This window comes from Rhamphochromis longiceps, linkage group LG7 (assembly GCF_057381845.1).
Source record: "Rhamphochromis longiceps isolate RC_006_pf linkage group LG7, R_longiceps_female_GT1.1, whole genome shotgun sequence".
In the NCBI taxonomy this organism is placed as follows: Eukaryota; Metazoa; Chordata; class Actinopteri; order Cichliformes; family Cichlidae; genus Rhamphochromis; species Rhamphochromis longiceps.
In genome coordinates, this window is record NC_140563.1 from 11,856,046 (window position 1) to 11,927,157 (window position 71,112).

General features: G+C 40.7%; 4 protein-coding genes across 7 annotated transcripts in view; 2 read left to right on the forward strand and 2 right to left on the reverse strand.

Annotated features, from left to right (window-relative positions):
* The first annotated feature begins 6,776 nt into the window (after positions 1–6,776).
* On the forward strand, positions 6,777–19,066 carry rgma (repulsive guidance molecule BMP co-receptor a). Its single transcript, XM_085412164.1, has 4 exons — positions 6,777–7,336; positions 10,979–11,094; positions 12,520–13,037; positions 16,075–19,066. Exons 1-4 carry the CDS (start codon positions 7,323–7,325, stop codon positions 16,765–16,767), a joined length of 1,341 nt encoding a protein of 446 aa, XP_085268290.1. The 5' UTR covers positions 6,777–7,322; the 3' UTR covers positions 16,768–19,066.
* A 4,114-nt stretch (positions 19,067–23,180) lies between these two features.
* On the reverse strand, positions 23,181–52,092 carry chd2 (chromodomain helicase DNA binding protein 2). Of its 3 annotated transcripts, XM_085412161.1 has the most exons (42): positions 51,908–52,092; positions 50,414–50,480; positions 50,205–50,265; positions 48,042–48,100; positions 44,977–46,846; positions 41,209–41,443; positions 40,405–40,491; positions 39,127–39,188; positions 38,572–38,688; positions 38,038–38,211; positions 37,308–37,447; positions 36,991–37,216; positions 36,799–36,899; positions 36,528–36,569; positions 36,260–36,438; positions 35,050–35,174; positions 34,745–34,961; positions 34,571–34,660; positions 34,300–34,490; positions 34,008–34,196; positions 33,727–33,889; positions 33,430–33,582; positions 32,706–32,777; positions 32,210–32,359; positions 31,964–32,112; positions 31,782–31,878; positions 31,602–31,694; positions 31,313–31,486; positions 30,008–30,177; positions 28,899–28,940; positions 28,643–28,782; positions 28,408–28,546; positions 28,152–28,302; positions 27,757–27,879; positions 27,533–27,655; positions 27,256–27,396; positions 27,018–27,134; positions 26,736–26,914; positions 26,521–26,620; positions 26,252–26,441; positions 25,901–26,147; positions 23,181–25,038 (listed from the first exon to the last, which is right to left on the reverse strand). In XM_085412161.1, exons 5-42 carry the CDS (start codon positions 45,036–45,038, stop codon positions 24,753–24,755), a joined length of 5,436 nt encoding a protein of 1,811 aa, XP_085268287.1. In that variant the 5' UTR covers positions 45,039–46,846; positions 48,042–48,100; positions 50,205–50,265; positions 50,414–50,480; positions 51,908–52,092; the 3' UTR covers positions 23,181–24,752. The 3 variants fall into 3 exon arrangements, with proteins under 3 accessions (XP_085268287.1, XP_085268289.1, XP_085268288.1); XM_085412163.1 differs by lacking the exon at positions 41,209–41,443; XM_085412162.1 differs by lacking the exon at positions 38,572–38,688.
* Positions 52,093–56,350: 4,258 nt separating this feature from the next.
* Positions 56,351–58,603, forward strand: fam174b (family with sequence similarity 174 member B). Its single transcript, XM_085412167.1, has 3 exons — positions 56,351–56,976; positions 57,562–57,693; positions 58,437–58,603. Exons 1-3 carry the CDS (start codon positions 56,699–56,701, stop codon positions 58,438–58,440), a joined length of 414 nt encoding a protein of 137 aa, XP_085268293.1. The 5' UTR covers positions 56,351–56,698; the 3' UTR covers positions 58,441–58,603.
* A 3,282-nt stretch (positions 58,604–61,885) lies between these two features.
* st8sia2 (ST8 alpha-N-acetyl-neuraminide alpha-2,8-sialyltransferase 2) overlaps positions 61,886–71,112 on the reverse strand; it is a 14,759-nt gene continuing 5,532 nt past the window's right edge. For both annotated transcript variants that reach the window (XM_085412166.1, XM_085412165.1), the window contains 2 exons: positions 67,629–67,922; positions 61,886–63,870 (listed from right to left, as the gene is read on the reverse strand). In XM_085412166.1, the coding sequence (XP_085268292.1) occupies positions 63,558–63,870; positions 67,629–67,922 (607 nt within the window). In that variant the 3' untranslated portion in view covers positions 61,886–63,557. The remainder of the gene's footprint in view (positions 63,871–67,628; positions 67,923–71,112) is intronic.

Consider the following 71,112-nt stretch of genomic DNA (forward strand, 5'->3'; position numbering starts at 1 on the left):
AGATCTCCTCACCGAGCTCAGGCAGTTTGCTGGCAGTAGTTCAGTTGTTGTTTTTTTAGATATTTTTAATGCAGTATTTTTCCAGTCTTCTTAGTGACTGATTAGGGCTAAGATATTTCATCACAGCTTTTTTTTTTTTTTTTTAGCTAAAATAGCTTTCTCGCCTTTGAATGTGCAGCCCACATGTACAAAGAGGTTTTTTTTTTAGACTCTATCTGGCTCCTCACACCTTTACCAAAGCGGCAGCTTCAGCTTCTTTCAAGGTGCTGGACATAAAAGCCATGTGCTAAGTGGATGTCTGGGTGCTTGCAGCTAACTAACAAGAGGCAGCAGCAACCAGCAGCCTTGGGCTCTCCCACTGGCAAAGACCCACTGACTGCAGCCTCAGGGATATTTTATTCACTTGGTCACTTTGAAATGTGCACACTTGATCCTTTAAAGCCTATATATGGCTACGCTTTTTGTACTTGCTATTTTAGAGCATCTCACTTTGTTAGATTGTTGTACATATTCATACATCACATACAGTATAGCAGCCTACTGAACAATTGATTTAAAGTGAAGTCGTTTTAATGGAAATTCTTGCATGTTCTTAGATTGCAGCCAAAAGTGTAGGTGATTTACGTGCCCTGACAGTTACCGTACGTGTCTGTTGGGTCACATGATAGCTGCGCATAAAAGGTAACCTATTTTTCCTAATATAATTTGTCTTGTGATTGAAATATCAACAGCCCAAGGTAGGATTCTTCCCTGGGTTTGCTTTGATTGGCACAAATGAGAGGAAATGTAGACAATACAGGGGCAAGTGGAGGCATATGGACTGAAACAGACTCAGAGATTAGTCATGAGAACTTACCATTCACTTTCGCTCCTCTCCCCACACAAAACTCAAACATGCTGTAAGTGCAACGTGAAATGGAGAGGCTGTAAATCATATACAAATAGTTTCTGTTGTTTTACAGACAGGAAGAATTACATCAATATCGACTCTGTCACAGAGAAATCTTGGCTTTCTTTTTTCTTTTTCTTTTTACACGGTTTAAGTAAACTGGCACAAAGGGAGGTGTGTGACAGTGTTATTGTCTCTTTTTAAATCAAAGAGATATATTAGGATGAGGTTAAATATGTGGTGACTCCTACCTGAGCTTTAATTAAAGTTACTGGTAAGAGGACCAGTCTGCATGTTGAGGCATTGAAGATAAACGTCAACGTGGCCTGAGGGAACTATGACTCACGGATGTTCTTTTGGCACTGGTTTTAGGATCTTCTTTCTTTCTTTCTTTTCTAAGAAGAGGGTCTGAGTCTCCTCTTGTTTCGCAGCTTTTCGGTATAACTACGGTGTGTAAGGTGCTTCCACGAGGAGCTGTCAGTAAAACATCAAGAGCACATCATCATTCTAAGCACCTGACCCAACACCAGATATATTTCTTCCTCTTCATCTCAGGACTCGGAGGGGGTCCACTCTTTCTCTCTGCACCCCCTTAAATTTACTCTTAATTAACCTCATTGCACCACGATCCTCAAGCGCAGGTATCTACATAACAAATCAAACTTTTATAGCTTGCTCAGCACCACCTCTTTTCCCCCCTTCCTTTTTAAGGTCTAATCCAATTCAACTGCAGCAGCCAAGATAGATAATTAGGGTATCATTTTACATATATGCAATCAATAACAGCATTATTTAGCTCCAGGCTGAGGGAGGCGGGGGGGGCAACATCTTAGAAGCCTGATATTTATCTCTTAGTCCCTTTTTTCCCCTGTAATTAGATGTCCATGGGCTCTTCAATTAACATATACCCAAAGCGCTGACTTTTCGACATCTCATTAATGAACCACAGCCCTTTACACTTCACTTTACAAAGATAGAGTGGACAAGGCTGCACGGGGCCATGAACTTGGGTGCTAAGTGAAGAAGAGGCTTTTTAAAATGTTTCTAACGGGGACTAGCACCAGCTGAGGAGATAGCATACATCTTAATGAGGTTCAAATTAATTTGTTCTTTCAGAATTCCTCTCTTCAACAATTTTAAAGAGACTATAAATATTTCAGCATTGTAATGTTCTTTTTTTCTGGGCATAGAATTGTTAATTTTTACACTGGTTCAGGATAAAATGATGCACTAGGAATGACTAAACCAAAGGTTTATGGAATAGCTGACCCGCCGTAATGGTTTGAAACGTAGACAGGAGAGCCAGTTTATGCAGAAAAGTCAAATTTACTTTACATCTCAGAAAAATTTTCTACATATAATGTTGGCCGTATTTGATTGAAATAGTAAAAAAAAGAAAAGAGAGAAGTGGAGTATTGAAATGTTGTGCACATGGTGGGATTTGTAGGTGCAGCTAGCTTGGCTGGAGGAACTTTAAAGTCAACGTGTGTGGTCAGAGTAATGAAGTCAGAGAGCGCTAAGAAGCAGCTGGGGCTGGAGGTGATCTAGAAAAACCTTCAAGCCAACTGTGCAAAAATGCTGAAAATTTACAGCTTGACTGGTTAGATATATATTTTACCAACTTACTGGAGGTTCAGTTTTGATTGACTCTAAGGTGCTTGCTTGTGGCAGCAATAAAAAGCTGTCAAAACACAAAACAATTCCCCATGCAAGTCTCATTATCATCAAAATATGAAGGCTGCTAAGTAATTTGAGGCTGACACTTTTTTACTTCTGCATGCATTGTTTTGTTTTTTTTGCTGCAGCTATTGTGACAAGATGGGACAAAAGCGAGAGCGGCATGAAACCCCCGCAGCTGTGCATACATGACAACGCTGCAGGACATGTAGCAAAGTTCAACAACCAGGCAGAAGAAGCCAAGACATAAAAGAGCAGCGAGGAACTGCTTGTTTTCTAAAAACCGAATCCCCAGACAGTGTTTGCAGCTTTTACTTAGGATTAACGGTGTGGGTCAGGTTGTTATGATAAAGTCTGCATTCCTCTCTCAGTCTTATCGTCATTCAGCATTTACGCAGGTCAAGGATGAACAACTGGAGTTTATGGGAGAAAAATATCAAGTGTATAAACCAGGAATGTCAAACATAAGCCCCGGGGACCAGAACCTGCCCAGCAAAGACTCCAATCCGGCCCACTGGATGACTTCAGTGTCGCTGGTCGGGGCCACATAAGATTAAAGTGGGCTGTATGTGGCCCATGATGTAAAATGACTTGTGAATTACAGCTGGATGTGACTTCTGTGGAAGACTACAAAGCTCTCCAGAAATATGAAAAAGAGAAATTTATGTGACAGTGACAGCAATTTATCATTTTTATTCCAAGGGTAAAAACTTTGCACCGCCGGTCTGTGTACAATACCAAAAACAGTTAGTTAGTTAGTGTATTGTCTGTCTTGTCTTAATGTTGGTTTAAAATGGAGCACTGTAACAAAAAATAATTTCCCCCAGGGATCAATAAAGTATTCTGATTCTGATTCTGATTCTGAAAAAAGCATCAGTTTTTCTAATGGCTGTGGAGACAAATATAAGAATAATGCACACATTTTCATCATTTCCACAGAGCGCCGTTGAGCCCTATCTAATTTTATATTCATAAACCGAATATATAGCTTGTCGTTCATTTTTTGTGCAGAATTTTTAAAGCAGGAAATTAAAAAGGCAGCTGTTTTATTGAGATAAGCTTTCCTTGCATACATTTATGAGATCGTGCATGCAAATGGAGTCATAGCTGCTCACCAGTGTGTATGTATGAGTGTTTGGGGTTTTTTTTAATTGTTTGTTTGTTTGTTTTTTAAACCCTGTCAGGTGCTGAACAGTGATTCATCATCCACAGTCAAAAACAGTTATCCATTCACAAATGTTTCTCCCTGAAATTTGGCCTGATCGGCTCTGTTGAGCAGCAGAGCTAATTATTTGTCTAGCGGCCTGTACACACTCTGTCTAGTTCGGTCCATGTCTGGAATTAAACAGTGTGCATAATTCTTGTTGGATTGCAGTCCATCTCTGCTCAGTACGAGAGAGAGAATCTGCAACGAGGGTTTGCACATTCAAGTCCCTCCGTCTGTGTTAATGAACAGGCCAATTTGCAAGCCTCCTGCATCTGCATTGTTTCAGACTGTGGCAGTAATTCCACAAATTATCTGAGCCTCCCATATCAACCCTTAATAGAGTTTTCTGAATTCATGCCCACACCTTATTACCAAAGACAGTCCTGCTGTGCACACCACCCCCTCTTTTTAAATGCCAATCGTGCACATGAAACATAGATCTTAGACAGTTTGTTTTATCAATGAATGCTAAAGGGACACCCTTCTGCTGTAATTGTGTATGAAACCTCTGGCTGCGATACAAGTTGAATTTAAACACTAAAAATACTCCACGTTCACATGAGGTCAGCCCATAGTGGCATATTCAATTTACTATAGCTTCCTTACATAGATATTATACCTACAACTGAGTCTGTGGAATAAAACTGTCTCTAATATATTGTATAGACAATAATATCCATTAGAAATGTTGTTTCAGGTAAACAAAGCAGAAATATTTCCCTGATCAGTCCAGCACAAAAATTGCACAAATATATACAGAGACGCTTCATCAAAGTCCGAAATGTATTTTTAATCTTTTTCAGGTTTCGTCGTTCTTTTTTTAATACTCAGCTGCTGCTGTTATTATTATTGCAGAGTAGTCTAGCAAAGCCCAAAGAATAGATTAACTATTTGAATTAATATTGTCAGCAAATGGCAAAAATGCAGAGCACAAAGTTTGTTGTGATGCCATTAGAATCCATTAGAATCAAAGCTGTTCAGTTTAGCATCACAAGACAAAGAATAGCAGCAAGCTAATTCTTTGCGTTTGTGGATAAGAAATTACTTTCTCGTGTCGATTTGTTGATTAAATCGACACGAGAAAGTGATGCCCAGTCTTGATTCTAAGTCTGACACCTCTGAAAAGAAAAGCCCAGCAACGCTATGATGGCCTAATTGTTATGCTGCAGGAGTGCAGAAGGCGTCCGGAAGGTCACTTCGAGCATATGATGTTTACTAATCCCTGTCTGACTCAGAAATACTGCAATAGATCGGGTTTCTTACACAGTTCATCCACGCCCAACGCGCAACCGGCCGGGTGTGGATGAATGTAGTTTGTGTCAAAAGACTGAAACATCACCTAAAGATGTACAGAAACCATTTTTTCTCTGAGGAATTTATGACCCAAAATCACAGACCGTGCAACTGTTCTGTCCCGAGAATCTCACAGTTGAACTTTTGATCCGGCGATGAGGAAGCCTAGCATGTGATGATCTGAGGAAATCACCTGATAGTGAAGCAAGAATTACTCATCTGCATTTGTCCACATCGTCTGTGTGGTTTATGATTAATCGTGCTGCAGAAACCTTTTTCTTAAAACTGCGGTCTCCAGGAAAGATTGAGCAAAAATGAATCAGTCAGTCTTCTTCTAGTATACAAGTATGTAATCTCTCCATTACAAAGTGTGAAGAATAAATGTTTCTGCCAGGACCTTGTTATCTTTTTTTTTTTTTTTACATTAGTCTCACAGGCATCTTCGTCTCTCCTTGGTTTCTACCATATAGTTTCTGCTTAACACATTTTATAACAGACTAAATCACAGACGATTAAAGGAAATCACACAGCGCCCTGAGCATATAGGCATCACCCAATGCTTTTGTTCCTATAATAGTAACGTAGCTGATTGTCACACACATGCACACAGAGGCGTGCGCACGCACACACACACACACACACAAAATTGAAGCATTATAATAATCCAGTGACATGTAAAGCCGTTGTGTTAACTGGCCGTAATACCTCAGCAAGGCAGCGTGTACACCAGCTGTGTTTAAGATGAGGCCGGCATCCGGCACCTCTAAAGCCATTCTTTTCACACCGGGGTGTCACTCTTTCATGTTCTTCTGCTACATCAATGTAAAATGTGCTGCCTCTCAGTGGCCATCTGGAGTGGGCAGGTCTGGGCTGTGATAGTAAAATGAGAGGATTTACAGGGGTCAGTTTCTTGCTGGATGCACCGAGGGATGATGTAATGTGACAGTTCTGGCCAGCGGCTCAGTGCAAGCAGCATCAGTGTCAATAGAAGGTGCAATCAGAAGCTCATTAGGAAAGGCTTGTGTCAGCTCTGCATTTCTGCTGGCTTTCTCCCGGCCACTCTGCTGCTTCGCTCAGACGCTGCTAGTCCGAGGGAAACTGGAGCAGAGAGAAACAGTTATGCTGGAGGTTTGAAACGCTTGAGGAGAGAGGAGCGGGTGGGGGGTTGTGGTGGTATTTTCCTGCATGCAGCCTGATCCTAAAACACAGGTGCAGGTTCCTTGAAGCCCTTTGAGCATACCCCACCCCAACCCCTCTTCCCAGCTGCAAAGTGTTTGTCCACTTGATCCTCCATTAAATCCTGATTATTATGGATTTGTCTTTTTCAAATTGGTGATTTGCAAAGATAAGAGACTGATAAAGGTTATCTGGCAAGGGCTGTTTGCTGCCAATCAATGAGACTAATTAAACTTGATCCAAATACTGCAGAAATAAGAGTATGTAAAAACAGAGGTGAAAGCAATGCAGATATCCTCACTGCCTGGTTTAAAAAAAAAGCCATTTGGTTTAAGTGAAAGCAGAGTTGTCACTACGCATGGGTTCGGTTTTTTTATAAGATAAAAAGTGTTCAAAAGTGCGTTTCTGCCTGGTTTTCAGTGCAGACCTCTTTTCGCTGCAAAGCATCTAGTTTAAAAAAAGAGAGAGAGAGGGGAGGGGGGGTCTGATATTTGGGGCTCCCATGCGGCGTCATGCAGAGCCGATCATTGTCTCTCTCACACTTTCTAACTAGCCATTTCACAACATCCACACAGCGGATCGAGCTGTACGCAGCAGCAGTTTTACCTTCAGGGCTTTTTTCCCTTTCTTTCGTTTTTTCTCCTACACGACGTCGACCCATAACTAACAATTTTAATTCGGCACGCGGATGAGGCCAATTACCGGACTTAATCTATCATTACGTCCCCGTTCCGATCGGCTGATAGTCAAATGAGTTAAGCGATGGCTGAAGAGCTCCGAGTCCGCCACCGGGTGCCAGAAGTGGTTGTTTAAATTTAAAAGAAAACAACTAAAAGAGAGAAGAGAGAGGGGGGAAACACTTTGATTTCCTTGCAACGCGGACTTGGAGAAGCTGTGCGGCGGACATGATGTGCAGAGTGGCGGATTTTACGCGCAGAAAGCCGCTGGGTGCGTTTGATTTCGGATTACTGTGACACACTGGCTGTGTAGTTTTCAGGGGGAGATTTTTTTTAAGGAGTCTGCTTCCCTCTCGCTCCTGTTCGCTGCTGTCCTCCAGGACTCCAGAGTCGCGGAGATCCCATGCAGTCGCCAAGGTTGGTTCGAGACTAAATTTTACTCCTTATTTCTCATATTAGGCAGGAATGTGATCAGTTGTGTGCTGCTCAGCCCTGTAATGTGTCTTGTCTTCCTATCATCCTGCCCGGAGTGTTTGGATTTCAGCAGATTTAATAACCTGATCCTTTTTCCAGTGTCACACAAGAAAAAACTAGGAGAAAACTGAATTTTGAAATGCACCAGACCCCCCACCAAAAAAAAAAAAAAAAAATGCATCTACACGCCTCATTACTTCTAAATTATTGGACAACTGGGAGTAAAACTATTAATCACAATTTTATATGTTATTTTGTCTGGATTTAGCAGTTACTCCCGACTAAAAATACCCTTGAGGCCACTTTAATCCAACATGCAGCCAATGATGATCTTAACGGTGCTACAGGACAAATGCGCCTGTCGGATGCAGATTTTTCACCTTTTAAATCCCAACTGCGTGACAGCTACCTGTAATTAGACCAATAACCGAGCTGTCCACAAAGCTCAAATTTAATGACAGGTTTGGTTGTCCTCGTAACGCCATGTGCGTCTGTGTCATGATTTGAGGTTTCATATCAGAGCTCATAACAAGCGCCATCTGTTGGAAAAGAGGATCAGTCCCTGTGGCTGTGGAGATAAAGATAAATGGACAGAGATATGTTGGCCTGTGCAACCAGTTTAACGCTGCACACAAAAGAGATGGAGCAGCTTGTTATTTAGATTACACAGGGAGGATTTAAAAAAAAACTGTCTGCTGTAATTCCCCCAGCAACCTGGTTTGACAGGTGATATCAGAGATTTAAGCAGCACATCATAAAGCCATTATGCTGGATTTATGGAGATGTTTTATTGTTATATTGTGTCACCGCTACCTGTTACAGCATGTGGACGACAGGGTCTCCCGGATAAATATGTCCTCATTTATATGACGGAACATGGTGGTGGTTAAAAAGCAAAAAATTTGAGCTGTAGATAAAACCATAACTAAGCTAAGCAATTCGATGATCAGTGTGTTGACTCGGAGAGGTGGTGACTAGAAAAGACATGTCCTAACCTCATTTTGATTGATTATTTTATTAGTGATTTATCGATTAATCAATAAAATGTCAGAAGTTTCTTCCTATTTCCCCACCCAGGAAATACACCAGACCCCAAAGAGGTTCAATTTCAGTGAGAGATTTAAGAGCCTCTTTGATAAATAATTTAACTAATCAAACTGGAAGCAATCAAATTAGCTGATACTAATACTGTAATTTATTATTCTGGTATTCTAGCAGAAACAATTAGTGATTCAGAATAAGGAATACATGGGGTCGTTTTGGACAAAGAAATAGAGCTGTGACTTTTTATTGATATTTACGAACCCTCTGTGACATAACTGGTTTCTCATTCACTTTTAATAGTAATAACTGAATCCCTTAATGAAGCTGGATAACAACAGATAACTATCATTCATGCTTGTTCTCCATAAACGGATCATAAAAATGACTAGTTGGCTAAAGCACTGACAACAACAATAATTTCCTCTATTTGTTTTGTTGTTCAAATAGTGCAAAAACATCTTCACATAATGAGAGTAGATGGTTGATATGGATGTTGTAGGTTAGTCTGCAACAGGTGATGTATGTGCAGCATCTGTTTTTCAGATCTGGTGCATTTTGCAGATTGATCACTGGGCTGCTTCTGCCCAGCAGCTGACCGACATCTGATTAAGACAAGCTGCATCAAACCCTTCAGAGTGCTGCTGAACAGCTTCATTCCTCTGCTGCAGCCACGCTACAATCCAAAAATATTCCACAATTCATCAAAACATTTCACCGAGCAGCTTATACCTTTCAGCTGCGCTCATTCCTTCCTTTCAGATGTGAATGCTCGGTATATTAGGTTTGGAAGTAACTCTGCACGGGGGCCACCCTTGTTGAAAACATGTGTAGGCTCGGACCTCTTTGTACATGAACATATCCATCACCCGCAAGAGGGACAGCAACCACAAAGACAATCAGCGCTCTGTGGAAAAATACTGTACAGCCAGCCACAACCTGAGCAAGATGGTACATATTTTGGTGTAAATGAAATGCTCCACTAATGTGTCATCAGCACAATTCAAAGCTAATCAAAAAGAGGAGCAGATCAACACCTGCACTTCTTGTCATTTGGAGAAATGCTTTTAAATCCACCGAACCAACATGGAGGAAATGCTCACTGCAACGAGGGGCTGCTTGTTCTCATTTCAGTGAAGTAATTAAGTAGTAAAATGCCATCAAAATTCTTACAATCAGGTGGGGCTCACTGTAAGTTTGAGTACCTCATGCCCGGGTGCTTTAAATGACTTGTGCTGGGTAAACTATGGCCGCTGTGATATCAAAGAACTGCGGTGTTTCCACACTGTTTCGCTCTCTCTCTTTTTTTAAGTCATTTAACAACCTGAGGATGAGTTTACATCATATAATTACAGGCACATTACACATAGCGGATGGTTAAATGCTTATTTTGAAGTTAATGCCTTGAAACATGGTTGTAAGAAGATAACATTTGCAATAACAAATACTGTGCAATTTGTTTTTCACCCTCCTAGTAATTGTTTTTAAAATTATGGCTTATGGCTGAATTGTATGGCTGAATACATGGAGTTAGGTAACATTTTAGTAAAGTACGCTATTAAATGATTCAACTTTTTGTCAGTATACAGATATTGATCCTCAAGCTAAGATAATCTCCAAACATTCACTCGTTCCACTATGTTAAACACGATCAGTTTAATGGTTTTCCTTGTTATGTGTACCAGGAACCCAATTATCTTTGGATCAACTCAGGGTCTGGGAATCTGTGATGGGGATTTTTCCCTAGATTAAAAACCACAATGGAGAAATTAGGAAGCAAATCAGTGAGATGAACCCACAATTACATGTATGCTTTATCATTTTGACCCAACTTTTCACTCAATCCTGGGTATTTGTGGTAATGAGAACATCTTGTTCAATAATACCTTTGCACATTGCCCACAGTGGGCTATGTTGGGTGGAAGGGTTGTAGCAAGCATTTTAAGGTGATGCAAATGATGTATAGTTTTTCGAGAAGTGATATGAAGAAAAAAAACTGATGATTGTTCGTATTGTTGGTGGTTTTCCTCTTGTTAATCTGCCCACACACGCTCTGTGGAGGCATGACACAGTTTTCATTTCAAGCCTTTAAACGGTGCGGTTGTTGTTGTGATCTTATAACAAATCAGATCTTTCTTTTATATGGCGGTGTGGACTACCACTTTGTGGGTCATGAAAAGTCGGTCGTCGTCTAACAAGTCTGCACACTGAGGTGTAATTTGAGTCTCGCAGAAAGGTGGGGGTTTAAGGGCGAAACGGGCAGCCGTGATTGGTTCAGCTTGTCCGATGGCCCGCAGAGGCTTCGCCTCCTCGGCACTCCCTAAAAGGAAGGATAGCTCGGCTGCCTGCCTGCTTGGAGCTGTTTCAGCTAGCTGCCTAACTTCTACCGACGAGAGGAACAAAACAGCCTCTTACCAGGCGGTGATGAGAAGACGGGACCCCCAGCTTCAGACCGTTTTCATGGACTTTCTAGTGTTTTCTTAGCGAAGGCTTGGCGAGTTGAGCTAACTGTCCTCCACTGTTTTTTGTCCTTAATGCGACCAGGGAGAGGAGTACAGTGCGAGCCCGAGCTGGATGGATGGTTATGGGGGAAAGAGGGAGACCCTCGGCGCTTGAAGTGTGCAGAGTCCTCGCCGTGCTTTTCTCACTCTTCCCCTCTGGTAAGAATTTATTTTTTTTTTTGTCCGTTTTCGTTTTCTTCCTTTTTCCTTTTAGACCCAACAAGCGCGTTTTACGCCAACACACACGGTTTATATGACTTCACGTAACTGTTAATCACAGTGCTAGCAAACTCCAGAAGTTATTAGCATTGATTTTTCTCCACCTTGGCGTCCAAAGTTGCCTGATTTATATACTTTTTATTTGCCGAAATATTGTATTTTGTATCATTGTTATTATTGAACCACTTGTTTTTATTTTTCAAAAAAAAGTGACGTTTTAGCGGGAATCCGAAAACTAGTATGAAAGCTTATAATAGTCCTTATCGTTTAGTTAAAAATCCACCAAACTCTATACAAAAAGTGACTAAAATCTAGAGAATTGCAGCGAAGCGTTTACTTTGTACGTTTATAATTGTTTTTAATTTGAAAATATTAATTTTTCATATTTATTTATTGTTAGAAATCTTGACATTTAAAAATAACATTTTGCCAGGTATTAGTTTTGAGACAAAAACCACTGAAAGGTCTTCCCGGAGCTGCATGCGGCTCTCCAAAAGTGTTTTGTTGGGGGATGGGACGGGTCTCGGGGTTTTGGCTCCTTCAAAGTGTTTTTTCAAGCCGAGAACTGCACCGTAGAAGCCAAATAATGTATCTTATTAACTATATATTTGTGTGACTGCAGTCAGTCACTTTTTCAGCTCACTTAGCGCAAAGCCTAATCGGTTTTCTTCTTTGATCACATGTCGTTACACAACAAAGTGATAATACGCTGATAGCTGAGATCAAGATTAGTTTATTGCCATCTTGATAAGTGGATGGGTGGTGTGGACGCTTTGAGTTGTTTAAAGTTTGACTTCAAAGTGCTGGTAGTCCACCCCCCGGAAACCTCTCACAGCCAGTTCAAATAAATAAATGCTTTATTAATCGAAGGTGATAGTATTCAAACATGGTGTTGCAATGATTCATCCTGGGAAATGTTAAAGTAGCATTGGTGCAAAAGTTCGCCGGATATTGCAACAAAGCTGGAGACCCCAGAGGAGTAGTGTTATTAATCGGTTATCGTGTAGATTAGTATCCCTAATCGAGTTTTTACCTGTGCATATGAAGAAAGAGAAATGGAAACAACTGGATGTGAAAGGGAAGTGAAGCGAAGCTACCTTCTTTCCAGGCTTCGCTTTTGTTTGTGGCTACATCATATAAAATGTATATATTGGATGAAAATTACATCTAATGTTATTGTAATTGTTATTAATTCTATAGATTGTTTTTTTTTTTTATCATTTACAGTATAGTATGCACAAAGAAAATGGTTAACTTAAGGAGGAACAACAGTAGCCTTTTGGATAGAGAGTGTGCTTTAAAGCGTCATGTTTCTAGATGACTTTATTACTTTTGCTCCAACTGGATGTTGTTCCTCCCTGACAGTGAGCCTGCAGTGCAAGATCCTCAAGTGCAACTCTGAATTTTGGGCCTCCACCTCAAACTCTGGACCGGAGGAGGAGTTTTGCACGGCTCTGCGGGCGTACAACAGCTGTGTACGTCGGACTGCACGTACCTGCAGGGGTGACTTGACATATCACTCTGCACAGCATGGCATAGAGGACCTAATGAGCCAGCACAACTGCTCCAAGGAAGGACCGACTTCCCATCCACGTACCCAGACGCCGCTTCCTCCAGCACCCCCGCCGGTTATGACTGACAGCCAAGAACGCTCCGATGGCCCGGAAGTGTGCCACTATGAGCGCAGTCTTCCACGCAACACGGCGCCACCTAACTATACCCACTGTGGCTTTTTTGGAGACCCACACCTCCGAACCTTTGGCGACGACTTCCAGACATGTAAGGTGGAAGGAGCCTGGCCGCTCATCCATAACAAATACTTGTCCGTCCAGGTGACCAACACTCCCGTAGTACCAGGCTCTTTCGCCACCGCCACAAGCAAGGTGAGACCCTCTGTTGTTCCTGTGTATGACTGCAGCACTAGCTGATTGGCTAAGGCTTTGAATATATGTCTTGATGCATGCTCATCCAGGTAAGAAAATCCCAAAAAGTTGAATTTGTTCTGGACGTAGCGTTTTCAGTGGCAGAAACATTTCGTCACTCATCCAAGTGACTTCTTCAGTCTCAGCTGACTGCAGGTTTCCCCAACCTTATAAACAGCACATTTGCATAATGACTGAAACTAGCACCACTGACAAACAATGATTGCATTATTCATCAGTGGCGCTAGTTTTTTCTTTCTGAATCCAGTCAGTCCGCTTGCATCTGAGTGATGTAAATTCCATTATCCAAGAGGGTCCATGTGCCAGTTTTTTGTGACAGTGCAGAGTACCCCACAGAGACTGCACTGGATGCACTACAGCTAACTGCAGTGGATTGTTATCGAGGCTTAATGCCGAACTGATCATCCTTAATCAAGCTAATGTTTATTTTTCCACAAAATGTGCTGTACTAAGTATTCTAGAAGGGATTCTGTTCTGTGTTACTAAAAATACACTAAAAGCTACACAGAGGAGAACAGGAGGGCAAGATGTCTGACACAGGAATGGTATACAATCATCCAGTCACTTTTCAAAATAAAAGACCCTGTGCAGACTAAATGCTGTGCTGCTGAAAGTGTGTTTTGAAGAAGTTCAAAGGATGCTATGTGTGTTGCATCGCTGAGATGAGCCAACAGTCAGTCAGCTAGGGCCACTGTTAACAATTAAAGGGCCATTTACACATTCCTAAGAAGTTGTTCAAAATTTGGTGAACAATTTTTGGTTGATGCGCAGTTAAGAAAAGGACTCTTGTCTGTGTTGTGTTACCTCTGTAATTAAAGGGGGGGGAGCGCAATCAACAATTTCTATTATCATTGACTCAATTAAGTAGCAAAAATGTGCTGGGTACAGCTTTTAAAATGGGAAGCATTGCCTGGTTCTGTATAAATATATGGTATGTAAGGATTTGGACTGTCAAGCAAAACTGGGTTTTGTAGCATTCTCTGTAGGTGACTTGAAAAGGTGTTTTAAGATAATAATTTGTTGATCCTTGCAATATTGCTTGTAGGGTTTCATAAATGTTAGTACAAATTAACCAGCTGCACATATGTGTCTGTGTGAAGAGCTGGGATGATTTCCTTTTGTTGACATATACATGGGCAGCTGCAGAGACCGCAGGTGTGTAGATGTTCTTACTGCCCTGCTTTCTTATCTGCTTGGGGAACATGTTACATACACGTGCATTAGATCAGCATTACAGGAAGACCTGCAGGTCCTTTTTGAAGAGATGGGTTATTTATTTATCTTTATTTTTTTCCCCCTCTACACATTATTGCACATAAGATTGCCATATACAGGTGTAATAGCAAATGCCATGTGTTCTGAAAGGTGCTGTGGGCCTGTGTTCCTGTCACACTGTGGATCCTGCTTATTTGGATGAGTTCTAAATTAGGATATGAGGAAGCTCGATCCAGCAAATCTCAAAGGGCTCCATGAGCTTTATCAAAATCTTTTGATACTTAAAATCAAGATCTTTGATAAAGCTTATCAAGATCTTTGAGATTTGTTGGGCTGGGCTTCTTCATCTCATAGATCTTGATAAGCTTTATGAATCATATGTTAGTATTAAAACAGCTGTGCTTTGTCGCATGTGAAGCTTCATTCTCTGTTGAGCTCAGTCTGATGTTTGGGTTTCTTATTGTAGCACACAGTGAGCACAGAACTGCAGATTATTTTGTCCACATTATGAGATATTTTCTTTCAGATTTATCAGCAGTGCACAAGTCATTATTGATATTTTGTTGAATAGTGAATTGGTTAGTTTGGATAGCCGCCCCTAAAATGGTCAAACTGGAGGCCATAACATAGGAGTTGGCCTAGACTTGGCAATGCTCCAGCACCATTTGGTTGAGGACCTGAGTCGTTTGCTGAGGATCATAGCTGAAGTACTCAGACTGAGGTATAAGAGGACTTTGTCCCTAATCACATTTTTAGAAACTATAATTTTCTGTAATCAAGGTTTCTAATCATACTCTATTAAGCATTTGTGGGGGGTTTTAGCTTTTAAAGTAATTGCATTTTTGTACTGCTATTCTTGGAAGCAAATGAGACGGCTTTTTAAAGATCATGATTCTGGACAAAGGGAAAACAAAGCAGCAGCCAATGCCACCTGTGCAAACAAGGCCCTTCTGGTTAAAGATCTGCATTAGCAGAGCTCTGTGTTGGTACATAGCTCTCGCTACAGCAAATAAAACTGTCTGGTTATTTCCATCTTCATACCAGTAGATAAGGCAGGCCTTTTTCTTTTGTTTGCGTTTATTAAACATTTAAGAAGGAAACTGGGAAAAAGCAGAAGTTATTGTGGCTCGGATAAAGGAAATTGAAAGAGGGAGAGAGAGAGAGCTGGTGCAGCAGATAAATTGTCAAGCTTAAAGAGTATACTGTGGACCCCCACCCTGTGTCCCCTGTCTCAAACGAGCAGACATCCCAGTTCCTAGGCCGTCCATGTTCACACAAAGGCTCATTGGTGTCCTGATGAAACCAAGCTTACAGAGTCCTGGCCAGTCTCACTTAATTAGCTGCAGAGTATATTGCTGTGTCCTGGCCCGACGCCACTCCATGGAGCATAGTTCTGGGGGTTCACAGGCAGGTTTTTCAGTACTATGAATGGATCGTCTTTGTGTCTGCAAACTGAGGCCTGATTTTTACATGGCCGAGACTTGTGTTTTTTGAAGGCGTTTGCCTTGGCCTCCCTCATGTTGAGCCAGCCCTGAAATGTGACTCTTAAGTGGGGCGTTGTGGTAGATTGCACAAACTTGTTCTTAATGCAAAAGTATAAGCACTTCCCATTTTCATTCCGATGTTTACATTTACTGCAGTTTACTAGGATTTAGTATGTGAGTAGGTAGGGAAATGGTCACTGATAACTTCCTGAGAATTGTAAAAGTTGACCGTAAAATGAATGTTGAATATTGATGCAATTTCTTTCTCCATTCTGCAGCTGACGATCATCTTTAAGAACTTCCAGGAATGTGTGGACCAGAAGATGTACCACGCAGAGACAGACGAGCTGCCGGCTGCGTTTGCAGACGGCTCAAAGAACGGAGGCGACCGCAACGGAGCGAACACTCTGCGTGTGGTGGAGAAGGTTGCCGGGCAGCATGTGGAGATTCAGGCGAGATACATCGGAACAACCATCGTAGTCCGGCAGGTAGGCCGCTACCTAACCTTTGCCGTGCGGATGCCGGAAGAAGTTGTGAACTCAGTGGAGGAAGGTGACAACCAGGACTTGTACCTGTGTCTTCACGGTTGTCCTGCCAACCAGCGCATCGACTTTAGGAACTTCAGAGCTCGAGCGGCGGAGGCCCAAAGCGTCAGCAGGACCAGGAGCAACACCGGTGCCAACGGCTTTACCTACCAGTCTGCAAAGACCAAGTGCAAAGAGCGGCTTCCAGTGGAGGATCTCTATTTCCATTCTTGCGTGTTCGACCTCCTCTCGTCCGGAGACATAAACTTCACCATGGCAGCCTACTACGCTTTTGAGGATGTTAAAATGCTCCATTCAAATAGCAAAAGATACCACATCTTTGAAAAGGCTGCCGAAATGAATAGTGCAGAACAGAAGGGCAGAAATGTACTTTCAGTCTTCCTCGTCAACCTCCTCGCTGTGTTATTGTGGACAGTCTGTCTATAGCGTCTTTACAACAGTGTCCTCATGGTGTGTCTGTCAAGGAGCATTAGAGCACCATCGCTGCGTCCTACATCGGCTCCTCTCTGCTCTGGTTCTGTGACTTGACAGGTAGCTTGCAAGTAGGTCATCCCCGACCCAAGTCTCATTTTAGTGCTATTGTCGTGTCTTGACGTCAGCTTAATGACAGGACGAGCTCAGCGTTCTCCCACCTATCATCACATGTATTCAGCTGCTTCATTGGATTGGTCTTTGAAGAGGGCAGCGGTGAGAGAGCCCAGCTACTGCTGAGCTCAGGATATCCACCTGGGATTAAATCCCACATTCTCAATGGGGCCTGCATACCTATGGGAAGCTGGACAAGATGATCTTTTGCAGAAAGAGGAGTTTGCTGTTCCTCCCTCCTCTGACACCCCCCCCCCCCCCCCCCCCCCCCCCCCCCCCCTTCATTGGTGCCAAGCCAGTGAAGCTCTATGCTCATGTGGCAAAACGAGAGGACCTGACAGGGGCTTTTGTTAACCTTAGGCCAGAAGCAGCTCTATGTTTGATTAGTTTCCAGCTTTGGAAAAGCCGGAGCCTTTTGGAAGAAACACTCAGCCAAAAGGATGTCAGAGCAGCGTCTCCAGTTGTCTGCTGTGGAGATTAATGGGTCATATGTTAGGTTGTGTGTGTGCGTTAGTACAATATGTGTGCCGAATTCAGCATCTGTGGTTAATTTTGTGTTTGTGCGTGCAGCAGTTTCCAGACAACAAACCTCCAGCGGGAGAACTCCATTCCCATGTCTTTGTGTTGCACCTAAAATTTCAGAAATAGAAAAAGATGAAGCGCTCGAGTTCATCTAGTGGACTCTTTATCAGCCAAGTAGCAAATTCCAAAAAGGGAACTCAAAAATAGTCATCTGCACGTTATTTTTCACTGTCATGCAACCTTTTCCCCTCCTTTTGAGCCGTCACACAACACGCTGACGTGTGGATCAGACAGCGTTTGTACTTTTAGGTCGGTTATGTGAATGTAGCGAAGAAGGTTTAGAAGTGCAAACTTGTTTAAGGGCACTTAAAGCGTTTACAGAAGTTCGAGCAGCCAATCAAAGCCCGACACCTCCTCGAGAGCATTTTGTGAATTTGAATCTCCGTTTAAGCGTCGGTGGTGTAGATGCCGTTAGTACTCGCTGTAAAGACATCACCTCTAGTCAGTTGAGCATTTTTATAGACTACCAGCGTGCTGAGCTGACTGTGGCTTAGTGAGTAAACGATAAGCATATGTCTGTAGACGTGATTTCATGGCTTAAATCATTGCCAAAGAACAAGCCCTTGTGCCAACATTTTTCCAAACAGCTGAATTTTCATCTTTCAGTCCTTTAAAAACAGTTTGCGACTCCTGTGTATATAACTCGTGTTTGTGGGTGAATTACAGTAACACGTACTGTAAAGGCAGCATTGGTTTCTGTTACTGCAGTCTCACTTTTTGCTTTTTCTTGTTTCACAATAAAGCTTCGAGGTTTCCAGCTGAACTTTGGCTCTCAGCTGCAGTATCTGTTAGTGTGCAAGTCCTCCCCCGTAGGTCCCGTTACCGCTGGGGCAGTTTAATGGTCATTTATCCTTTTTTACACTGAAGTATTTGGCAGGCCTTACTACTGCTATTTGGAATATGTATCAGTGCAGTTTGACGGCAACAAAAAAGGAAAAAAAAAACGCATACAAAAAACTGATGATTGTAATGTTGAATCTTGTGTTGATAGATGTAATTTGTGTTTGTGTGTTTCACAGTAAATGGTTCTACATGTGTAATGTGAGACTGTACATGGTTTTTGTGTATTGTTGAGTTTAAATTTGTATATTACCTGTTGTGTTTTGAATTTATCACTCCAGTTTTTTGTACACAAGATGTTTCAGTGAATGTGAACTTTTGTTTTTCTTTAATTTGAAAAGGGATTTTTCTTTTGTCTTTTTGCAAAAACATGAACGCCATAGAACAGATTAGTCTTTACTGAGTACAGCGTACACATCGGTCTGTGTAGCAGTGATAAACGTTAGTTGTTTAGTATCAAACAAGACTGCCCACCTTACCCACAGAAGAGATTGTTGCAAAGTATTTTTTTGGGGCGTTCATGTTTTTGAGTTTAAAGCACTTTATGTTTTCTTTGACATTTAGCTCTTTTGTTTGACTTGTAAGGGTTTAAAAAATACAAAAAAAGCTGAATGGGGGGAAATGCCAGAAAGATCAAACTGTGTTGTAAATGTGATCCCACATGCCAGCTGTTTGTAATGTAAATTATTTATTAAATAAAAGGAAGATGTCTCGTTTAGCAGCTCTCCTTTTGTCCTGTGTGGTGTGAGTTTGAAAGCATTTTTTGAAAACCACCCCGTGTGGGTTTTCTGCCTACACTTTGCAGTGCTTGACTGCCCCCTGCTGTAGATATGAGCAAATGTTAAAATGTTGTTTTGTTTTTTTTTGTTTGTTTGTTTTTAAAGAAGTTTTAAGTTTTGACTTTGGAGTTAAAAATTGATATTAAAAATGGGATTTATGAGCTTTATATAGTTAAAATGTAAACACAGTTAAATGTAAAAGTGAAGTTTCAGGTGTATCGACAATTTATAGAGAAAAGCATAATAAATAATCTAGAATTGACAATTTACTGAACATCCTATGCAGACAGAGTAGGAGGAACGAGTAGGAGGAACGTCCAAACTTCATACAGAAGTCTCAAGGCCAGAATCAGTCTGCTGCAAATGAAATAAAATGTGAGGTCAAAATGTCCATAAAACATGTCTTTCTGACCCAGAGGAGGGAGGAACAGCAAACTCCTCTTTCTGCAAAAGATCATCTTGTCCTTGCGGTGGTCACCAGAAAGCTCCAGGCAGAATTTGAGTAGGTATGGACATCAATGTGATGCCGAAATTTTATTATCCTGTTTGGAAGAGCCAAATTAATCTAAAATAACACTCAGGTTTACTGTTTGCTGTTGCACTGAAGAACCCTGATCCAGCCTTCCTGTCTTATTAGTCCGTTCACATTTATCTGCAGGAAACGAAACGCAGAGCATGAAACTGCTTCACCTCACTGGAAGGAGAACCGCAATCGGTTGTAGCCGTGATGCCCTCATTTAAACATCGGATAATTCAATCGTGCAGGAGGAAGGTTTCCATGTTAGAATATTATGTGGAGTGGTGTCTTTGAAGGCCACGCAGGAAGAAATATACACAGAGCAAAGATTTATTAGTGTGTGTGTGTGTAATGTGAGAATGGTGGTTTATGTATGTTGAAGTTTATTCTCCTCTAATGACTTCAACAGAAAACATGAAACTGAGGAGAAACTCTGTTAGTCCGTGCTGCATTTTCCTACTACAGGCCATCATTGGCGTATTAAGATAAGATAACCTTTATTAGTCCCACACGTGGGAAATTTGTTTTGTCACAGCAGGAAGTGGACAGTGCAAAAGTTATGAGGCAAAAATTAGAATACAATAAGAATAAATACAGTACACAACTGTACAGAATAGAATAAAATAAAATACTATATACAGTAGAATAAAATAAAATAAATATACAATAAGATAAAAATAGAATACAAATACTATATACAACTGAGTAAAAATACAACGATGACAGAAAGGATTATTGCACTTAGTATTATTGCATATGTATGGATGTGTGTGCTTGATCAGTTAAAGTCTTTATTATGGAGTCTGACAGCAGTGGGGAGGAAAGACCTGCGAAATCTCTCCGTCTCACACCGTGGGTGCCGCAGTCTCCCACTGAAGGAGCTGCTCAGTGCTGTCACAGTCTGCTGCATGGGGTGGGAGATGTTGTCCATCAGGGATGACAGCTTAGCCGCCGTTCTCCTGTCACTCACCACCTCCACTGGGTCCAGAGGGCATCCTAGAACAGAGCTGGCCCTTCGGATCACCCTGTTCAGTCTCTTCCTGTCCCCAGCAGAGATGCTGCCGCCCCAGCAGACCACGCCATAAAAGATAGCAGAAGCCACAACAGAGTCATAGAATTTCTTCAGGAGTGGGCCCTCCACTCCAAACGACCTGAGTCTCCGCAGCAGGTACAGCCTGCTCTGCCCTTTCCTGTAGAGGGCGTCTGAGTTATGAGTCCAGTCCAGTCTATTGTTCAGATGAACACCAAGGTACCTGTAGCTGTCCACAGCCTCAATGTCCATACCTTGGATGTTCAGTGGTTGCAGTGGAGAATGCTTGTGCCTGCGGAAGTCTACCACCAGTTCCTTGGTTTTACTGGCGTTGATCTGGAGGTAGTTCAGCTGGCACCAGTCCACAAAGTCTTGGGTCAGACCTCTGTACTCCTTGTCGTCCCCATCAGTGATGAGGCCGACTATTGCAGAGTCATCAGAGAACTTCTGCAGGAAGCACTGGGTGGAATTGTGGGAGAAGTCTGCAGTGTAGATGGTGAAGAGGAACGGAGCCAGAACCGTTCCCTGTGGGGCCCCCGTACTGCAGACGACCCTGTCCGACACACAGCCCTGAGTCCTCACATACTGTGGTCGGTCGGTGAGGTAGTCCAGGATCCAGGTAGTGAGGTGATGGTCCACTCCAGAGTTCACCAGCTTGTCCTTTAGAACCGAGGGAAGAATGGTGTTGAAGGCACTGGAGAAATCAAAGAACATGATTCTCACAGTGCTTCCAGCGGTCTCCAGGTGAGCGAGGGAACGATGTACGAGGTGAATGACGGCATCATCCGCTCCAATGCCAGGCTGGTAGGCAAACTGAAGTGGGTCCAGTGATGAGCTTATTAGGCGCCGAAGCTGAGCCAGGACCAACCGCTCCAGGGTCTTCATCAGGTGGGATGTCAGAGCCACCGGCCTGTAGCTGTTGAGGTCCTTGGGGCGTGAAGTCTTTGGCACTGGTACAACACAGGAGGTTTTCCAGAGCTGTGGGACTCTTCCCAACCTCAGGCTCAGGTTGAAGAGGTGCTCCATCACCCCACACAGTTGGTCCGCGCAGGACCTGACGACCCTCGAGCTGATGCCATCTGGACCCGCTGCCTTCTTGCCATTAATCCTCCTCAGTTCCCTCCTAACCTGGGTGGTTGAGAGAGACAGGCTGGAGCCTTGTGTTGAGTGTGTATTGGATGCTGTTGTTGGGGGTGGGGGGGAGTGAGCAGGGTGAATAATTTATTAATTATTTATGAATTTATGAATTTATGAATTAATTTGGGGTTGGCCATGAATGCAGACATGTTTGTTATTAATAAAGAAGAAGAAAGTACTACAGATGCAGTACACATGGGCACTATAGGATCTGGGGTCTGGAGCAGGTTAATGAATGTAGCTGCTTGTTATGAGCAGCCTGTTGCAAAAACATTTATTCCCATTTCTTTAGCTGAATCTATGACAAATGTCAATAATAACACAGTTTGGCAGGCATAAAAAAGCATTATTGCATCAAGAAGGTGATTCTGTAAGAGCGATTACCCATAAATTTGGCACATCTTGGCATAGTGTGCAGTGTGTCCTTAAAAGTTTGAGGAAACTGGATAAATGGAGGTCGAAAGAAGAAGTGTCAGGCCTAAAAACTATCTGCTGGAAAAGGGTGAGGTATGCCTAATTACATGGTTTGGTAGTGACCAAATGCAGTGACCGCTCCTCAATAAAACGCACACGAGGGCCCGCCTGGAGTTTGCCGAAAGGCACCTGAAAGACTCTCAGACCATGAGAAACAAAATGCAAAAGGAGTGGTGAAACAAAGATTGAACTCTTTGGCCTGAATGCCAAACATTTCATGCAGGAAACCAGGCACCAATAATCACCTGGCCGAAATCATTCCTACAGTAAGGCATGGTGGCGGCAGCATCATGCTGTTTTTCAGCAGCAGGACAGATGAATGCTGCAATGTACTTAAAGTTAACCTGCCCCAGAGCGCTCTCGATCCTTAGACTGGGGCAAAGGTTCATCTTCCAACAGGATGACAACCATAACCACACAGAGCCCAGATCTCTGGTTATCAGAAAATGGCTGTACATCGACGCTCCCCATCCAACCTGATGGAGCTCGATAGGTTCCGCAAATAAAAATGGGAGAAACTGCTCAAAAATGCCAAACTTATAGCATCATACTCAGAAAGATTTGAGGCTGCAATTGCTGCCAAAAGTACTTTGTAACAAGCGTCCGGCTGCACTGTAGATGTGGTTCCTGTGAACATTTAGTTGAACTGATGCTGAAGCCACCGTGTCATGTTGGAGACGAGGTCAGGTATTAGGACAAACTTTGTATTCCTCTCACACCTCTGAAAGCATGATTAGCATTTTAGCTCCTGCCTCTCCTGCAGTGCTTTTACACTTTGAGCAGAGAAACTTCAGAGCATTTTGAGCACTTCTCATGTTTGTAGAGCAAAAGATGAAGCAGTTCTAATAGATCAGTTTCATCAGGCATAGTTTTATGAAGACAGCAGAGATGAAAGTCATTGTGTAACAAAGTTTATTACATATGTCCAAACATATGTACAACACATTTCTCACTAAGAGTGGTTTTTTTGTCACAAATATAAATTATTTAGACTTTCTTAAAGAACATATGATACAGGAACTGTAGCTTGCTTGATGTGGAAGAAAACATGGGCTGGCTGCTCACTGTAACAAATCGGTTAAGTACCCCTGGACAGAAGACGCTTGATTTTCCTTTACATTCTTGTTTAAATATTTCTCAAATCATTAACTCTTTTGGAAAAAGCACACAAATTACCAGAGTGGGTCCCTTCACCAGTTTGCAAAGAATTACAATTTTGTACTTAAAAATGTGCCTGCGTGAGCCCTCCGTATTGTTCGTGAGCTGATATACAGTTTGATAATACAGACGTAAATAAGGCACAAACGGAGAAGCAAAGAAAAAGGTAGGGAAAAAAAAAAGAAAAATGGGGGTGGACAGGGTCAGATTTGGCACAGGAAAAGTGACTAAAGACAATAAACACAAAGAAATTTCAACAGCAACTTCCTAATTATAATTCAAGAACAAAAATATTGCCAAACGATTAAGTACAGAGAGGAGAAAAAAGAAGAAGAAGCTTATGTCGCTTAATTCCCCCCCACCCCAGAAATAACTGAGTATTTAACCATCGTAATACTGATAATCAGGGATCGATTGAAGTCGTAGTGTTATAAACTTTCGTACAAGTTGTTGCAATAAATACTGCTTCCAAAGCTTTCGATTCATCGGACCTACTAACAGTAAAGTGGTTAAAGTCAACAGAGCAGGAGGATTTCAATGATTTATACTACTACACAATGATTTTTTTTTTCCTTTTTAAACACGTGAGAAGTGTGACTTTGTTAAAAACCATCGCTGCGCTTGTAGAAGAAACAACTTGGCTTGTTTCGTCATTTAAGTGTCAACAGATCTCATTTTAACCTGCATGTTGAAACCCCCATGGTTCTGTTCGGCTACATGTTCGACACAAAACATTTTGAAGGTGCAGGTGAGAACACGGTACACATTCTATCGTACGGAAACCTTCTTATGACATCATTTGCACTTAAAGCTAAACGCAAAAATAAAAGTTCATGTCATGGTTCCTTTGGGAATTATCCCATACATTTACCATTCAAAAAGGCCAAAACACCTTCAGGCACTTTTAGGATGGAGATCATGGAGATTTAGTTCTTGTATCCTAAATTTTCTTTATATAATAATAGTCCATGGGACTAAGCATCCATGAGCGCGCCACTCAGTCTTTCCGTGATTAACTGATGAGTTCGTTTAAATAAAGTTGCATGTTTTAGGTTCTTTGTTTTTCCATCTTTACGACAGAAAACAAAGTTCTTCCTTCACGGCACAAATTCAGAGCCACAGTCACTGTCGGGGGCGGGGAAGAGCAAAAAATAGTTTGGTTTTGCTGGTAAAGAGGGTACATGTTGATTCCCTTTTCAACTGTGAGCTTATGTTTTGGCCAGTCCAGACTTGTCCATCAGCAGCAGCATGTGGCTTTGACCCTGGACTAAACGCTTAAATGAGTTTTTTCAGCCTGCTCTGGGCAGACTTAAGTTTTCCTGTTGTTCCAGTTCGGATCTGCCATGGCATTCAGCTCTCCGGGCCTCTCCAGTGGAGAGCGGGAGTCCTGTGGCGACTTCTGAGCCTGCGGGGAACGAGGGTCTAGAAGTGGAGGAGGTTTTTCAGGGTGGAACGGCCTGTTGTAATGATCTGGCCCTGAAGGACCTGCAGGCCTGTGGTCCGGCATCCTCCTGAAATCCTGAAGAGGACCGTCTCTTCCCTGGTGGTAGTTAGGGCGGAAATCATCAGGACGTCTTCTTTTGGGGTCTGGATGCCTGAAATATAGTTGAAAGGTCGTTAAATTAAAGAAACAATGGTTCTCCTTACAGTGTAGTATTGTAGGGTCTTTACCTTAAAATATTAAGCACCTTGAGGCAACTGTGTTGTGATTTAGTATAGTATTAATCGAATTTATTTATCACTAAAAATAAATTCGTTCCAGTAATAATAATGGAGCTAACATCTCTGTAACTTAGGTGAGAAAAGAGCTTATTACGCACAGTGAACACGCCTGCATTAAACAGAGAGCTCTCTCTAAAATGTTACCCCATTATCTCCTAATGAGCCTAAATAAGTCACCTGATACTAGACATCCCTTCACAGATGTTGGTGTTACCATCGAGCCTGACGCTTTTCCCATTTCCTCCTGTTGTTTGTTAATTATTCTGGTTTTTCCTGAATAGAGGAATATTTGGTGCCACCTCATTTTTGTATTCAAAACCTGAAGTAATAATAATAATAATAATGGATTGGATTTATACAGCGCTTTTCAAGGCACCCAAAGCGCTTTACAATACCACTATTCATTCACTCTCACATTCACACACTGGTGGAGGCAAGCTACAGTTGTAGCCACAGCTGCCCTGGGGCAGACTGACAGAAGCGAGGCTGCCATATCGCGCCATCGGCCCCTCTGGCCAACACCAGTAGGCAAGTAGGGTAAAGTGTCTTGCCCGAGGACACAACGACCAGGACAGAGAGCCCAGGGATCAAACCGGCGACCTTCCGGTTACAGATGCGATTCCCAACCCCCTGAGCCACGGTCGCCCTTTCAACAAAGTGAAAACATTTTTACTTGAGTATAGTTTCTGGCTAATCTACTAGCCTCTGAAGGTCACCATATTCACGTAAACTCACCTGTCATAGTAGGGTCGATGACCCCTGTGGTCCCGGTCGTTGCTGTACTGCTCGTATGGTCTTTTTCGAGGAGAGGAGTTGTTGCGGTAACCGCCCGAGCTGCGGTAGGGGTCTCCGTGCGGCCGTCGATCACCGTAGTGGTCCTTATAGCGATGAGGGTCATAGGGATGATGCCGATCTCCCTGCCACGATGAGTTGCTGTTACCTGGGTAGCTGTATTTACGGTCCCTTTGCCAGTCTCCTCGATCTGTAAAAAAAAAAGAAAAAAGAAAAAAAAAAACACAAGCAAGCTGACATTAACTGACCGATGTCTGATTTTTCTCCCTTTGAATAATCATCAAACACACGTACCGTCGTTGCTAAAGTGCCGCTTGTTAGCGTTGTACGGTTCTCTGTGGTGTCCGTGGGGTCCTGGCTGAGTGGAGTGCGATGCAGATCTGGAGGACGGCTGAGTCCCCGTGGAGTCTCGACTGGAACCAGACGGCTCTGGCCTGAATGACTTTACTCTCCCTGAAACGTCCTCCTTCTTCTTCTGCTCCTTCTGCAAATGTCACAGGATAATTTCAGCGCTGCTTAGCCACAGTATAACAGGTCAGGTTTAACCCCAAACAGCTGCTCACCTCTTCCTCATGCGATCGCTTCTTCTGTGCCATTTTGTAAAGCTTGTGTAGCTTCCTTGCACCAAACTCTGTAAACTTGGACACGAAAATCCAGAGATTTCTGTCCAACCCCCCCCCAAAAAATAACATAAATAAATAAATAAACGATCAGCAGAATTCAAGAGACAATCGTCATGTTCAGTTACACACAGAAAATTCCCATTTTAATTTCTCACCTTCGCCATATTTTGACGTGTTCGGGATCACTGTAAGCTTTAAGGCACTCTGTGATGCGGTCTCCAATCTTCAGTAGGCATGTGCGTGTGTGCTGGAGCTGCTCCTGGTCGCTTAGACCCTCATCTGGTTTGTCCAGTTGCTTTAGGGCCTTTTTCACAGGCCTCATGCGTTCCTTACACTACAAACACACAGACAATGATTAATGCAATGCTTTGTTCTCGGGCATTCAAAAAATAAATGCAGAAATGTGATTTGTTCACAAGAGCTAAGAAGAAACTCACAATACTGAAAGTCTCCTGGTCAAGTTCATCGTCCTCCTTTTCTTCAATGGGAATTGGTTCAGATCCAGCTGTAATATGAACTGGACCTTGAGTCTTCTTCCCTTTGGCTCCTTTAGCCTGAAAGAGCAGACATCAAAACGTTCTTCAGCTGCACGTTAAAGCACAAATCCTGTCCGATTTAGCCTGTGTAAATGTGAGGAAGGCACTTAAATTCAGGTTATCAGCGTCTCTGAAATACCTTTTCTTTTCTGGGCTTGGCACCCTTCTTTTCTTTGTCCCCATCCTTTTCCTTTTTGGGAGTTCCCTGTTTTTCTTTGTTCTCTTTGTTGTCCTTTTTCTTCTGTCTCTTCTTCACAGTGGACTTTTCTGTTCCATCCTCCTGATTAAAAACATATAACAGCAGGTCATTAGTCATTATTTATTTACTTTTACTACCATTACATGTACTGCAGGCAGGCCTGCGTCCACACGCAGCCTCTAACATCCATAAAGAAGTAGAATTCAGTCTGACCGACCTTGACCTCGCCCTCTTCTGACGGGTTGTCTGACAGGCGAGGGGAAGAGATGTCGTTTCCCTGCTCGTCTTTAAGAATCTTGTTCTCCTTCTTCACCCGGGGCTTCCTCTTCTTCACTTTGACCTTGAAGGAAAAGACAACGAGTGAGGCTGAGGTACCGAAAGTCCCTTTGTGTACATGCAAATCCAATTTAATGAGATACTCAGTGATTAATAGTAGCACACCTCCTCCCCGGTTTTAGCCTGATCTGTGCTGTCTTGTTCTTTTTTAAGCAGCTTGAGAAGATACTCTGCCCTCGCCTGCAGCTGCTTGGCCTGAGGCTTCTTGCTTGGATCATCTGGAAGAATCTGTACAGACAGATTTTATTGTTAGACTCTTTAATTAATCTGTCAATTTTATATATTCATAAGGAGTGCAGTGAATATGAAGACAGAAATAAAACTGGAAAGAACTTAAAACAGCTTTTTCGAAAGCTTTTACAATAGCTCCATCAAGCCATTTTTCTTTAAATGCTTATAATAAAACTATTTTACATCGTGTGCTTGTGTAATTTTTGCTGTCTTCTACACTGAAGCTCTACTTTTCAGCTTAGCAGTAAAAGTAAGCATGTAACGCTTGCCTTATCGGCGAGTTTAAGGTCAGAATCAGTCTTGATCAGATCCCAGTTGCCAAAGCCGTGCTCGTAGATGCCGAGCAAGAGCTGAATGTCATCCTGCAGATCCCAGTCTACATCAAAGTGAGCCACTTTCACCCTGCACGTCAGCTTAAACCTGGCAGAAGCAAAGTGTTGGTAGTTTTAATCCACAACAGAACATCAAATCTTCAACATGATACAAGACACTGTGTTCCTTCTTATTTCTACAGTGATATCTTACTTATTTCTCTCAGCTGGGTTGGAGGGCACAACTTTGTGCAGCGGCTCGAACTCTTCCTCGTGCTGAATGATGGACTTTGCATTGACTTGCACTCCTGAGATCTTGATATTAATTCCTCGTCGCTTCCCAGGACCTTTAGCTGGAATAATAATAATAATAATAATGATGCTGCTTCCTCATTTTTGCCACTCAAAAACCGGTTTCTTTATTAGCTAAATGACTAAAAGCGACATACCTTCGACTGGGTTCTCTTTAAGGTGCTCCTCGTGCTCCTGCACTGCAGTCACGCAGCTAGAATGAATCAGTTCACCGAGCCTCTTCAGGTCTGCGATGGATTTGTCCACCAGTTCAGAGTCTCGGGCAATGGCTTCCAACCTGGACACACAAAAATAAATAAATAAATAAATAAATATGCAGAATTTAAACATAAATAAATAAATTTAAAAAAAATCTGCTCACTGCTACCTTAACATCTGTGACAATAGGCTTACCTTTCAAGTGGACATCCAAACTTCTTGTATGCCTTGATGAACCTGATGATGAGATTATGAATACGTTTTTATTGTGCTGGCGAAAAGATGCTTTCAAAGAAAACCGAATGTCACTTTAAGAACAATAAGAAAAAACAACTGTGGAGCAGGGAAATTATTTTACTGCTATTGTTAAATAATTGTCATCATTACCATTGCATTAATAATATAATCTGGAGTTTATATTGCATTCAGGGGTTGAACAGTGTGTGTCTTTCAGAAAGGCTAAAAGTAACAGGACAGGAAACAGGCTTGGAGAGTTTTGCAGAAGTGGAAGTTATTTTGAGCAGCAGGCTAAGACGAGGCTTTAACAATGTAACAGATAGCTTTAAGAAGGCCTTAAGCAGTTATGACTATTTTATACACAATGCATATCTGTGCTTATTAAAGAGTTGGAGCTCGGTCAATTAATTGGGGGTCGGAAGCTTTGTTCGGCGCGATGTTCGGACAATCTATTGTGCAAGTGACTTGGAGCCATAGAAGGAATTGCAATACATGCTTACAAAACACTTATATATCAGATCATTTTATATTAAGCTTTTAGTAGGGGTTTTTGATTAAAACATTTATTTAGTAGAAGACATACATATAGTCTCAGTGAGCCTCTGGTCTGGTAAAAGGTTAGAAGTGCAACAGGTGAAGAGGTGACACAAAGAGCATGTGAGGTCAACACATACACACACACATGAGTTAGATTTATTTAGAGGAGAGATTAGTCATGTCTCGGCAAGAAAGAGGAACAATTCACTTTAAGACAAGAACGGAAAGTACCAGCCATGAAAATAGAAGATGATCTTCTGGGTGAAAAGCTATTGTGGTGTTGATCTGATCTATGTATAAAATGTATCTGTGACGCATGAAGGGGCGTTAGTAAATCAAACCCTGATGCTATAAAATATCTGTTCATGCTTTGATTAAGTTGAAGATTAATTCCTGTCTGCGTACAGAGTATCTTCCCACACGTGTATTCATTAAAATCATTGTTTGACCAAGACCTTCTGGACCAAGGGTGGTTTGTACTCTCCCTCCTCAATTTTGAACCTTAACACAACACACGGGACAAGTTTTACCTGCGAATCTCCGCGTCAGTGAAACCCTCCACGTTGTTTTTGCGAGCTCTTGGCCTTCCTCGCTTCTTTGGCTTCTTGTCATCATCGCTGTCATCGGTCTCACTTTCAGAGCCTGATGAACGGTGCTTCAGTTTGGAGCCCACATCACTGTCACTGTCATTGGCCTGAGCCTGAAAGCCAAAAAAGCCACACATTGAGCAGCTGCCTTTTTTTTTTTCCAGTTTTCTGTAACTCTTATGTGTAATAGTGACATAATCCATAATATATACTCAGTCACGAGGCTATGGGTTCATACAATTAAGGGTGATGCAGGAAAAATAATGGAAATGCAAAACATAATGCAAAGAAAATGTCGACATAAAGCCAACGCAAAGTCTAAAACCAGACAATCGAAAACTGTCATCATTATTACTCTTTCAGCTGCTCCCTTTAAGGATCACCACAGGAGATCACCTGCCTCCATCTCACCCTATCCCTAACATCTTCTTCTGTCACACCAACCCCCTTCATGTTCTCCTTCACTACATCCTTGAATCTTTTCTGAGGTCTTCCTGTGTTACTCCTGCTTGGCAGCTCCAGCTTCCTCTCATGTACTCGTTCCTAATCCTGTCCTGGACAATGAACTCTTTGCCTCTCCAGCTAAGCCTCCGGTCTTTTTGTCAGTGCCACCATCTCTAAACCACACTTTATAGCCTTGCTGGTTTCCTTCTATCACTCATCTCCACCCTGCCTGGAATCTTCAACTTCAACAATTTTCTTCAACTCACTCGAGCACTGTCTGCTGCTTTGGATGGCTGACCCCAGGTATTTAAACTCATCCACCTTCAATACCCCATGCCCCTTGCATTTTCACACCTGTCTCTCTTATAGTCACTCAAATGAACATTACATCAATTCCAGCTTTTCTTTTCGATCAATGCTACACTGCATCAGCTGGGAGGTACTCAGTGGGAAAAGCACTATGCAAAGCCTGAAAGCTTAACCTCCACCTCACATCAACACCCAGGAGAGGGGCATCTTGCTTCAATAAACTTCAGCTGAACTTTTAATAAGACCAAACTGATTAACTTTGTATGTTCACTATTCATAGGCCCTCATGGAGGCTGGATGAGTAATGAGAGGGCTCTTCCATTTGGCCATGCAGTGTGGGAGATTCAATTGTCTTGTGGAAGTTAACAATTTCATAGTCTTGCAAGCTTTCAAGGCTTAAGCTTGTTAGGTAGATGCTGTCATTCATCTCTTTCTTGTATATGTATGCAATATGAAACAGAGACCAGTGCTGCTTTCACAAATAACCTTTCCTACCCGCTTATTAGAGCTTCTGCTTCGAGGCAGCATGAAGATGTCCTCCATCTCCCGCTGCTTCGCCTCCTCTTCAATTTTGCGACGTTGCTCCTCGGGAATTATGTCATCCCATTCTGGAATGGGCTTCTCCTCGAACTCTGGAGTGCTCTCTTCCATACTGGAGAAATTGGCCACCTGCATTGACACATCGATGCGAGAGAAAGAAAAGAGACAATTTTGATCAGTATTTTATAAAAAAATTAATTAAATTGGGTTGGTCTTTGAGGATGCCATAACAGCTTGCAGATACCTTAAACTGCGACAGAAGTTCATCTGTAGCACTTGAGCCTTGATCACTTTCTCTGGTTTCGGCCAACCTCAAAATCTCATCAATGTCCATTTCCTATAGAAACAAAGATCGTCTGTTTTAACTCCCAAATATGTGAAAACTATTTTAAGCACACACGAGCTTATTCACCCATTTTGATACCTGTGGTTCAGACTCCTCGCCTTCAGCCTCTTTGAAAAGATCTTCTGCACCAAACTTGAGAATAGCGGTCAGTTCTTCTTTATTGAACGGGTTTGAACTGTTAAAACAAATTAAAAGTGTTAATCACACAAAGAACGTCCACATCCCCTAAAACCTTCACTGCTAAACTCTCAAAGTCTTACTTTGTGTTTCCTGAGTTGCTGTCCAGAACAGTTCGACCAGTCGTGTCCATTCTCTGAATGACAAGATGGTCCAAAACCATCTTCTTCTTCGCCCTCTCGATAATGTCCTCCTCCACTGTTCCCTTCGTGACAAGTCTGTATATATTCACCTACGAGGGAAGAGCGCAGATACATTTTTATACAACAATCTCACTAGTTACAAAGCACACCTACGATTACAGACGTGAACCTGAGCGTTAAGATTACCTGTTTCTTTTGACCAATCCTGTGAGCCCTCGCCTGCGCCTGCAGGTCGTTCTGAGGGTTCCAGTCAGAGTCAAAGATGACGACGGTGTCTGCCGAGGCCAAGTTAATACCTAAACCTCCAGCTCTGGTGGATAAAAGGAAGCAGAAGTCCTACAAAACAAAGAAAAACAACAGAAACGATTATGTGAGCAACTGGAAACTAACTAATGCCGCTATTTGGGCCTTACTGTATAATTTATAAACTATACCCGTCACCAAATTTGCCATATTCTGTGTGTGCAATAAAGAGCAGCCCAGGAAACGTGAGGACATGCAGGAAATGGTCCAGCTGGCCAGGACTCTGCTATTAAGGGCATTAGAGCCCACGTGCCTTATGCCCCAAACATTTGGTCATCGATTTGGTCAGCAGTTGAGCCAATAATAAAGAAATTGCTGTAAGTGTATTCTACGTTGTTAAAAGATTAGAATAAAAACTGAAACTCTTTTATTTACATACCTCTGAGCCTTCTGCGTTAAAGTGGTCAAGTGCTTGTTTTCGGATTTCTCCCTTTATGGAGCCGTCGAGCCGCTGAAGAGGAGACAAGCAAAGAGAAATTTACCCTTTGAAGATTTTCCCGCCAACCACTGCATTACTCGTCCTTACATGCCACGCATTGCACTGATCTATATGTTTAAACTGACCACAGCAGCCTAAGACTAAGACTGTAAGCAAAAACAACCCGAGTCGAGTGACTTGCAGGAGTCCGTCTGGTCTTCGGTAGAAAATAACTTGTTGATATAAATAAACACATGAACTCTAAGGCCGGGAGAAGTATGCGTGCAACAACACTGACATCTGATGCCGAGTCTAATCTGCCCAGTGCAGCCATCCCCAAAGGCGCTTTCGCTGTAAACACCAATAAAAGCAACAGTCAAAGCCTGAGGCCTCTATTCACTGATGTTCCCACTGATGGTGGCGTTGTTATCATGAACAGGAGGCAAGGCGACAGCACCAAATGTATGGTGAAGGTTATGAAAATACTTATTTATATTCCGTCAGGTCCTCCTGATCTCTAACAACTTATCAAACAAGAAATTGCACATCACAGGAGGTGCATCACTGCCCTCCTAACCCTGGAGAAATCACAAAACTGAACACCACAGCCTGAATAACCACACCAATCAATCCTTAGTGAAATCTAACATTAGCCTTCTATTTTTTTTTTTTTTTCAAATCTTACCTGAAACGGATATCGTTTCTTAGACAGGTATTCAGCCAGAATGTCCAACATCCTGACCATCTGGGAGAAGATTAGGACCCTGTTGCCTCTTTCTCTGAGCCTGGTCAGCAGCTTGTCCAACAGTACCAGCTTCCCACTGCCCCTCACCAGAGCCTAGAAGGCACAAAAGTCAAAGCAAAATATCAGTGAGCGGGAAGAGCCGTGTTTTCTTCCTGTGTTAAACTGCAGCTAGTCTCTTTTAGCAGCGCTATCCTGGGGTGACGCTCGGAGCTAAATCGGGTTCACACTGAGATATACCTGCAGGTGTTCCTGTTGCGTTTCAGCGTCTCCATCCTCAGGCTGTTTTATGAGGAAACTATGGTTGCAGCACTTTTTAAGCTCCATTACGATGTTCAGGAAGCCGCTGGAGCTGCCTCTGGTGCCTTTGGCAAGAGCTTTGTAATTCCTTGTTAAAATCCACCTGGAAATATTCAGGAACAAATCAAGTTAATGAAGAAGAGAAATGCAGCCGCTACAAATGGCATTTATAAGAAAGACAGAAGCAATAAATGTTACAGAAGGAAGAAATAGAGTCATACTTGTAAAATTGTTTCTGCTGTGCGGACATTTCAACACGGAGGATTTGCTCCACCTTGGCCGGGAGAGATTTTTCCACATCTTTTTTGACACGCCGGAGCAGGAAAGGCTCAAGGACTTTGTGAAGACTCTGATAGCCGTTTTCCCTTCCCTTCCCATGCTCATCCTCAAAATCCTCCCAGGAGTCAAACCTACGATGCACAGCAGATATAGGAAATGCCACTCGTGTCACACAGGATGCCATTTACCCCGCTTTTGTTCAGTAGAATGCTCAAAGTGTGAATCGGGACGTACTTGTCAGGCATGAGGAAGTGTAAGAGTGACCAGAGCTCTTTGAGCGAGTTCTGTAGCGGCGTGCCGGTAATGAGGAGCCTGTGATTAGACCTGAACTCCATTAATGTTTTGTAGAGCAGGGAGTCATCATTCTTCAGCCTGTGAGCTTCATCAACGCCCAGGAACGCCCAGTTGATGTTTCCGAGCACCCCCTAGAGTCAAATTTTAAGATGCCGTCAGTTATCTCAAAGTATAAACATTCATTTAAAAAAAGAAAAAAGAAGAAGCCTACCTTGTCTTTAAGTAGAATCTCATAAGTGGTTAGTAGTGCATTGAAACGGATTCTTTTGGTTTGATGGTTCACCCACTCATAATCACGGATCTGCACAACACAGAAGCACCAGTTCAAAGTATGCAACTATTTGTCGAGCCAGCAGGAGGACAGAAGTATTCGAATTCGACCTACTATTTTCCTGCTCATGACGTCGCCAAGGTAGACCACCACATTCATGTCAGGGGCCCAGGTGTCGAACTCCCGCTGCCAGGAAGTGAGCGTGGACAGAGGCACCACCAGTAAAAAGGGCCCATAGAGCTGATGCTGGTGAAACAGGTAAGACAGGAAGGAGATTGTCTGGATGGTTTTTCCCAGCCCCATCTCATCAGCGAGGATAACGCTATTGCACCTACGGAGGGGGACAAAAAGATAGTTATGCAGGCTTTGTAAAATCCTATTTGGAGGGGAAGGGGGCGGCCTTGGTTATATTTATTTACCTGCACCAGGAGTGAGCGAGCCAGTTTAACCCATCCAGCTGATAATCTCTCAGTTCAAGGTTGGAGTCCCCAATATATGACGGCTGCTTCTTCAGAGCAACAAATCTTGGTCTTTGCTTTAATACCTGAAATGATAGAAACACACTCCTTCATTTATGAGGAGCAAAACATGCTCACGTAAAACTAAAAAGAGACAAAACAAAGAGACAGACCTGTAGTTACTGGGCTTTTACAAACAATTACTCATAGCACTCAGTAGGATCCACGTTCTACTGTGCACACTTGGTATGCAGCTATTGATTATTTTAGTAATCGAGTAATCTATTGATTATTCCATTGATTAATTGGATGGGAAATACTTTTCTCATTGGTTTCCATTTCAGAAATTGCAATGTTTTAATGCAAACATCTGTCAAAAAATAAATAAATAAAACAAATTAATCCTTTTTCAATTGTATTGAGATGCAATATTAAATTGCATTTTTTAAAGAAAACATTCTTTTCTACATTTTTTATGCAAAAATATATAAATAATCTAAAGTACAATCAAAAGGTCAAAGTCAATAAAATCAGATGTGTATAAAAAAGTAGCCCAAGTACATTTCTATTGGCTTACAAAAAAAGCTTTTATTTTTATATTTTCAAATATTAACACAGTTTAATTAATACAATATTTTATATTATTTAACTTTTAGTCTGAAAATATTATGAAAGCCTTATAATTAATCAGATGTAGTACACCCCATTCCCCCTTTAGACTCACCCCTGTTTGCTGCAGGTATCGAATCCATGTAAAATAGGACGGCTGCCGTTAACTTACAGTTAACTTATACAGCTTTCTGTATAAGTTAAACGTGTATCAGACTATGTTGACAGATCATCTGCATGTTTTAATAAAACTTCTAGAGGCCTAGTGCAGACTTTTGTTGTGTAAAACAAACAGGAGTGGATTGAACAACAACAAGGTTCGCTTTCCTTCACATCAGAGTTTGTTGATCAGGTGCTTGAGGAAGGATTCCTGCTAGCTGCTTCCCAAAAGGTTTTAATTGTGGTTACAGGAACAGCTGTTTTGGAGTCACAAATGTGGCTTGAAAATCTATTGGTCGCTTGTCACATGAGTGTGAGTATCCTATGCTTTCCTTGAACTGTTTCGCCCTAATGCATGGGGTCGGATTAAACTGTGCTTTGATAGGACTCCTTGCAGCCTTACCTTGCAGTCTTTAGAGGGAACTGTTTTGCTGGAGTTTCGGTTCATGAAGCTGTCTATGCAGTGCTGAAACTTCTTTCTAACCAAAGCTCCATCTTCCCAGCTGCACTCGGAATAGGGCAGACCCATCCACTTGCACAGGAACTCTGGTTCATTGGAGGATGGAGTCTTATGACTATGAGCTGTTCATTGAATGAGAAAAATGTTAGAAAGGTGATTGTTAAAACTGTTCTTGTTGCAGAGATGGTGGGGAAGAAGTTTAGCAACTTACAGGGGAAGTCAGAGGATCCCGGTGTCTTTCCTGTTTTTGTTGCTGTTAATAACAAAAATAATTTTAATGGTAAATGAATTAGTTCTTATTCTTATATTCATACATCCACCCATGCACAAACACTTTCATACAAGCACCACCAAGACTGGAGCAGCCAGGGATTAAACCCCTAACTACCTCCTGAGCCACAGTCGCCGCAAAAATATAGTTTGCCCACAACTTACATCGAAACGGTGTTTTCTGCAAAAGCGAGAACATAATGATTTCTTACCGATGATACGCTCCACAAACTGAAACTGCTTGTTCAAGTCAGAGGTGAGCTCTTGCTGGCAGTTGTGAAATTCAATGTCCTCAGGGGACGCCTTCCTCAACCTACAAACACGGACAAAATTGATGGTGAATTTCAGGGGTGGTGCACACTTGAAAAGAAATTCTGTGTAAATGCGAGGGTCGGGATTTTCACCATGAGTTCAGTTCATCATTTTTCTTCTTAAAGTTCTCCAGTTTCTTCATCCCCTTGACTTTCTGCTGTGTCAGAGAGTCCATGCTCTCCCACGTGTTGTGGATGTAGGACCAGCCCTTCCACTTAATCAGGTAATGAGACTCCCCTTCATCCTTCTCGGGGTCAAAGCCTTCGCACGGGTCCCCATTTTCCTCCACGGCATACACAGTAGTGCAAGCCCCAGTGGCTACAAGAGACAACGCTGACCTTTAGACTCCACAGAAAGCATTTGAGTGAATATAGGTTTAAAAATAATGAGACGAGTGAAAAAGTATCACCTCCTTTTTTGCCAGTCCTGGCATCCATTACTTTCTCGATGGTTTCGCTGTCGTCGTCCTGCTGCTCCTCACACGCGTCACCTGTCATTTCGATCAGGTCATCAGAGTCCGTTTCAAAGTCATGTTGGTCCTCTTTATAACTAGAGCACAACAGAAAGATGTGATGAAGATTAGGTGGTGCATGCGAGGTAAAAATGTTACTGGACTTCAACCCGTTTTAACACCAGCACTTATCTTTACATTTTTGCACGCTGTAGTGCCAGTTTTGGAGCATTTAAACTTGCTATAAAAATAAAATGCATATATATAGCTGCGGTAGGACTTACAGGAAAGAGGGAAAAAAATCCCAGGAAATAATATCACTTCCTTCATAGCTCATACAGCAAGACTGACGACACATATTCCATTCTTGGAAGTGCTATGAACAGCTGACAAAGCACCTGCGTCTGGATTATAATTTTATTTTGTTGTGTGCACTTTTTGTTGATTTCTACAAACCCATTAATGAAAGGCAAAGGCATTCTGGGATATGTTGAATTCCTGATATGTAAGTGTAACTCATCTGGCTTTATATGCAAAATAAAAATACATTTCTCCATCTCATTTGGCTAAAATTTTACTGCCATTGAAATGAGTGCGGACACTCATAAAGGGTTAATAACACTGGTCATAGTGAAAACTCTAAATTACTTTTAAGAAAATATCCTTAACTTTAGGTTCAGCAATTCACCTTTTGACTTTTGTGGCACCCCTTCGTCGCGTCTGCCTCTTTGGAGTGTCTTCCTCATCGTCGTCGTCGTCGTCGTCATCGTCGTCGTCCTCTTCTGCCGACGACTCCTGTTTCCGGGACTTCTTCGCCTTCTGAGAGAGCTGCTTTTTGGCTGTTGACGATTTGCCCTGAGGCCTGTAAAACAGAGTTAAACACAAAAACAAAAGAAAGAAAGACAAAATCCACTTAGACACGCTAAACCAAAATTCCTGGCTCGTTCATGTCACACTTTTTTTTGGTTTCTGATTGTTTCATAGGTGATTCTAAAAGCTTGAAGCAGCCAATAGCATTTCACACAGAGCACAGCTGTAGCAAATTTGAGCAAAAACAAATGAGATGTTCGGACATGTCACAGTTTCATCAGGCTGGAGTGTTAAAACGTTTTTACTCAAACCAAAGAAAAGTCAAACCAATCAGCTCGCTCACACAATATGAAATGATTTAGAGATGCCCAGTGGGTAGCTGTCTGATGGCCAGGCTTCACTTCACTCTTACCTTCTAGCAGGAAGTCGTCTGGATCTAACTTTTTTCTCTTCCTGCTCACTGTCTGTACTGTCGGAAGCATCCTCCTCCTCCTCTTCATCATTTGAGTCATCATCTTTCCAGATATTTCTTATAACAAAGAAATGCCACAAGTTCACCCTCCACGCCCATGACTTTGCCATTTTACCGATTTTAATTGAAAAAATAATGGCCGTAGGGTGTTCATCACAGCCCAATTTTTTAAAACCAGGGTTAAGCCACTAATTGGATTTTAATGTCGAACAGCACCTGGCTGGCTGGCTAAAGCTAACTGAGCCCATTCTGAGACAAACAGATACCCATTTTAAAATAAGCTTTAAATGATAAGGTTCACAATATGAACACAGGCTGGCAGCAGAATGACACAAACTGACATGAACTCTAAAAACATGGGTTGAGTTCAGTGCACGTGTCATGAAAATTCAAAAATATTGAAAACAATATTGTGCTGTACTGACAAATTATAAATAAATGAAATAATGGTGAGATTATAGTCCTCAATAAGGTATTGACAGTCTCTATACTTACTCCTTTTTCTTAGCCCGGGAGGTTTTCCTTTTGGGGCTTTCGCTCTCAGACTCACTGCTGCCCTGCAAGAACAGCCAGCAGAAAAACATTTCAATAACAAGAAGCACCCGACAGCGCAAACCCTCCACCAAGGCAGCTTATTCTCTCCCTCCCTTAACAATACTTTCTTTGAAGAAATAAAGCATTCTGGGGTCAACTTGAAAGAAAAGCAGATGTGAAATGTAAACGTGAAATCACAGGTCAAATGAAAATTTGAAATGTGATATTTAGAATCCTCATTTATCAGAATCACTTCATAAACGTTGCCAATACAAACAAAGGCAGCAGAATTTTAAGCGTAGTTTTAAAGATAAGACATTTTATGCAAGTTTCACCTTATTTGACCTTAAAGAAGAGGTCAAAGGTCCACAGCAACATGACATTTACAATCCCCATAAAACATATCCTATATGCCTATATGACATAATCATTTTGATTGGAATGAGAGAAAATTGGGAACGGACGGTTTCAGAAAGACGAGTTTTACAGGGATATTCAGGTGTGTCACGCTAACACAAGGCATTCACACACTGCTGTGCTAGTGCTACCCATCAGCCTACTAGCTGATAGGTGTGTGGTATGAATTTTTCTTCGTTCTTGAGTTATGAAATTCACAAGATTTTCAACTTTGTCCTCAAGTTCAAGGTCACTAAAATTCAAACTCGTCCAAGATTTTTAGCAGGTCGTCCTGTTGTATTTTGAATTTTAAAATCCAACATTGTCTTGTTCTCGAGTTGTCGCATTCACAAACTTGGGTGTCCGCCTGCCCAGCTGGGCAACAATACCCAAAAGACCCAACTCAACCATGGATCTTATCAAGCATTCTTCAGATTACCGTAAGTTTTCAATCATTCTGGGCTAGAGAGGTAATTCAAATGCTGCCTGAAAGATGAGCCAAAATGACCACATAACTTCATTAGGCCTGCATGCAACTTGGGTAATAAAGGGTTAAATTGACCTTAAAGATCTTGGTGGCTGTAAGGCAAATCTGTATGTACCGCTAACATGACGCCACTTTTGTACCTCTATAAAATTTTATCAGAATTCATTGCAATCTTTAAAGCTACAGGCAAACACGCACGCAAATGCTACCAAAAATAACCACCTTGGCAGAGAGAATAAGTGTCAAACAGACCAACACTACAAAACATCCACTAGATGGCGTGCATGGCTTGTTTATAGCAGCTGATGTCAATGCAGATAACTGCAAACCAGTACTGCTCATTCACATCTGCTTACCCCAGCTCCAATGTTTAATCGAGCTGGCTCCTGCCTGCTCCGATTGGACCGCCGGACACCGTACACATCTGGATGTTCTTCCCACATCTTCGAAAGAAAACAATCAGATGCTATAAAAAAAAAAGCCACGGGGTTTTCTGTATTTCTTTTTGTAAATGTAACATGTCGTCTTTTCTACTCTGCTGTTGTAAGCTTGCACTACAGGGCTGAAAGTAACGATGAGTGTGTCGATTTTTGCCTCAGCTCATTTCGTCATTGCTGCAAACCATCCACAAGCCACTGTGACACGTCAAAATGCATAGTTCTGTCAGACGAACGACGAGTGTACACATATATTCAGTTTACGATTAGCTGAGAAAAGAAAAGCAGCAAATCTTCGCTCACGAGTTAAACATTAACTGGGATTTTTCAGAACATCAATTGTTCTGTTGACTCTTTATTGTTACTGTAACCCTTTATGGCCTTTATCAAGGATTTATATCATTAAAGAATAGCCTTTATCCAGCTCCACCTAAAATTCAAATAATCTTTATGGCTGAGTGTCTGTATCACGTCTGTGGGAGAGTAATGTGAGAACATTGCATAATCACGATGACCTAGGACACAGCAAGAGCCTGACACAGATAGAAGGACAGTCTGGATAAAGAAAAGCTTTTACTGCAAAGAGCTAAAGCCCAAGTTTGCTGCATGTCACACCTTCATGATCAGATTACCACGCTCATGAATTAAGTCATTTCCATCACCACTGCGAGAGGGCAGGAAGTACAATCTGGTTGAACACAGAACGTCTCCGATGGCCTTTACCTTCTTCACATCAGCCAGGCGCTCCTTCTTTCTAACTGGCTTGTCTTTGACCTCTGCTGCGGTTTGCTGTGACTTGGACTCTGCAGATTCGCTCTCTGACTCTGAGTGACTCTCTGACTCTGAGGAGCTGTTTGACTCGGAGTTGTGCGATCTCCTCCTTTCACTGCCATGTTCGCTCTCTGACTGACTTCCCGACTCCGACGCAGAGCGGTTGGATTCCTCTGAAGCCGAAATGCTACAGGAAAAAGAATATGTTCATTTGACTTTGCCGTCAATGATGGGCTATTGCTCAAAGAGCTATGTGCAGCATCATGGCAGTAACAGGAGTTGTCGGTGGCAGCAATAAAAAGAATAAATATTTATGTAAATAAAAAAAGAAAGTCTTAAATTTCAGAGCACACCCCCACATGAAGGGCACAGCGAAACTGCAAAAGCTGGATGGCATCAGTAATTCGTGACTTGGCCGAGAGGAAGCAGAAGCCTCATTACATCATGCTCCATGTTCCTTACTCAGCTAACCATCTTATAATAACCTCTTTCTCTCCAAGGCTCATAAATCCTCTTACAGGCATTTTAAACAGGCCTGCAGTGAACAGACCTGGTTTCACAACTAAAATACATTAAAACTGGGTCAAACACATTTAGCAGGATCAGTCTTTTCCACTCTGCCATCCTCTAAATGCTTGTGGCATAATGCAAAGCTATGAATTACCACAAGAAATATATAATTAGAAAATGCAATAAATAGGTGAATTTCATCCGTAGAAAAGATTAAAAACAACCAAAGAATTTACAGAAGCACCGCAGCCATCTGTAAGAATGGTCACTGTTCAGTGTTTATTGATCACTCACTCCTAATCTTTTAACTCAATCCCTTAAAACCACATGAATGGTCACAAGGAAGGTCAATATAGTTGGGAAACTAACAAAAATACTACCACTACTAGTTAATCTGGTAAGAATATGTTATCATGATATTGCTGATGAGGCTTTGATACTTTGGAAGTCTACAAGACTTAAAGTCAACTGCTTCCAGAAAGTTGTCAGTTTTTATTGTAATGCACTTACTTGTTTTTTCCTGTGGCATGGGTCCTTCATACAATAAAAGAGAAACTAAAACTGAAACAAATCAAAGCTAAACTGAAACAAGCAAAATTACTGTGGAAAGTCATTTAAATGGTTTACAAAAAATCCTAAACTATAAGCTCTGACCACAAGTGCACATTTCTTCAGTTTAAAACGTTTTAAGGGAAGCTTGGGCTGTGAGCAGTTTAATAAAGCTACGTTCTTCTATGTTGTATGAAAGTTTTATAGAGGCCTGAAGACGTATAAGGATTCAATGAAATAAAAATAAAAAAGAAGAGACATTTCGTTAGCCAAAAGGAGATAAAACTAATGCATAAAGCAATAAGAATTTTAAACATCTCATCAGATTAATATTTTTTCTGACGCTTTCAACTTTGATGCAAATGAACTAGCCTTGTGCGTAAACATATAGGTTTTGGCCGGAAGTTTCAGTAAACAGGGGTTATCAGTGGATAGATTTCTGTGTGCAGTTATCTTTTTGGACACAAGGCGTCACCAGAGCCCAGCATGGCTGGGCATAAATCTCAAGCAATCACTGCCTTTTACAATGGATCACATTTTAAACCATGAAAACGGCATCGTGTCCCATAAATGTTTTCATTAAAAACATTTGGTGTCATTACGTCTAATGAGCATCATTACTTTTATTTTGAAAATGGAGAAAGTGCTTATAATAACCATCTCGTGCCCTTTTTTAGACGATGGGAATTATGCTAAAGGCAAAAATAAATTAAAATGGTTGAAAGTACGCTATTACAGCATACACATGTTGCGCTCCTTAAAAGACCAAACTCGGAAGTAGATGGCTTCTTCCGCTTTAAGTGAGGTCAGGAGTGGGCGGGTCATAGAGACGTCCTCGAATTATTACTGGCTGGCGTGTTGCTAGGTGGCCACCTAGCCTATCACAGCCCTCCAAGCAGTCTCCCTAGCATCTGATGTCTTCCTGTTCCTCCTCTGTGTAGTTCTGAGCTGAATTTTAATACTGGTAAGTGAGCAAGCTGGGTACACAAAGCAAGGGCCATTTTGTGACTCAGGAGAGTATGTAAATACTACTTTCATGTCATTTAATTACACAAACCGGATAGATTTCCCTCATGTTGTTATTTTGGTTGCTTTGTTTGAATGCTCATAGTGCTCAGCTCTCTGTCTAACAAAGTCAGGCTGTCAACCCTGCAGAGGACACGTTTCAGTCACACTAGAGGAAAATACTAAAATGGCTGCCACAGGATCACACACAGAGACTACAAGTGTGATGTAACCTAACTGCAGTGTACAGCCAGTGTAATGCTGTGAGGGTGCTTGCAAACTGATGTCTTTTTTTTTTTTTTAAAACAGTCTATTGAGGTCAGGTCGCAGTATTTGCTTTGACAACATGGCAGTTATTCTTATACTGTTAGAAAACAGCATTTATGCACTGAGAACAAACAGATCCTGAAGAAAAAGAGCAGCTAGTCACCCCAGCATTATCCTCAAACCATGCAAGATTATTTGATGACATCTTTATTGATCAACAGATGTTTCCACTGATTTTGATACGAAGATTTGGTGTACCTGAGGACCACAGGGCCTTGCAGACATCAACAAAACACAATAATAAAAGTGGACAATAGGGCAAGAAAATGCCACTGTGTTAAAGTATTCAGACTCCAGGCCAGAGGCCTTTACAATCAACCTAGCAGGAAATACAAATAAAAGCTAGATTTAAGTAAAAATTACCACTGTTTAGCTTCAAACATTCAAAATATACATGTTCAAAAAATACATTTACATCCATATACCCAAAATAAAATGAGCCCCATAATCATTTAAATGTAGTGGACATGAGGATAAGAGAAAAAAGTTTCGAATTGAAAATGCTCTTGCAGGAAAGTAAAAATAACACATTAAAAACATGTTAAAATTCTGTAACATAATGTAAGGATGTGAACACTGACATAACCTCTTTTTTTACTTTTAGCAGCTGTAAACAAAACAAAACACAAAAAACAACACAAAAACTGTTTACAACCACTGAGCTTTAATGGCTTTTTAATAAACAGAAATAATCCAGTATTAAAAGGTAGATGTGGTAAAACTTTAAAATATTTGGCCAAAAATGTAAATACAGAATAAAATAAAAATAAGTAGAGACTGACATAAAGTGAGAGTTGTGGGCACTTGCAAGGTCCAGAAACTGTCTGGTAAAGTATGTTACATATAAAATAGTTGTAACACTGTATATATTAGTGTCCAATGACAAATCAGTGCACCATTTCAGAAATAAATCAAAACCCCAAAATCAACAACGTTAAAAAAAAAAAAAAAAAAAAAAAATGGTGCAATGCAGTACTAACTCCAAGACAAGGTCATATAACATTATAGCGAACGGACATTAAGACATCTGTGACAAGTTTTTTTGCAGAATAATACAGGAGGAAAGGCTTTCCCAGTGGTCTAACACATGCATCTTGTGGGCAAAGATCCATAACACAGGCCTGAAACCTCAGTATTGAGTGTAAGAAATGGTAAGGGGGGAAAAAAAAAAATCAGGGTGTGGCTATTAAACAATAGCAAGGTCATTCAAGACACTAGTGCACGTCTTCAAAACCACGTCGCATATCTAACACAGGTGATCAACCATGCTTGACAACGTAAACAATCAAAGCAGAAACGAAAAAAAGGTAAAAAGTATAAGGCTCATACCTTGATGCATTGCTTTGAGTCGATCCTTCATCCTCTTGTTTTTTACTTTTACTCTTCATCATTGTTGTATCCTGAAAATCTGAATGGATGTTGCTTTTGTCCTGGTATTTACTGCCAAAAAGTTAAGAGGAAGCATGAACTATCATACAAGTCCCACAAGATTGCTTTTGCTCAGGTGGCAGCTAAAGCCTCGGCGGTGCGACACGAGCAGGGAAAAAAAGCAACAAATCGAAGAAAGTAAGGATCATTATTTACATCGCTGGGTTAAATAGACCTCACAAAAACGACAGGTGCTCTCACAATAAGTTAAATGCCTTTGAATGTCTTTCAATATAGTTCACAGATCGAGCCGCATGCCGTTAATTCTAACTGCGTCATCAGACGAAGCGGTAGGAAAATAATATTTAAACATGAAGAAAAACAGTAAATTAAGCTTGACACAGTGTAAACATGTCAATTCAACGTGGAGAAAGGTGCTAGTCCATAAATGAACTATTAGAATCTCGTTCGCCCTATAACACTTTAAATATGCCTCCGACTCGAATAAAAATAAAGATGTAAAGATAATTACTTAATAAATTACAAAAACAGCCTTGTTTCTATAAAGCTCGTAGGCCCCTTGCATTCTTCATCTACTGAGAGAGCGACAGAGGAGAGGCAGCAGCACACTAAAAATGGAGGCGCGCCATGGCTGCCAGAGACCAGTATGGAAAACAACGACGAGCACTTCGCCGGAGCAGACGGCTCCTACGGCTCGAAAAAACAGCACTAAAACGGCACAAATCGCGTAGATTTTCGTTAAAAACACGAGCGCACGATCGTTGCCCTCAAAATTTCATCAAAAATCGAGCAGTCTCGGACGAAAAACAGGCAAAAGAAACGATCTAACGAAAGCCCATGGCACCCTTCCCAAGGCTCAGCCGCCATCTAGAGCTCCTTCCCTGCTCTGAAAGCTTTGCCTTTGATTGACGTTATTTCCATTTACCCCACACTCAGGTGATGTTTAAGTCCCTCCCCTTTTATTATGTTTTTAAAATTCGTTTATATGAACTTACATACATTTTCTGCCCCAGGACACAAGCCTCAAGGTGAAACCTTTCTTGCCCTTTGATAAAAGGTAACAATACTGAGAGGCTGTAAAAGTATATATTTTGCACCAATTACATCACTTCCTGCGCAGGCAGGAAGAAGGACGACCAGTAGCCATTTTAGAGAGCCTTTGGAAACCATTTGGGCTCTGACCAGAAAGCTTTCAAGTGAAGTGTATTTTCAGGTGTTTTAGGGTTAGTTAAGCTTCACCAGTGGGGCTAATTAAATGGAAAAAGGGGAATTTTAATCACTCCTTTCTCTTTTATCTTATAAATCAACTTGATAAATTCCAACTCGAGTCTGAAGCTCAATTTCTATGGCCATACCTTGATAATTATTGACACAAAGCCAATGAAAAGTAATGTGATATTTTGTATGTATTCACAAATACAAAAACGAACTTCCGACTTTAGGTACTTCAACGTTGTCAAATTTTTTCTGCAAATGTGCCCTTGATATTTCTCTGCTAATGAAACAAAGCCAGGAAAAAATATACGAGGTCACATACTTTATTTAAAAACAACATTTGAATATCAAATGTACAAAAGGCTGACTTTCCAAAATCAAATGTTAACTTTTCAACGAGTCCACTACATAGCCAGCAAAGGTGTTCCAGAGTCCATGTTGTAGGTAAAAAATAAAAAAAAATAAAAATCCAAATGTCAAAGTCCAATCAGAAAAAGGTTTCATCTTGTCAAAATTTGGCTAACCGCCAAATAACTTGCCATCTTCACGTTAAACAACGTAGTCTCCACTTCAGCAATATCCAGTTGAATGGGGTCTTGATAGGATAAAAAAAAGAAGGAAGAATTGTAAGCCCACAGTGCAATGTCCAGCAGTTAAAACCAGGTATCCTAAACTAGATTACAATTATGCCAGTCAAGCAACATACGTAGCTAGCTTTCAGCTGCGCTAGCGATCACTGTGCAGGTGTATTTTGTTTTTTGAGAGTTAAGTGTTCCTATGAACGCGGAATTGATTAAAAAGGATACAAATAGTAAGTGAACTGTAATAAAATGGCATAGCGATGTACTGAATGCGAATTTAAATTCGATAGGGTTCGCAACTGAACTTTGTAACTCTTGATACGTTTACAATGAAACCCAAGACAATGTTGTGTTGGTCCCAAGCTTTAATGGCTGTGGTACTTTTTTGTAGTGCTTTAAAAAAAAAATTGTGTGGGTTTTAAAGTAATTAGCACAATGAAATATGGGCTGAATAGGTCTTCCAGCAATTTGCGAAAAGCATTTCCTCAACTGACCACCAGGAGTAAAATGAGTCTAGAGTTGCACCTAAAGTCACATCAATCAGTTACGTATGCAATCTATTCACGCAACAGCTTTGATGTTCACACAAATTAGGAGTAAAACAGCACAACACAGGTCTGTAAGCAAATATTACTATATGAAAAATATGATCCACTTCATCAATTACCAGACTAACCAATTACATGAGCAACAGATGAACAACACATTAGCATCCAATAACTGTTAAAGCAACAGTTCAAACTATGGTCATTTTCAGTTGTCCACTATTCAGCAACAAGTAACTGTGGTTTGGTATTGGTCTTGTTCTATCAGGTTTTCAGCACAATGAAAATCTATAAGATTTGGCAAAATTAAGTATATAGGTAAATATGGCTTTTTTATTAAATGCCTACAGGAGGCAATACAGGCAACATCCCCAAAAATTGCGTGTAGCCGCATGAAATTGTTGTGTGTATCCTACAATGAAATTTATCGTCCCAAACTTCCCCTTTGTTAATTCATTTTCACAGCTGTTTTTTGCTAGCCTCTTAGAACTAAAAGTGAACGTCAGTCATAAAACATGGACAAACTCTACTTAAAGCAAACCTAGTTGAACTGGATCTAAATGTAAATATTCTGTTGAAACTTAAATTTGCCAATCAAAAAGCACATGACAAACGCAATCAGGTCAAAAAAAGAAAAAAAAGAAAAAAAAAAAAAGGAACTTACAGAGCTGTCTTCTTTTTCTTCACAAATTGAAATCTTCTCCGCAGTGTCTTCTGTCTCCACTATAGAAAAGATGAGGAACAATGAATGACACCCATTTAAAATATTCACAGAAAGATTTCCAGCTTTACAGGCTTTAATGAGCTTTAAGTGCTTGGACCTTTTAATCTATAAATGCTAATTCTAACTGTCAAAGATGGCTTCCAAACACTCATTTTCGTTGTTTCCAGTTGAGAATGATTTGAATGTGAGGAACGCATTTCTGAGAAAACAAAACCAACTTTTATAGCAATAATGACTTGAAAGATAATGTTATTTAACATAAAGGTTGAGGAGAAATGGTCATATTTAAACTCATACTGACTTCAACCTTTGTTGTTAATGTAAAATCAGTATTTTGTGCTTTAAAAGATCATATATATATATATATATATATATATATATATATATATATATATATATATATATATATATATATATATATATATATATATATATATACACACACACACACACACACACACACACACATTATATGGTAGATGTACTGGACTGAATGACAATTAGAGCTGGCAGGATCTTCTTAGTCGTTTTGCAGACTTATAATTTATCTAATGCAGATAAAAAAATACTTGGCAATTTATAAGTCACTGTCGAGACACTCAGGTGTTGGTGTATGGTACATTTATGTGCTGTGTAACTCAAGTAGCTTCGCAAGTTAAAACTATTGCAGTTCTTTCTTTTCAAATTTATTCTATCAAATGAAATACTTTGTATTGCTCACTGGAGAGTGTTTCCTTTATGTTCTGTGTGTGGGTATATCTAACCTGTGGATTTATTTTAGGATTTTTACAGTTACTTCTTACGATTAGAAGACGAGATTAATAAATGAATGCTTTTTTTTTTTTTTTTTTTTAAATCACACCTGAAAAGGACACCGAAAGACTTGAATTTCTGTGCGGAGAACAAATTGTGGTTGCCACTTTAATTGGTTTGGCAACATTTATGGGAAATAATCTGTTTTTTCCATTTTGAGAAAATTCTTAGTTACTTATACTTGTTACCCATCTGTGCAAGAAATTTTCCAAAATTCAAAATGGTCACATTCTTCGCTCCAAGTACTTCTACGAGACCCGTTCATTCCAATAATCCAGGGACTATAACCATTTTTATGTTATAGTTAGTGACTTTCAAGTTGAATTTTGCTTCCCAATTTATCAAACATTTTAAAATGTAAGATGTAATTGAATGTGGAGCATTTGCAAAATTTGTCAACTGCTTCCAGACACTAAAGTTCAGAGGAAAAGAAAAGGTTCAGTGACACTTTAGGTATAAAATGATTAACAATTCTGCCCCAGAGGAGTTGAATTGCAGTTTTTAACACTTTAAGTTTTAGTACACCTGCAAATGAGATGCAACAAAAGTTCTTAAGTGGTAAAGCATTAAAAGCAGAAACGTTAATGATGATGTGCTAAAGTTTCCACAGCCTGTCGTTTACACATCTGTTACAAAAACATTGTCTCAAGTATAATTTACGATCACACACGAAACGCATTTCTTGCCCATGTACTACAATTGGTGTCATCGTTTAAAATCTGACACAAGAGTTATGAAAAGAACAATCCTTAAGATTAGTCACAGGTTAGCTAGTCAATTGTAAAATTATCATCAACGTGTTGCAAATAGAGATGTTCTCTTAAAACAACACAATAGCAGTTTAATATTAAGCAATTTAAATATTAATGTGCTGTAAGCTATAAAAATGTGCGAAGTGATCTTACGTGTCTGCAGTACACTTTATTCTAAGTGGCGGGAAAATTATTTCGAAATAACCGCGTAACGTTGCCATCCATAGTAAGTGAGCCCACTTCTATACATTTGGAATTTATGTGTTACATCATACACTAGGGGGCAGAACTGTGTTTGTTCAGAAGCGTAGACGTAGCGGTACTTCCTAATAATGATTCTGATGTACAAGCAAAAAACATAAATGTGGACTTTACAACGTTGCTTTTTTTTAAATCAAATTAGTAAGGTTATTGTTTTTTAATTGTTATTGTGATTTTTTTTTTTAAATAATTCAGCACTTTTTTTAAGAGTTCAAAGCTCAAACTGCTTATAAGAATTCTTCTAAAGACACTCAAACTGCCTTAAAATGATACTTACAGTGTCTACTTGCAGTACGGATCACTCAAATTCTTCCATTCACGTTGGCTAAATGTCAACCCTTTGAAATAACAAAAAACAAAAAAAACTTTTTTCAGAAAGGAACTGTGACAACAGCACGCCCTACTGGCTGCAGGTATGCAACAGTAAAGACTAACGAATGGTAAGACTACGCAAAATACCCTGGTTGGTACAAATATAAAACATACCATTTAGATAAGGCAAAGCAATCTCCGCTCTTCTTTGACGTCATTTGGGAAACATCACACCGAATCCCTGCAAAAAACAAAACATTATTTTGATTATTCTAGTAGTCGCAATTAAAAAAAATCAGAACTTACATAGGCATACAAGCCAGTCATAAGCAAGCCATCTGTTTTAATACCTTTTTAAAGCAATATTTTAGGATTATCCAAGACCTCATTAACATATTACCATATTACAAAAATCCTAAATAAGTATTTACATATTTAGTTGTTACTTAGTAAAACTGTTTTATCTTTGCGTGCTTTGTTGACTCAAAACACGACTAAATTTGTCTTAAACAGTAACATCCACTAGAGAATACCTTAAGGAGGACATTTTGTTATGTGTAGGGTGGTACTAATCCGTTGGATTTAACGATATAGTCAAAGTTAGATGTATTATGCCATAAAAGACTAAATATCATCTGCTTTTATTATGTGTTGCATTTCCCTTTATATGTTTAGAAATCAACAACCTCATCCATGAGACTGAGATATTAACATGATTTTATGTCTTTATTTAATTTTATTACAGAATTTAGAATTTCCTTAAATTCACATACTTTTGGTGAAGCTTTCTAGCATAACTTTTTCTTTACATGATTTACAGATGTAAAGTGACTTGAAGAAGAAAATTTATGAGAATATTTAAATGACTTCTCCCTTCAGTACCTCAAAGGGTTAAAAGCCAACACCCTATTTTGTATTTCTAAGTATATCTTGGCTTTTATAATGTACAGAACCTACATTTTCACAATCAAGTTATGTACTGTTTATGTATGGTGTCTAAAATAAAAGGATTTTAGTTAATAGTCATATTTTGGACATTTTAGCAACTTATCACAATTTATGTAAAGTATTTTTAATTAATAAGCAATGAGTATATAATACTTTGTTACATCTTGCTACAAACTATATCTGAGCGGTCTGTGTTAATAAAATGTAAGAAATCATCGATTTTTAAATATTTTTTTCATCTAAAACTCGGATGAAAAACCTCAAAAACCGAATACTGTGAAAATAAGCAAAAATGTACTTGAGGTTGTTGCGTTAATATCAATCAGCTCCCGATACAACATTTTTAAAACGAAACTTTTGCTTATTTTTGCTGGTTTTGTCGAACAAATTCAGACAAGGGCATTTGCCCTTTCAAGGACAAAGCAAATTTTAAATGCGTAGGTTGAAATAACTCCAAACAGGTCGCGAACAAATACACTTTCAAAAATCTAAACTAAGCTAACTCAAAACTGCCCTTACAAACATACAAAATCCACAAACTAAAAAACAAATGCATGCAATTTAAACTCTGCAGACCCTTTTCTTTTTTTCTTCGCTAACAGCACACCATAGCCATTTTTACCAACACTGCGCCTATCTGTCGTTCTTTCCACCATATTGCTTTACACGCCTGGCTCGTTTTTTTCAGCTATTAATGTATGATTACTCTTAAGTTCTTACCAATTTCACGGGCCGTGTCTATCCCCCGTCATCTGCCTCGGTCAGTGCCGCATTTTTGCGCGATTTTCGCCGTTTTGGTGGGTCTTTCAGCCGCATCGCTGAGCCCTTCCTCCACTCCGTCGTCGACGCTTTGCTCCTCTGCTGCGTGTGTCCTCCTCTCTGCCTCTGCCTGAGCTGATATCCTTCAGCGGCTCTGCCCACTTTTGCTCTCAACGTAAGCCAAGCTCCACTTCCTCTACAGCCCCATCTAGCTAGCGCTAGCATCATACTGAACATAAAAGAAATGTCCTCCTTTTTTTTTCTTTCTTCGGCTGAGCTCATGCCACGTTAAAAACAGCATATTTAAAACATTGTCGTAAATGAAAGAAGTTAACAAAACATTATGTTGGCCAAGTGTAGCTGTATATTTGTCAGATAGAGCTACATTAGGACGCTAGCTAGAAGTCCAAGTGAGAAAACTTTGTACGAATATTGTTATGAATATTGGCCACGAAGCTACAGTTAGCTTATTGAGGGTATACCAACACTTGAATCTAGTGTGTGCTTTCAGGCTACCCTTTTTTCTTTTCTTTTCTCACAAATCAAATGTGAAATAGTTTGTTGTTGTTGGGGGGTTTTCTTTACCATAATGCTGACCTTCTTTGATCCCCTTCCTTTTTATGGCCTTAAAGGCTTGCCGGGGACCTTAATAACACTTTATTAAGTTATAATACATGTTTTTTTGCTACCATGTGAACTCAGCTTCATTGAGGCCTTGCACACAGTCTTTCTTAGCCTAAGATGATGCCATGCTAGATGTGCTATGAAATTAACTTTTTAATTGTTAGTTTTGAACAGAAAATTCAAATATTTAACTGCATAATCCCCCCCCAAAAAAAAAAAAAAGATGAATTGAATGGACTGGAAAGACCAAATCTACTTCAGGGTTAAGACATACATGAGGATGTAGCCGGATATAAGCACAGGTGTGAAATAGACAACAGAGGTCCACACTGCTTGTGACAACCTGGCAAAAATCAACTGATTTCAGCCCATTATTAACCTTAACTGCAAATAAACAAAAGGAAATAGAAAGGAAAACTCAAACTAATAATGTAATGGATGCATTGAGAAATCTATTGAGAACAGCCAAACATGGCAAGCTTGGCTTGTTCAGTGAATGCAGCCTTTGTTGGACACTATTTGTTGAAGACTCTGGTATGCACGCACTCCACCCCCATCGTGGGCCAATGAGATGCTCCACACAGCAGCGCATGCTCTTTCCAGTGGAAAATTTCTATAAAAAGATCATCAGCCTAGCAACAGGAGTGCCCTGCTGAGGTATTACAAATTCAGACGCCTCGAGTGAAGTGACCATGGCCTTATTTTAAATGACTGGTTGGATGGATGGTCCTTCCTGAATGCTGAAATCTAAATATTGTGCTCTGAGAGACTGACAGGGTTCGCCTCTGTGCCCCAATTGTACAAGTGCCACTCCTATTTGGTTCTTAAATGTGTTTATTTTAATGTTGCTTTTTGTAATGTCCTTAATGTGGTGTAGTTACAGTCATGTAAGATTTTATATTTATGTATAGATTCCAGTTTTAATGAAATTAATAAATGCATTTTGGTAAGAAAATAGAGTGTAGAAGAGGGTTTTAAAACCTGTACACACAACTTCACAAGAGATTTGTGTCTCCTCCTGGGGCCATACTGAGGCTCTTTCACTTACTGGGCAAATGTATGAACAACACTAAACTATAGAGCCAGTAAACAAGTGGAAAACTCACTCCCCTTAATTTAAATATAGAAAAGTATGATACATGTAGTACATTTTATTGACAAAATGACCCGTAAATCAAAGATAATGGAGGATCTATTTATGCGTAGTTTGGTAGGAAAATGGTAGGAAATTATAAATTAATCACTAGAATCGCATTTCTATAGAAAATAGTGTGATTAGAATACTTTAAACACATGTGTTAGCATATGAAGGACTACCGTTTATATATGTGAGTAAATGTATGGATAAATGATATATAGAGTGTCCGACCTACCTTTTTTATACTGTTATTTGTGGTGTTTTTTATGTGTATGACTTGCAACTTCTTTTCTTCATCCGTTCTTAACAATTCTTTAAAAAAATTTGTAGTTTTGGGGAAACTAGGCTTATAATGGTAGCTTTGGAGATGAAAAAGGTAAAGTGTAAAGTGTTAACATTTATCTTGGAACACATGTTCTCAGAATTGAAACCTGTAAATGCAGCACTGTTGTAGAAAGGTGTGGATGTTGGTTCTAGCAAAGACTGACCCAACAATCAAACATAAGAACAGGTTCTTATGTTTGATTTTTCACTTCGAAAGATGTGAATACACACAAAATGTGACAGTCAAACAAGGAAATTAATGCTTAAACCATCTTTGAAGGTAAAGAGAAATAAGATTCAAAATAAATACCATGGATTATAATGAGCATATTTCATAGCACAGGTAATATAGATCCTATAGAGTATTGATGTGTTTCAATCTAGTTTAAGGAAATGCATGACATGATCGCCTCAGTCATAACCTGAGCTGTTTTTCTGTGCAAAGTTCAAGCCCTGTTCTCAGGATGTGACAATATCCTTGTCAGCTAAAAAATTGTATCCTCCCTTTTGAAACAAACTCTTGCCCCACATGGGGAAAACCACAAAAAGCAAATACATCTGAGCAAAAATGATTATATATAATATACATCCAGCCTTTGGACAGTTTATAATGGTTGTTTTGTGTGTCTGTCTGGTATTTGTGGTTCACTTAAGCTCCTCTGACATTATTGTAATTTGCGTACAAATCCGTGTTAGATCTTACGTCATAAAATACGTCTTTAAATATGAAAAAAGAGTCAACCACTAAATGGATTGTTTGCTTCAAAATGCCTCTGATTCTCGAGGTTTTCGCTAAACAGAGTGTGCTGCATGTTGAAACCTCATCTGAGGAGAAAATGCTTGCTCTATTATTGTTTGGTGCTGCCATCTGGTGGACCTTGTTCAGATTAAAGAGTTCTAGTAAGGGAAATGTACAAAAGTACAGAAATAATTAAACACACCACACACACACAAAATGAGACTAGCTTTTGTCTTTGTTTTCATACACAGGGAGTCCCCACAGGTTTGTCTGTGGTCTGATGTCTACATCTACTGTAGTTTTAAGTTCCTTCCTTACTCTCAGTTACAGGCAACCCTTGTAAAAATAACTTGTAAATATCGCTTCTTCGTTTTTTTGTTTTTCTTACAATAATTCTGGTTAAAGACGTAATTTTTTATATTTTTATTTTTTGGGGAGGGGGATCATTATTTGCATCTATTTTAAGACAGACCCAAAGACACTGATTTAGTCATTTTTTAATCCTTACTGATGTGGTTGTCAGTGGTTATCACTGACCCACTGACTTCTAGGTATTTTCTGGTCAAGATTCCCAGGAATTTGCGGTCGTGAACCCGGTGTCTGCTGCCCTTGTAAAATTGCGTATGCTACGGCCCACCGTTAGAAGGGAAAAGGGCTGCCTTCAGTACAGTCGGAAATTTGGGAACTACCAATCGACCTTTAAATGTGCTTGAAGAAGTCAGGATACTCTTCCACCTATGAACCGTGTCAGAGAGTAATGATAAAGTAAAATTGTCCAGGACTTTACGTTGACTACATACCTGCAGACAAGTTGAGATTGCATTTATTCTTAGATTAATTTTTATACTACTTACATAATGTTGAATTTTGATTACAGCTATCAGGAAAATTTCACTGTGAAGAAATTATGGTATGTGTTTTTGCTTAAACTTGGACATAAATGTTTACCCCACCCTATTTAACTGTTTGTGTGCAGGTGGTCTGGTAACAATGAAAACCACATTTCATGGAGCCATAAACGTGTGCACATGAACAGAAATTCATATGTTGTTCTAAAATCACATATAAATAAATGAAAACACTGTAAAATACCAAGAAAAGTAGCTTTGGATGGGACAGAATAAACTGTTTTTTAATTTCCTTCAATAGCTCTTTAAACGCTGATGACTAAAAATGACCATTTTCTAAAAATCAAATACATTTAAAAGCTGTTATCTATTAACACTGAAACCATATCAGTAGCCAGTATCTTGAACTGTGAAGTAGATGGGCCACAGCAACATAAAACTACACCAGGCGTTGTTTCTGTCAGCTAAGGAAAGTCTCGTCCACACTTCTAATAACTTCTAATGATTCAAAATATGAGCCGTGTTGAAAGGAAATCCATGAAATTGGACCTGCACATTTCTTTGATATGTCTCTTGTATTTTATGAGCTTTTTTTTTTTATTTGTTTTTTATTAAGGTAAGCTACTAACAGGTCAAACTAAAGTTGCCAGCATAATTTTCCCCCAATCGCACGAAGTTGTTGAAATTACACGATTAGCTTGAACGCAGCACAAGCCCACATAATGCTCTTCTTCAGCACCGGGAACAGCGGGTCAGCCTGCAGAGCTCTTCCGGAGGCGGATAATCCCCTTCTCTGCGCGAAGTCCTCGTACAGTCAGGAAGGGATCGCTGTAGCTCCCCTCGAGAGGAACACGTTTTGGGATCAAATGCAAGTTACGACGGGGGAAGCGCAGCTTTGAGGACAGCTTGGACGTGTAGAGAAATGTCTGCGCATCTCTCCCTCTGGCTTTATTGTGTAAACAACCAAATCTGACACCGATAAGCGGATTCTCTATAATGTGACAGCTGCTGTCGCCGCTCATCTATTTCGGGAGAAACTACGGGCAGTATCCCGCTTGCGTTTTTATTATTTCAGGACAATGGTGGCTCATAACCTGGCCTTAACCTTTATTGCCGCGGCTCTTTGGGGGGTCAGCGGCGAACTATTGCTCACTCCTTCATCTGCGACGCACTTAAATTCAACATCATCATCATCCGTCATCAGTCAAGATTCACTGACTAACAATGCCACGGATGCTGCCGTGGGATCCCGGATTTCATCTCTAATGACGTATCTTCCGACCCTGAAAAACATTGTTATTTTCATCTGCGTGTTAACAGCTGCTCTCATCACGTGCCTGGTCATCAAAGTGGTCAGGTAGGCAGGTTGGCGCAGAAAAAACAAAGCAATCGTTGCAACGGTTGTGAAGCTGTAAAAGTCATGCAGACATTATGAGAGCAGGATTGTTTATACATTTGCGTGTGGTTGATTTGTCCCCGTGTGATGTGATGGAGAAGGGTCTGGGCCTGTTGATTCTCATCTTACGGGGATTTCTAGGCACTGATAAGTTTAGCGTCATACTGCCTTATGTAGTCGTTTTATGTGCCCGTAAGCCTTGAATCTAGTGAAGTGGGCTACATTGTTACTCTGTTTACATTTCTCTGATTGCACAGTTTATTTTCGGGCTCATCCAGGTCAGATCTAATTCTGCTAGTTGCTATTTTCCTTTGCAGTCAAACTGGAACTTCTTCTTTGGGAGGTTGGCGCTTACTTAAGCAACTGATTATCACCATATTGAAATAATATTTGCCCCACTTTTTGGGCCAGTCTGAGCACTTTAACACACTTCATATGGCAGAACTAAAGGAAGATTACAACTTCAGGTTGTAGGCTTTGTGGTCCAAAAGGCAAAGTTTTAATTCTCTTGCTCACCTCATGTGTGACGGTTGTCTTTTCTCGCAGATCTGGCAGAAGAATCAGGAAGACTCGGAAGTATGATATTATCACTACACCTGCAGAGCGCGTCGAGATGGCGCCTCTCAATGAAGAAAACGATGAAGAGGATGACTCAACCCTTTTCGATGTCAAATACAGGTTGGTTTGTTTTGTTTTTATTTCTTTTGGATCACTTAAGCAATGACAAGTTCATCATGTTACATTCATCATATTCCAAGCAGAACCAGAGGAAAAACTCCTTTTCTTCAATTTCTACTGGTCACATAAGCAGAGAAGAAAGAAAACACGAGAGCCTCATGTACTGAGAATGTTCTACGTGTATCAGAGAAGAGAAAATGTAGATGTGGATGAGATGCTGACCATGAGAAGCCATGAGTACTAAAAATGATGGCCTTGAAGACAGATCATAAGTTTCTTTGTACAGGTTCTTACACAGCAAATGTAAGGTTAATGTAGATTTTAAAACACTGATACGTTTTCCTCAGGCGCCTTAATCTTTACTATTACAGTCATAAAATGCTGAAACCCTGATTTGCTTATGCAAGATTGCACTTTGGTTTTGACTGTGAAATTTTGCACAACGGCAAATTTACCAGCCGTCCCGGAAGTTTTTTTTTTTTTTAAGTACAAAGCTTGATTAAAAACTGTGTGTCTGACCAGCTTTGGTCATCCTAAAGAAACACACTACTTTAATTCTAATGCACTGTTGACTTTAGGTCTCACCCTTCCGTGCTTTCCATTGTTCACACAGTCACTTCCTCAAAGGGACGCCTTGTTTAATTGACATTCCTGACTTCCAAGTCAGACAGGACTCTTGACGGGCAAACACACTTCCTCCTCACTGTGTGCTCGTTAAGTAACTCTAAGTTTCTGCTTTGCAGGTGAATACCGGCGTGGACGTCAGCGTGTTTGAGCTGATGACTCCCACTTGGCCCGGGACAAGTACAAGTGATTTCCTGTATTTTTTGGGGTGTGTGTGTGTGTGTGTGTGTGTGTGTGTGTGTGTGTGTGTGTGTGTGTGTGTGTGTGTGTGTGTGTGTGCGCGCGCGCGCGCGCGCGCATTTCCAAGTCTTACCATATCAGCAACTTAATGCTGTCAGTGCATGGCTTGTATCTGTGGTTAAATGGTGTTTTGACATTACTGTTCGCTGCTTTCCTAAAGCTTCTATCACGTGAGCCAAATAATCTCCCAGGTTATTTCTAATGTTAGAGATAAGGAGGCTCCAAAAGTCTTTCAGCGAATGTCTGCTTTGAAGCCATGTCCGTAATCCAGGGTTAATCACACTTTAAATAACTAAATAAATACATGGTGGTCACTACAGATCATCACCTAATGCGTAAAGTAGTCATTTACCAAGAGTACTTTCTTCAACTGTAAAATTTAATTGATATTTTTTTAACCAAAACCAAATATTACCTATATGTACTAACCACTTTGTTGTGCGTATATACTGTTAAAGGCTTTCCGGTCAGGAGTGAGCATACGCTATATATATATATATATATATATATATATATATATATATATATATATATATATATATATATATATATATATATATATATATATATATATATATATATATATATATATATATATATATATATATATATATATTTATTTTACCGTGTATTCTTTCAGACATTCCTGTTTCGCTGCTATCACAGCTGACGTTGACCTTTAAGGTTATCAGATTTGACTCGAAGCGCAAAGACTTTGTGTCATATTTATGGAGTATATACCAGTTTGCTATGAATGTGAATCTGCTGTTATCGAGTGCGCTGAAACACGCTTAATCCTTAAAAAAGGAACCGCTGAGCAGGATCGGCGCTGCCTGTGGAGACTGCGGTCATGCCGCCACAGTGATTAACATGCGCCCAGTATCTTACTTTCAAGGCCAAGTTAAAGTTTGACTTTTCAGGGTCAAAGTCCAGTTGCTCGCTTTAAAAATATCCCCAAATTTGATATTCTTTATACGAGCTAACAAATTAAAGTCCCTCACTGTAATATTCACTAATGGCTAACTGACTTCTTCTCATAAAAGAAGAAATTTTCCTGGGCTATGATTGTATTAAAGGCCACTTTTGACATTTGGGGAAGTGATTGTTACTTTTTATAAATACTAAACCACTATATTAAAAACTCATATTAAAAAAAATTAAATTACGATTATCTATCTAAAGTTTTATTCACAGTGAATGAAAGGAAAAGCAGAGGAGATCACAAGACCCTCACGTCTCCGTCTGCCCAATAACGATAATTACATTGTTTGAGGAGCGAGGCAGAACAGACACAGATGAGCTTTTCTGCAGCACACGGTCGCGCGGTTGCCGTCTGTGACCTTCTCTTTTAATCCAAACTGTTATCTGATAGTGCACTGTGGCCTGCAGGTGCAGCTGTTTCCAAATGACCTCCATCCTCGGTTTAATAAGAAAATAAAAAGACTGCCGTGACCAAACTTGCACAATCAATTTATCGTTTTCTTTCTCTCCCCACGCCTGTCTGAAATAAAGTGTTTTTGGAATTTTGGGTAAAGCTGGATGTGTTTATTGTCTTGACAGAATCATTCATTGAATCATATGTGAATCAAACTTGTAAACATACTGAATTTTTTGAAATATGATGTTCTGTAATATTCCTCAAGCTGGCTGCTGTTATTTACTGTTTTCCACTTTTTCTCTTCTGTCCCGTGTCTTTAACTGTTTGTGCAGAAAGCTGCAGATCAATGTGTTTGTGCCTGCTCAGACAAAGATGCCAACCTTTGTCAAAGTTTTTTTTTTTTCTTTTTCTTGGCTGGAGTTGTGTGAAATGATGGAAAAACTTCACCGAATCATCTGCTGCACATGGTCGCTCGTAAAGAGAAATTAAAGCTGTAGCGGTGAAACTAATTTCCATGATTCCGCATTTTACCCAAAAACAAAAAAGAAAAAAAAATTACAAGTGGAACTGTTTTAAAAGTTTATAGTAAACAAGCCCCTGCTTGGTTTCTGACACAGATGTGCGTGTAGCCCTGTCTGTTTCCTCAGTTTCCATTTATTTGAAAAGCCACTGAAATAAACCCGCTTCCTTTGAAGTGTCAAGGAAAAATTGTGTATTTTTTTGCCACAGAAAAGTACATTCACGTTGTCATAAATGCACACGTTAAGCATCAGTGAGTCACACTGAGGATCATAAAAACGAACAAAAAGACTGGAATATGCTCAAACTGTATCCATTAACACAAGACAAACGTGCAAAAGCGAGTATTAGTTTGCTGTAATTTGCACATTAAACAGATGTTAACAGGGTACGTGGGGGGGGGAGCAAGATAAAAACTGTACAATCTTCAGAGCAGGGAACATGTGTGAGAAAGTTTTTCTCATCTGTGGCAAACTCCACATTCTGGGTTAATTAACTTAATAGCGTTGGTCACAAACCGTTTCTATTTTTTGCCAAAGTCAGACAAGCTCACACAAATAAACCTTTCATTGCTTCAGACTGCTGACGTCTCTAGTACAACTTTCATGTCTATTCTTAACTTAATTGGCGGCGTAATAAGGTCGACATGCAAGTCAACAGGCGCATCCTGTCAAAACAACACTTTTTGTGGACAAATCACATGGCTGAGAGCGCATGAGAGGCTATTTGTTTAGCTATGGAGCTCTTGGAATATTTCAAATGCTTCCTTTAATTTTCTATAACAGAGGCATATTGTTACAGAAAAATACCCAGAGCTTCTTGGCCAAAATCTCAACATCGAGATAACTCCAAAAAAAAAAAAAAAAAAAAAAAGCCCAAAACAAAACCCCTTTTGATGAGGTGGATCCTCGAAGTACAAAAATACAATTTAATCTTGTGTTAAGATGTTCCCGTTTGAAAAGCCAGTCTACTACTGGCCTTAAAATGTACATAAAAAGGAGTTTCTATCCTGACCAGAGGCCTACGACGAGACGTTTTTTGCATACTCTGTTTTTATTTTAAACTGATAACTAGGTTAAAGAACTCACAGCCAAATAAAACCTTTTATAGTGTCTGGGCATGGGGATGGTCCACTTAGGGACTGGTGGAATTGATTTATTATAGGCACAATACTATGTATCAAACTATTATATTGGTTTAATACTAATTCCAAACATGCTCTACAAGAAAAATGAACACATCACTCTACCTCCATATTTCTTAAAGTGTGACCTGTGAGCCCGTAGCAGCTCTTGGTAACATGTTACGAGGTCTTTCAGGGCAACAAAGAAAGAAATGCACTAGTTTATATTTAACTAATCCACACATCAAACTATTCTTTACACTCACTGGCCACTTCATTAGGTTACCTTGCTAGTAAGCTGCCTTAATGCTTTATGGGATATGTGCTGGAAACATTCCACGACCACCCGTTGTGGTCTCCTGTCGCTGTGCCCTGTCTGCTTCACGGTGCAACGTGTTGTGTGTTCAGAGAAGCTCTTCTGCATACCTGGGTTGTAACAATAATTTGAGTCAGCTTAAAGCAGTCTAGCCATGCTCCTCTGACCTCTGACATCAACAAGGCATTTCCACCCAAAGAACTGCTGCTCACGATCCAGTGAGCTCCTCTCTTTATCAGGCCATTCTCTGTGAACCCTACAGATGGTTGTGTGGGAAAATCCGAGCAGATCAGCAGATTGTGAAATACTCAGACCAGCCTGTCTGACACATTCAGAGTCACTTAAATCCCCTTTCTTCCCTATTTTGATGCTCAGTTCAAACCTAAGCAGGTCATCTTGACCACATTTGCCAACATTCCCAAATGCACTGCTGCCTCATGATTGGTTGATGAGATATTTGCATTAACAACCAGTTGAACAGCTGTGCCTAACAAAGTGGCCAGTGAGTGTAGCAGCACATATCTGTGTTACAGCCATTATAGCAGACTAAACCTTTCTACCACTGACATATATAGCTGGTGTCAAGAAATGCAACACTGAACATATTAAGTGTCGCGAAAAGTCAATTAAAAACACAAATAACAGACACGTCACACACATTTCCAGTGTTTGTGATGTGTGCAGACCTCCTCTCCCTACATTGGTCATAAAAACCTTGAGAACCCTTGCGCCACATGAATAAAGGCATACAGATGTCCAGCTCGGGGTCCTCTCAGTGATATTTCACTGAAATAGTTGCTGATTGCGACTTAATGTTAATTTAAAAGCACATTATGGAGCTTGCTTGTTCCCAGGTTTGTAAGGAAGCCAACGAATACATTCATCTCAAAAAGTAAACCTCTTCTTAGTACAAACATCCAGCTACCGTCTCACCCTCCGGTGAGGAAACAGGGCTGGTGCTGTTTGAGGAAAGTTTACAAAGTGGGTTTACCGTTGGCAAAGTCTGAGTAAACATTCGTATGTGAACAGCTGGTACACTCCTCCATTATGCTCACGCCTTCCTTTCTTGATTTGGTTCTCAAGGTAACCTAACTTTATTAGACGGTGGCTCTGGTTTATTGGAGGTTTGAGTTTTTGCTTGTTATTAACCTTCTAACATTAAAGTAAGGTTATGTCATAGAAAGCGTTTAAGAGATTCCATTTCAAAGTGTTTTAAAAAGAAATGTTGGTCCCCTTTTTTCCTCTATCATCATTCTTCCTGATTATTAAGTGCTTCCATCTTGTGGCTCAACAAGCGAACCAGTAATTTAACAGCTCACAAAACACCCCTAAATTGAGTCTTGTCATCGCAAAGTTGGAATATGAATTTCAGAGCCAGCCTTATTAACTTTTAACACTTGTGGGATGTCAGCTACTTTTAATTTAGAATATAAAAATGAAATTATATTCATTAATTTATTTAATCAACACACATACAGACACGCAAAAAAAGATGTGCTTGTGGAGAGACCTCAGGCCTGAGGGTGGAGTTGGTCACTCTTTGAGCTTGAAATAGAAAAATTGTTCATTCCAGCTGTTGAAAATAAGTTAATTCAAGTCTCATAAAAGTGCTAGCAACGAGAAAAACTGCTCGTATTCAAGTCTGCTTGCCGCAGAACCTTCTGCTATTTGCTCTGGAGATCTTTCTGTGGTCTCTGCTGGATGCCACAAACCCCAGTGTGGAGCCGTAGCGCCCCCTGTCTGTGCAACGTGCTCAGGGTCCTGAACTCCAAAGGCATGGTGTGAGGACTCGAGCTGGAGGTGTACTCATATTTGAGGGTGTCGTAGTAGTGGTATTTAACCGGTTTGCCTTGCGGGTCGAGCGAAAAGGGCCAAAAGCCGTAAAGGTGGATCTCCTCGCAGAAGCGAGTGGCCATTGTGTACATGAGGAGGCCGGTGGTCGGACGTTTGATGTGGACGTTGTTCGTCAGCCAGTACCTGCAGATGCAGACAGAGACAGAGCTGTAAGATAAGACATTCAGGGACAAAACAGGAGACACTCGGACAGAACCAGAACAAAAGGATGAGCAATGAAGGTGTCCATAACTCTTTTCTGGGTACACAGTGAGCTCTGCATTCACTGGGAAGAACCACTTTTCTCCTTCAGTAAGAGGAGGAGTTGAATCCTGCGCGACACAAGCAAAAATAGAGAGTTTGACCGACACCTTTCTGATGTAAACAACAACACACTGGCCTCACAACTGTCTCGCATATTCCTAAAGTCTTCTGTAGGTCAGTTGGTTTAATAATTTCAGTCTTTCAAACGTGATGACTGGCTGCTTTCTTCCCTCTCTCTCTTTTACCTTTGAGTTTTCCACTGGTGATTGGTTGAAGCTGTAGGAAATGGGATTTTTAATTTTGTGAAAGAAAATGACTTCTATCTGTCGAGAGTTGGATTTTTTCACTGCAGTTACAGAACTGCAGTAACTCCTGGCTGCTGAATTTGACATGAAATCAAAAATATTTAGGTGGACGATTTTTTTATGTTTTACTTTTTTGCAGAGTGTTGCTGAGCAGCACAGACTGTACGTTCTTTTCACTGCGTGAGCCTTTTTAACAAAAGCTGCAGACGCCACAGCTGCTCTGCACGACTATTTTCTCTACCTGAGGTGACTAGCAGCTCCTGTGACAGTGACGTGCCACACGCTCCCCTTGGGAGCAGCTTCGGGGACAGATGGTCACACGTTCGCTTGCATCAGCTTCATTTTCCTTTCCAGTCACTGGCCCATTTGCCCAGCCTTGAGGCCACAACAGCCTCTCCTCTAACACCCTCTATAGTTAATGTGGAAGCTCGTGTTGAGATGCAGCAGCAGTAACCTCCCACTCTAATCAGCTCATGAGCCGTGCAGGACAAACAGTGGGCAGGAGAACAGGGTTTAATTATCAGTGGCATCATCCGAGGTGAGATTTGAGATTTGGTTGCGGTGAATATGAGCACATAAGATTTATTCTCTACTGCAAACTAGCACGATTTAAAGTTCAGCTTTTCCAAGGAAAGGTCAGGGGAGCATTTATCAGGCACGACTATCGATTTAGGGCAAAGACTGTTTCTTACGGTCTGTAAACAAGAAAAATCATGGCTGGTTGTACCTCTTTGCAATACCGAGAGTGAGTTGGAGCATAGAAAATCGCATAATTTGGTCACCGACCAGCGGTGGTTGTTAGGCTTTTAACGAGGCAGGAAAGAACCAGGGCAGAGTGTGCTAATGATAACAGAGGCGAGGACACACAAACAATAGCAGAGAGGGATTTTTATAAATATCCAAATGCACTTTAGGACATTTGACATCAGTGTAAAGAGGACTTCTTAAAAAAAAATCACTGACAAGCTGTTAAATAAAAAAAGATAACAGTAATGATAATAAATGGAATTTATAACATGATTAACCAAATGCACTAAACACAACACATTAAACCACAGCGCAGCAGCTTTTCCTATTATCTGAGCTATGCAGGAGCTCCGGAAAAAGCAGCAGAAGGAACAAATCAACAACATTTGCAAATAATTAGGCAAACTGATCTTTTCACAAGCTCGTATAAATCAGGCTAAAGAGCTGACGGGAACATGTGATCACCGAGATTTTGACTTCGCCTCATCAGTGAAGCCTCAGCGTGACGCTGAATTGTGAAATGTGTGTGTTTGCTTTCTTGCAGAGAATCAAGTCGAAAGATTGACTTTATGAACACCATGAGGTCAGTCCACACAGCTTTTTAATGCAGCATCTCTGCTGGTTGCCTGGCAATGTCACGGTGTCGGGTGCAGGACTCGCTGCTCCCTGCTTTTTTTTAACCAAGATAGAGTCAAATGGTGGGAGCGCTGTGACTCAATGGAAATGTCATATTATATTTTGGTCCAGCACCACCTCTGACCCCGTGACTTTTCTTTTGATTTCACCATGAGGATGATATTGTGGTTTCATTTTGGAGTGATGATGCAGGTTAACCTCTCCCAGCTGTAACTGGGCAGGACCATCTAATCAAACCACACAGAGCTCCTGTGGATGATTACGAAACGCTGGGTGACTCTCACACTTTTTAGCCACGGTATCTTTGCTGTGAAGTACAGCAGCTGCTTAAAGACTGGTCCATGTTGATTACCATGCGTGCTAAGCACTATGGAAAAGCCTTTCCCAAGCATGGTGGGCAGACACAGCACTCAATTTCTAGAGAATTTTTAACTTCCCTCTGTGCTCAAGCAGCTTTAGTGGAAAGTGTGCACAAGGAGATGGACTTAAACACCGTGCGTGTCCTTGTGGACTTGTACTGAATCCTCTCATGCACCCTGCCCTCAAAGCAAGCATTGAGCATTGTGCGGGTGCAGCACTGTTGGACAGAACTAAGCAGCATATGCAAACATTCAACTTGAGCCAAAGAGACCAGGCTAGTACTTTTCCTTTCCTTTCCTCAAGATATTCACACTAAGCTAAATGCTTCTTACCTGACATGACATCAGACAAGACTAGACCTGAAGCAACATCTGCCCATGTGAAAGAAGTACATTTCCCAAATTGACCCCATCACATTGTATCCAGGGTTAAATTGGTATTTTATATATAAAGTGGGCCTATTTTATATTTTCCTTATTTTTTTGTCACAGTGCTCATTTCGGGAAAAAGAAACCCATTTCTTTTCCTCCCTTTTTTCCCCGAGTTTCCACAATTTACAAGTGTCCCATAAATGTGTCACAAGCAGGTGATCCTAAAGCTGCAGACTTGAAAAGAGGACAGCTATAAAAGGAGACAGCAACCGAACAAATGAGTGCGATGGTGCCCGTTTAAAACAGCCCTGTGCAGAACAGACAGACCGTTTCAGGAAAGCAAACACATACAATGAGATAAAAGTGTAAACAAGGAAATGTCGTTCATACTTGTTCAGCTGTCTTCGTGCGATTTTTTTTTAATTACATTTTTTAAAAGTTGGCACTTTTCTGTCATGCTTTCAAATTTCAAGGCCCTTTTTGAGGGTTAAGACTAAGCTTAGGGTTAAAATTAGAATTAGGTTCAGGTTAGTGTTTGGCAGTTAGCTGTGATCCTAAACTTAGGGCTGAGAGGCAAAAGTGAAGCACAGAACGATAACGGCACAGCACAGCTGTCACTCTTTTAATCAAAATCTTGTGAGCCGTTCATTCAAATGACGTCAAACTGGGCACTGCACTCAGCCAGGGGCCCCACTAATACCCCTGCAAAATTTGAAGTGGATTGAAAGAACAGTTGGAGAACAGATGGACGGACAGACCGAGAGTCCTCAAATTATTAGAAAGAAGTTATTGTCCAAAATAATACTCAATTTGGCTTTCCCAAAGACAAAAGCACTGACAGTTTAAGCAGTAAGTTGGCTTAAATGGAGTTAGCTAAAATGACTTGTTACAAATAGAAGATCAACTAAAGGCTGCACAGTGGGGAGGGACGTTTAACCAAAATAAGTCATTCTTGGAACTGTGAGTCATGCAAAGCTACTCAGTCAGAGACCCAGAATAAAACTATAGGGCTGAAAAATGAGCATAACAGTTTCCCTTTTAGGTAAATTTGATAGGTGGGCCCTTGAGTGGAGAAAGGCAGAGTAGCTTTATCTCACCGACTGCCCCCGGTGATCAGCTGTGCTTAAAAATAGCCACCTGGGCTGCAGATTGGCTTCGTCAGCCCCTTTGAGTGTGCTGCTCACAAGTGTTCTTATAAGTCTGTGCTTGAGCATCTTACCCTCTGACGGCATGGAGAAGGCGCAGCGATGGAAAGGCGGTGCGTATGTCTACGGTGTGCAGCAGGATGAGACGCAGTGCCCACTCCACGCGCTCCTCTCCGCCCTTGGCCATGAAGGCTGGGATCCACAACACGCTGCCGCTGAGGCTTCGAAGACGCCGTAAGAAGCGTTCCTTCCACTCATTGGTGACCAGGTCCTGGAAGGCTCGCTGCACTACTGACGGGTTCATGGTCACCAAGTTGGTCCGCCATCCCACGTCCTGAAAGTATTCCTCCACCGGTGCCAGGTTACACCTTAAAGCAAAGAGCGTTCAGTTTTAACATGGGGAAATACTCTATTAAACACCTAGGATTTACACAAATGAATCAAATATATGGTTCGCTAATGATGTGTAAGGCTTTTACAAGTATACAAAAGTAAAGAAAGTCAAAACTTTCCACCTTTATGTTACAGTTAAAGCTCTGATATCCTCTATGAAGGCAACTTTTAAGTAACTTTCACCTCCCTATGTGGTTCTGATTAATGAAACACAGGTGGATAACTGACGGGTTGCATTAAGCCAATGGTGGAAGCTGTTCGATCATCTCATCGTGAAACCTTGACGAGAAGCTTTTGTTTATTCGTTTATTTTTTCCACGTAATTTAGCAACCATCTGTTTCCCCCACCACCACCCAAAGTCTGAAGAGTGAAACAGAGCAGAAGTAAAGGTGAAATTCAGCAGGAAAGCAGGGTGGCATTTTCTTCATTGATGTTAGTCTCCGCCTGAAAGTAAATGTCAGAAAAACACAAAGCTGGTAATTATCCTCACAGCGAAACATCTCCATTCTGTAGGCAGGGAGGAGACATCAGGAGGCCTTGTTGTTAATACGTTTTTATTCTCTTATCTACACACTGATTACAGTGTTTGTTTAGTCTGAGCACTTCAGATCTGCGGGGTTTGTTCATATTTTCAATGATAAATTACCAGGACTTCTTTACTTTCAGTCAAACTTTCATCATCTGAAACATCAGTGTAAAAAGAATCAAAATTCAGTGCAGTGATTCTTAACTAAAGATTAATGACAAGTTTTATATAAAAGCCATAGTTTAACTAGAGCTGCCTGTCCCAGCTTTTGCTTATCTTTTTAAATTTTAATTCAGTTGTTTCACTTAGTATCCACTGTGACTTTGCTTGTTTCCATTTACAGTGGGGCAAAAAAGTATTTAGTCAGCCACCGATTGTGCAAGTTCCCCCACCTAAAATGATGACAGAGGTCAGTAACTTGCACCAGAGGTACACTTCAACTGTGAGAGACAGAATGTGAAAAAAAAAAATCCATGAATCCACATGGTAGGATTTGTAAAGAATTTATTCGTAAATCAGGGTGGAAAATAAGTATTTGGTCAATAACAAAAATACAACTCAATACTTTGTAACATAACCTTTGTTGGCAATAACAGAGGTCAAACGTTTACTATAGGTCTTTACCAGGTTTGCACACACAGTAGCTGGTATTTTGGCCCATTCCTCCATGCAGATCTTCTCGAGAGCAGTGATGTTTTGGGGCTGTCGCCGAGCAACACGGACTTTCAACTCCCGCCACAGATTCTCTATGGGGTTGAGGTGTGGAGACTGGCTAGGCCACTCCAGGACTTTCAAATGCTTCTTACGGAGCCACTCCTTTGTTGCCCGGGCGGTGTGTTTTGGATCATTGTCATGTTGGAAGACCCAGCCTCGTTTCATCTTCAAAGTTCTCACTGATGGAAGGAGGTTTTGGCTCAAAATCTCACGATACATGGCCCCATTCATTCTGTCCTTAACACGGATCAGTCATCCTGTCCCCTTGGCAGAAAAACAGCCCCATAGCATGATGTTTCCACCCCCATGCTTCACAGTAGGTATGGTGCTCTTGGGATGCAACTCAGTATTCTTCTTCCTCCAAACACGACGAGTTGAGTTGATACCAAAAAGTTCTACTTTGGTTTCATCTGACCACATGACATTCTCCCAATCCTCTGCTGTATCATCCATGTGCTCTCTGGCAAACTTCAGACGGGCCTGGACATGCACTGGCTTCAGCAGCGGAACACGTCTGGCACTGCGGGATTTGATTCCCTGCCGTTGTAGTGTGTTACTGATGGTGACCTTTGTTACTTTGGTCCCAGCTCTCTGCAGGTCATTCACCAGGTCCCCCCGTGTGGTTCTGGGATCTTTGCTCACCGTTCTCATGATCATTTTGACCCCACGGGATGAGATCTTGCGTGGAGCCCCAGATCGAGGGAGATTATCAGTGGTCTTGTATGTCTTCCATTTTCTGATGATTGCTCCCACAGTTGATTTTTTCACACCAAGCTGCTTGCCTATTGTAGATTCACTCTTCCCAGTCTGGTGCAGGTCTACAAGACTTTTCCTGGTGTCCTTCGAAAGCTCTTTGGTCTTGGCCATGGCGGAGTTTGGAGTCTGACTGTTTGAGGCTGTGGACAGGTGTCTTTTATACAGATGATGAGTTCAAACAGGTGCCATTCATACAGGTAACGAGTGGGGGACAGAAAAGCTTCTTACAGAAGACGTTACAGGTCTGTGAGAGCCAGAGATTTTCCTTGTTTGAGGTGACCAAATACTTATTTTCCACCCTAATTTACGAATAAATTCTTTACAAATCCTACCATGTGGATTCATGGATTTTTTTTTCACATTCTGTCTCTCACAGTTGAAGTGTACCTCTGGTGCAAATTACTGACCTCTGTCATCATTTTAAGTGGGGGAACTTGCACAATCGGTGGCTGACTAAATACTTTTTTGCCCCACTGTAGTTTCAGTCTTTATTAATTATTGTTGCATGGAGGGAATATGTCAGAGGCAAGATTTAGTAAAATCAGTACAGGTATTATAAAAACACAGAACCTCTTGAAATCACAGTCTTGTAGAAATTCAGAATCTCAATAAATAAATACATCAAAGCCTCATAAGGCAATTTTTAATTAAACAAAAATGATTTTGTTCTGTAAGCCTCGTGTTCATTTAATTGCTCCCTTTTTGTGACTGGTCAGGTGCCACCAACGCCATGCTATCTCTTTCATAATCTATGTTTTAAACCATAATTATAAAGTGAATCACATTTGCCAAATTTGCTAAAACTTCAGCAGGCTTTGGAGTTAAAACTTTAATTGCCACAGATTTGATTTTTTTTTTTTTAATTAATTAATTAATTAATTTGAGCAAATGAACCCTGGATCTTTTATCTGTGTGTGTGTTCTCCGCTCTGGGGTGTTGTGTTTTACATCTTAATGGTTGCTGTCGCTGTCCACAGCAGCTAATGTACCCACTGCAAAGAACAGATGGTGCATGATGAGCTGAAGCAATCTATGTACCCCGAACGCTGTCAACCTACTTTGTGGGAACCGAGCGAAGGGCAGGGAACTATATTTAGCTGCAACATTATCTGCCGATCGGATATGTGAGCACAGAAGCGAATTCCTCCGCTTCTCAAAATGACACATTT

Bases quoted from the DNA above. Each gene is read 5' to 3' on its own strand.
- rgma (XM_085412164.1), top strand. The intron at 11,095-12,519 runs GTAAGAATTTAT...CCTCCCTGACAG, and splicing joins TTTCTCACTCTTCCCCTCTG to TGAGCCTGCAGTGCAAGATC. The intron at 13,038-16,074 runs GTGAGACCCTCT...TCCATTCTGCAG, and splicing joins TCGCCACCGCCACAAGCAAG to CTGACGATCATCTTTAAGAA.
- chd2 (XM_085412161.1), bottom strand. From the start codon at position 45,038: ATGATGAAGAGTAAAAGTAAAAAACAAGAGGATGAAGGATCGACTCAA. The intron at 40,492-41,208 runs GTAAAGGCCATC...TTTCTTTCGAAG, and splicing joins GCCTGGCTGATGTGAAGAAG to ATGTGGGAAGAACATCCAGA. The intron at 31,695-31,781 runs GTATCAAAATGG...TTGTTTCTATAG, and splicing joins GCGAGGAGTCTGAACCACAG to GAAATGGACATTGATGAGAT.
- fam174b (XM_085412167.1), top strand. From the start codon at position 56,699: ATGGTGGCTCATAACCTGGCCTTAACCTTTATTGCCGCGGCTCTTTGG. The intron at 56,977-57,561 runs GTAGGCAGGTTG...CTTTTCTCGCAG, and splicing joins CTGGTCATCAAAGTGGTCAG to ATCTGGCAGAAGAATCAGGA.